A 61,942-nucleotide genomic window follows, 5' to 3' on the forward strand; every position below is an offset into this window, starting at 1 on the left:
CATCATCTCGTTCTTTATCCCGCAGCTTCTACCTCTGCCGACACTTTCTGCCCCAACCACCCCCCCATTGACCCTCCTTGCCCGTCATCTCATTCATCTCTGTCCTTAGCACCTAGACTTGTCCATTTCAGGTTCCAGTTCCACAGTTTTCCTGCCACCTTTCTTCTTGACCCCATAATATTTCCATCAGCACCCTTATACTTTTCTTTCTCAGGACCTTGGAGACTGCCCCCTGGAAACCCATCTGTGGCCTCCTTACTTCTTCCTCTCCTTCATCCCACCCTGGTAATTGTAATTCTCTTTCTCCTCTAATTCTGACCCACATTCCAACTTGACCATCACCAGAGTTTCTCCTTCCTGCCCTTTAGGTGTGGAATCCCAGAGAAACTCATATTAGTCTACCTTTTTTTTTTTTTTTACACCCCCCCAATAGCATTTTCTGTTTTTATCTCTTCCACTCTTACCCTCCTTGCCTTTTCTAACTTTTCTTCCAGAAAATGCTTGTGTTCTTTTTCATTTTGTACCTACAGGAAGAAAACATTTTCCCCTCAGGGAATTAAACAAAACAAAAACACACCTAACTATTGCGCCAGTGGTGAGAGTCCGTCTAGATAAGAGAAGAGAGGCCTCAAAATTTTTCCTAGTAGGAAGGAAAGGAACTCCCTTTTTGATGAAGATCAAAGCTAGCCCACCTGTAATGCCAAAATCTATTCAAAGTTCCAGCTAAGAACATTTTCTAAAACTCAGCATGAGGGACAAACTCAAAAGTCTCTTGACTGAGTACTCTGAGTCTCCTACCCTTTTCTTAGCCCCCAGCTCACAGTATGCACGTGAATTGGATTAAAAGTTCCCTGAAAGAGCCAACTTCTTCCTCTGATTGGACTAGTGTCAAAAATCATCAAGATAGAACAGAAAAAACAAATTGCAAATTTCTAACTAGTCTGTTTGAACCACAGGTCTGTGGTTCAAACTCACCAGCCGCTTCTCAGAAACCCTATACAGGGTCACTTTGGGTCAGAACCGACTCAGTGGCACTTCACAACAACTAGTCCTGAGGCACCATGGAACTATAACCTAATGGCTATTAAAGCAAGTCATTTCTTTTGATGTAATGGAGCAGAGGTCTTAATCAGTTGGCTGCATTCCAAATGAGATCAGGGATAACCACTTACTAGTTATTTATAAACTGTTACGTGCCTATTCCAACTCATATCGACCTTGTTTCTGAGAAATGGCTAGTGGGTTTGAACCACCAACCTTGTGGTTCAAACTGACCTTATGGTCCAGCGCCACTCAAGGACTCTACTGTAAAGTATAGACTTGCTGCTCCTCAGAAACCCTATACCAGGTCACTATGAGTTGGAACTGACTCAATGGCACTTAATAATAATTGCTGGGTGGAGTGGTGAGTACATGGTTTTAGATAAATAAAATTGTATTCTCTATACCTGGGCAATGGTAATTTGTGTACTTTATAGGAAAGAAAAATAAAACTTAGCACCTGAGTAAGTAACTTGGCTAAAGGCATAAAACACACAGTACACAGTCTGGAATGGGGGTTATTGATCCTTCCTCTACCCCATGAAAGTGCAAGGGTAAAGGGAAAGGTCATTTGATACCTTCAAATTCTCTAAATTGAAAAGCAGGAACTATTTGGTTGCTTTCTTTAAGGAAGTTCTGAACAGACACAACAATCACTATCGTGGAACTTATTTTGCTTTGGTGACTAGGATTCTTGATCTGCACGGTTTTAAAACATAGGCCTTAGGCATGAGTGAGATGCCCCAGGGATGCAACGGTTGAAGTGCTCATCTGCTAACTGAAAGGACAGCAGTTCAAACCCATCAGCTGTTCCATAGGAGAAAGATATGGCAGTCTGTTTCAATAAAGACTACAGCTTTAGAACCCTGGTGGGCCAGTTCGACTCTGTCCTAGACGGTTGCTGTGTGAACTTAGTGCTTTATGGCAAAGTTGGGCACTGTCCCAGATTAGATTGTATCCCAAAAAGTATGTATTAGCATCCTAATCCCTTTACCTGTGGATGTAATCCCATTTGGGAATGGTGTTTCCTTTAGTTATATTAGTGAAATCGTATCAGTGTGTGATGTTAAGTGCCTTTGAGTTGGTCTGACTCATCAAGTGACCTAATTTATATACAATATTGCCCAGTCCTGTAGCATCCTCACAACTGTCACTTTGAGCTCAGAGTTGCAGCCCCTGTGCCAATCCACTTTGTGGAGGGTCTTCCTCTTTTTCACTAGTCCCGCCTAACAACCTCTCCAAAGTGTAGCCCTATCTTGGAATTTGTGACTTTTGAAATAGAAAAAGAACAGATTAGCAGAGTAAACAAGTAAAAAGAGAGAAGATAGATGCATGCCTTGTGGAGTTTACCAAGGAACTGAGGAGCAGCAAGTAAAAGATACAATGACCTTTCCCTTGAGCCTAAATTCGGACTTCTTGCTGAAAATAAAAGCCTGTCTGTTAAAGCCACCCACTTGTATGTATTTCTGATACAACAGCTCTTAAGACAGGCACTCCCAGAACGAAGCACTTGTGCCCGTGATTAAATTTTCCATTTAACTCTTAGGTGACAGAGTATTGAAATGTTGAGGCAGAAAGCCTGTCTTGGTGCCATTTGGGGTTCCTTTTCATCATGCTATGTTTCAAAAGAGCTGATAACTCTTAATCTACAGATTTCTAGATAACTGAAAGTGACGTAAATGTGGAGGAAGTCAGGAGACTCAGACATGGAAGACAGAAGACTTCATCCGGAAGCCAGGCCCAGGATTCCCCAGAACAACCGCAGAGGTGAGCAAGGCTTTCCATTTATTGGGAAGGGAAATTATAGTGATAAGAGAAAGAGAGTGAGTTCTGTTTGAATGAGCAGGTCCACCTAAGACTTCCTGCCATCTCCTTCAGAATGGCTTAGTCCTTAGCTGACATCTGAAGACTAGACAGCCCTGCCCTTTTCACTTAGAGAGTACATGAATGAGCACACTTACATATTTTTGCAGAGACAAAGGTGGGCTGTTCAAAATGGAATGATCTGTCTAATCTAGAGCAGCACCATATCCCGTAGAAATGTGTTTTGTTGTTAAGTGCCGTTGAGTTGGTTCAAACCAATAGCAACCCCGTAAAGAGTTTCCAAGGAGTGACTGGTGAGCTCGAACCGCCGACCTTGCAATTCAAATGACTTTGCAGTCTCGTGCATTAACCCACAGTGCCACACCAGGACAGGCAAGCCAAAAATTAATTTTTAATTTTCTAGTACCTTTAACAAAATTGAAAAGCAACCATGAAATTTTTAGTGTTCAAAAACTAATGTAGTAAAATTGTGTGATTTAACTTTTTATTTAGTTCAATATATCAAAAATAGTATATTATGATAATTGAGTACTAATTTATTATTATAATGTTTGGATTCTTTTAATGTGTTTTACTTACTCTCAAATATTTCAGTACAACCATTTCAAGATGTCATCAGCATAGAAAGAGTTTGATGAAATATTTAACTTTTTCTTGGTAATGAAACCCTCTGTGCACTTTACCCATTGGGATTGTTGTTGTGGTTGTGGTTGCTGTTGTTATGTGCCATGGAGCAGCCCGGCTTGTAACCACCATGCTACCAGAGCTCCTTTTGGTCTCCTAGAGGCCTTTTATCTAAGAAGTGCAGTACTCACAGGTGACATTGTTTATTTTATGAGTCAGTAGGTCATTTAGCTGAGAGTTGACCTTCAGGAATAGTTTTAGTGCATCAAGGGGCAATTCAGCAAGGGAGAGGGGAGTCCCTCTAGTTTATACCAGTACATTAAGAATGGCCTTTTTATTGCATTTTATAAGCATTTTGTTCTACAATTGTCTCCCATTCTATCTGGTGCCATTTAGTGTGTCCTTGGTCAGAACTGTAGGCGATGATAGCCAGGTTCCACCTAGTTCTGGTTTCAGGATAGATTAGTCCATGGTTCATGTAAGCAATCAGTCCTGTCAACTAGATTCTTCTTGGAATCTTTAGTTTCTTTCTTTCTTTTTGACTCCAGATGAGTTGTTGTTGTTGTTATGTGCCGTAGAGTCGGTTCCGACTCATAGTGACCCTGTGCAGGATTTCTGAGGCTGTAAATCATTATGGGAGCAGAAAGCCTCATCTCATCTTTCTCCTGCGGAACAGCTGGTAGTTTCGAACTGCTGACTTTGCGGTTCGCAGCCTGATTCGTAACCACTATGCTACCAGAGCTCCTTACCCGTCTGGATTGTTGTTGTTGTTGTTGTTAAGTGCCATCGAGTCGGGTCCGACCCATAGCGACCCTGTACAGGGTTTCCGAGGGTGTAAATCTTTACGGGAGTAGAAAACCTCATCTTTCTCCCGCGGAGCAGCTGGTAGTTTCGAACCGCTGACCTTAAGGTTCGCAGCCCGATTCGTAACCACTACGCTACCAGAGCTCCTTTACCCGTCTGGATTAGGACTAACCATATTGTAGGTGTTCGGTAGCCACTCATAGCTCCAACCCTGTCCACTGCCATCAAGTCGATTCTGACACACAGCAACTGTCTAGGACAGAGTCAAACTGCCCCACCAGAGTTCTAAAGCTGTAGTCTTTATTGAAACAGACTGCCACATCTTTCTCCTATGGAGCAGCTGATGGGTTTGAACTGCTGTCCTTTCAGTTAGCAGATGAGCACTTCAACCGTTGCATCCCTGGGGCATCTCACTCATGCCTAAGGCCTATGTTTTAAAACCGTGCAGATCAAGAATCCTAGTCACCAAAGCAAAATAAGTTCCACAATAGTGATTGTTGTGTCTGTTCAGAACTTCCTTAAAGAAAGCAACCAAATAGTTCCTGCTTTTCAATAAGTTTGCAACATTTCACCCTAATTTTAGCTGGGGAACAAATTAGGAAAAACCATGACATTATATTGTATGAGCTGTTTGAGAGTTGAAAGATGATTCCATTGTGCATTCTACCAAGATAGCAAGTTTTCTAATCAGATCAAAATATTAAATGTTGAACTTTTTTATTTCAAAATAAGAAGAGAAGAAAAGTACATAAATGAAGTTAGTATTTGATGTCATGATAAGGTATATTTATTATTTTGAACAAACCTTTGAAGCTTTCACCAGATTTTTATCATCAAATCATTGTACATAGTCTAATTGTGTTTGTTTTCAAATCTCCAAGTCACGCCAAGTTGGGTGAGCTCCAGAATCAGTTTGGAGGAAAGGAAAATGAAACAGGATTTGGGGTATTTTGGCCCAGGTCACTCATGAAGTTTGTGGCAGAGCCAGGAAAACCGGTTTCACTTCATCTACTGTGTGATTTTGGACTTTCTTGTTTGTGCTGGTGGTGGGGCTTCCCTCCCTCCTCCCCGCTCCACCCCCACTTTCCTATATGAGTTTTGGTGATAGATAAGTGCCATGAGGTTGAAATCATATGGCAGAAGGGAGCAGGACTTGAGTTTCAGTTTCAATTTCCTGAGATAAAGCATGAGTTTCGGTTTCCAGTGTTCTGAAACAAAACATGAGGTTCCTTTTTACCGAAATAGCTTTATTCTTGTTAGTTACCTTCAAGTTAATTTCCACTGTTGTTGACCCATGTGACAGACAGAGTAGAAGTGCCCCATAGGGTTTTCTAAGCTGTAATTTTTATCGCCAGATTGTTAGGCTGGAAGAGCTGATGGGGGAATTCAAACTGCAAGTCTTTTCGTTAATAGCCAAGTACTTAACTGTGAGGCCATAGGAGTCCAAAACAGTTGTTTTGTTGTTGTTGTTGTTAAGTGCCATTGAATTGGTTCTGACCCATATTGACCCTGTATAAGGTTTCCAAGGAGTGGCTAGTGAGCCATCGACCTTGCAGTTCCAACCAACTTTGCAGTCCAGCGCATCAACCCACAGCACCACACTGAAAAATTGCACAGAAAGTAGAGTTCTTAGCATCCCTTCTCTACCCCACACATATTACCACCTTACATTAGTTGTATATTTGTTACAGTTGATGAACTGATATTGCTACAGTGTTACTAACCAAAGTCCATCGTTATATTAGCTTCACTTTGTATTCAAGTTCTGCTAGAATTTGACAAATGCATAATGCCATGTATCCACCACTGAGTTTAATTTTTGGATTTCCTCACTATTCAAAAACATTTTGGTTAAAGAAAAACAAACTCCACCTTCCCCTTTTATCATTTGAACTACCTTTGCTGTTAAATTTGCTGCTAAAATTCCAGTCATGTTTCCCTTTTTAGTTTCATCCCACTTGGCATCTCTATAGCCTGTGGCAGAACCAGTGACCCTCGAAATCAATAGGGTATTCCCAATTGAAAATAATTACTAGGGTCACTAGTAATAACTAACATTTATTGAGAGATTTGTGTGTGTCAGGTTTGTAAACATTTAATCTTTACAACAGCCAGAAACATGTATGTTTAACTTTGAAACTCAGGTGTGGACTACTATTTGAAATTGGCAAGATACTCGAAGCCAGGAGCTCATCTTTCTGACCCTCTGAAATTCAAGTCCCAGCTTTTGAGAATTCAATGAGCTACTACTGTATTATTCATTCTCTAGCCCCTGTTAGTTACTCAACCGATATCTGTTCCTTTTCTCCTTTTGTACCCTTTGAGAAGCAGTATATTTCCACAATATGTATGTTGTTGTTATTGAGTGCCGTCAAGTCAGTTCTGACTCATAGCTACCCTGTATAGGGTTCTGAGGAGTGCCTGGTGAATTTGAACCGCCAACCTAGCAGTTCAAACTGATCTTGTAGTCAAGTGCTTATGCTACAGCACCAAAATATACAATAATCCATGTATTATTATGAATCCATCTTCCATTTATCTTCCACTTGGCAGAAACTTTTTTCCCCCCTCCCCCACTCATAAAAACCTAACCTCCTTAGTTGTTTTGGAAAATGAGAGCCTGTTCATTGCTGACCTGTTAGGTTTCCCTTCTCCCTTGATTGCTGCACTTACCTAGTATTCATGTTGTCTTTAGGGACTGTGGATGAAGACTTACCACCAAGAGCTAGAAACCCAGCGGCAAGTGCTCCTAGAGGAGGAGCCAACCAGCCTGGGAGGCATCCCAGGGCCAACAACAATCCTTTTGCTTGCCGGCAAAGGGAAGACAGGTTTGGGGCCATGGGCAGGAACCCACATCCAGGAAGGAGGAACCATGAGGGCCACGCCAATGAAGAAGCTAGAGGCCAAAGACACGGTCAAGAGAATGACACCAGGCGGAGGAATGGCAACCAGGAAGGAAGAAACCGCAGACCACCACGACCCAGTGAAAACTTCCAGCAGTGGCGGAGCCCCTACCAGAAGCCTGCAGAACAGTCGCAGCAGGTAAAGAGGCTGGGCTACAAGTTCCTCGAAAGTCTTCTGCAGAAAGACCCCTCTGAGGTGGTCATCACACTGGCCACGAGTTTAGGTCTGGAGGAGCTCCTGTCTCATTCTTTCATGAAACCCAACTTCCTTGAGCTCATCTGCCAGGTTCTTCGGAAGGCTTGCAGCTCTAAGATGGACCGGCAGAGTATTCTCCATGTACTGGGCATATTGAAGAACTCTGAATTCCTCCGAGTCTGCCTGCCTGCCTATGTGGTAGGGATGATCACTGAACCCATTCCTGACATTCGAAACCAGTATCCAGAGCACATTAGCAACATCATCTCGCTCCTCCAAGACCTTGTAAGCATCTTCCCTTCCAGCTCTGTGCAGGAAACATCCATGCTTATCTCCCTCCTGCCAGCTTCCCTTAATGCTCTGAGGGCCTCAGGAGTTAACATAGAAGAGGAGACAGAGAAGAACCTAGAAAAGGTGCAGGTCATCATTGAACATCTGCAGGAAAAGAGGCGAGAGGGTACTTTAAGAGTGGACACCTTTACCCTCGTGCAGCCTGAGGCCGAAGACCAGGCTGAGGGCTACCGGACTATGCCCATTTATCCTACCTACAATGAAGTGCACATGGATGAGAGACCCTTCCTTCGCCCCAACATCATCACTGGGAAATACGACAGCACTGCTATCTATCTGGATACTCACTTCCGACTGCTTCGAGAAGATTTTGTCAGACCCCTACGGGAAGGGATTTTGGAACTTCTTCAGAGCTTTGAAGACCAGGGCCTGAGGAAGAGAAAGTTTGATGACATACGGATCTACTTCGACGCCAGGATCATCACCCCCATGTGCTCAGCATCAGGTATTGTCTACAAGGTGAAATTTGACACAAAACCACTGAAGTTTGTTCGCTGGCAGAATTCCAAGCGATTGCTCTATGGGTCCTTAGTGTGCATGTCCAAGGACAACTTTGAGACATTTCTTTTTGCCACTGTGTCTAACCGGGAACAGGAAGATCTCTGCCAAGGAATTGTCCAGCTCTGCTTCAATGATCAGAGCCAACAGCTGCTGGCCGAGGTCAAGCCCTCTGACTCTTTCCTCATGGTAGAGACAACCGCATACTTTGAGGCCTACCGACATGTCCTCGAAGGACTCCAGGAAGTCCAGGAGGAAGATGTCCCCTTCCAGAGAAACATCATAGACTGTGACTCTCATGTGAAGGAGCCAAGGTACTTGCTAGCAGGGGGCAGATATGATTTCACCGCTTTGCTACAGAGTCACTCAGATTCTGGGAAAACTCTGAGGAGCCTTGAGGACTTGAGACATACCAGAGTTGATGTCTTAGAGCCCAGCCAATGGCCCTCAAAGGAAGCCCTGAAGCTGGATGCCTCCCAGATGGAAGCCTTGCAGTTTGCCCTCACAAGAGAACTGGCTATTATTCAAGGACCTCCTGGAACAGGTAAGAGAGAACAATTTTCGGAGCACTTGACATCTTCTTGTGAGATAGACAAGGGAAGTTTGTTTGGCTCCAAGTTCTTAGAATGTCCTGTTTAGAACCGCTCCTCTGAAGATGGGCATCAAGCTCACAGTGGTTTTCCTGTGAGGATCATCCATCGGATGATAACCGACTAAAATCACATGGTTAGACAAGACCAAGCTTAGGGAGAGGCACTCTTTCTGCTTCATGAAGAACAGATGCATTCATTTGATTTGATATTGTTTTAAATTGTATTGGGTATGTGATAATAGTATTATTGCCAGTGAATGACTGTTTAGGGTGCTCTGCATATGTTGACTCATGGCTTCCTCACAACAACCCAGTGCATTAGAAGTCATTACTATGTGCATTTTGCAAATGAGAAAACTAAGGCAACAAGGTGTTAAATAATGTATTGAGGCTCACAGAGTGACAGATCTAGGACTTAAACTCAGACATTCTGGTTCTAGAATCCTGACTCCTGTCTACCACACAGTATTTGGCTCTTGTGGGAATAAATAAAACACACCATCATCCCCCCACCCCCAGCTACCACTGATCCCATCTGGGGCAATAGGTGCTATTAGCAATTTGATGTGCATCTTCGGCACTGATGCGTCCATGTGTCTGTGTGTGTACTGGCGTTCATGCATACACTTTTTTAAATAACAGAAGGGTCATTCTCTGTATAGAGATTTACAATTTTTTAATAATGCATGTTTACATTAAAGTAACATTTGGAAATATAACTCTTTTTTTTTTTTTACAGTCCCCGCACACACAGCAGCTATTATGAGGCCGGCGCAGCCGGTGTTGTGTTGTGTATGGGGCTGCTGTAAGTCAGAACCAACAGGAGGATCCTAACACCAGTTACACACAGAGCTGCAATGAATGTCTGTATAGATGTGTGTGTATCTTTGGATATTCTGCTGATTGTATTTCTGTGACTTTTTTTTTCTTAAATATGGGAATTTACATCAATAGTTCTAATCAAATCTAATGCCATTGAGTTGATTCCAACTTATAGAGACCCTGTGGGGAGTGAGGAGCCCAGTGCTTATCCCACAGCATCAGGGTTCCTAAGAGATAGTGGTAGTGTGCCTCTGAGTCAGTTCCAACTCATAGTGACCCCTTATTGAGTTCCCGAGGCTGGAAATCTTTGTGGGAGCAGAAAGCCTCTTCTTTTTCCTACAGAGAAACTGATAGATTTGAACCTTGGGGTTGGCAGCCCAGCCCATAATCCACTATGCTATCAGGGCCCCTTTAGTTAACTATATCTTGTTGTTCAGTGCTGTTGAGTCGATTCCGACTCATAGTGTGACCTTGTACAGTGTTTCCTAGGAGCAGCTGGTGGGTTTGAACCGCTGACCTTGTGGTTCACAGTCCAGTGCTGATCTGACAGCGCTACACCAGGAGTGCATAGGCACCGCTAAGTTACTCTCCCCAAAAGAGATACCAATTTGTACTCCTACCAAAATTGAATTTGTGTTCCCATTTCCTTATAGTCTTTTCAGTTCACATGATTTGACCTTTTTAGTTTTGCTGATCTGAGAAGTTAAAAGCTTATATTTCATTTTTATTAATTTTAATTTTCTGCTTTACTAAAAATGGTTCATAATTTTTTTAAATCCTTTTTTCTCCATTCCACTTAGTTATATCCTCCCTAAAGCAAACAGTGTTCATCAGTTTTCCGTGATCCTTCCAGGAATACACTATGAATACTCAAAAAGATACAGCTGTTTATTTACCCCCTTTCTGACCCAGTATGCTGTCAGCACTTTTGTGCTTACACTCAGTTGTGAAATAGCTCAGAGACGTCTCATTCCCGTTTATGATTCTTTTCCACCATACAGCTATGTAATGATCTATTTAACCAGTTCCCTGTTGAATGGTTGTTAAAAGAATACTTCAATGATTAGCTTTGTTTGTGAGTTATGTCACAAATTAATGGAATATACCCAGAAAAAAATTCTTAAGAGAATAATTGCTAAGTCCAAGAGTGTATGTATATGTAAATTTAATAGATTGTGCCGAATTACCATCCGGCCACATGTATCACAGGAGTTCAATGTGTATTTTTTAAATTAAGAGTGTGCTTAAATGTCCCTCTTAGAACTGTTAGATAATTGTATTTCTGCCCTGTGGGTTATCTTGTCATATTCTTTGCCCATTTTCTCTTTAATTGTTTCTCTTTCTTACTAATTTGTAAGAACTGTTTGTATATTCTAGGTAAGACGTTTTGCAAATAATGTTTCCTGTTGTTGCACTTGAATTAGGAACCTTTAACTCAAGTTACAGAAATCATTTCTAGCTTGTTTTAAGACATACACACACACTGCTACTATGGAAGGGCCTACCTGTGAGTATAGAAGGAGGTAGTAAAGGGAATCACTATTGGAGTGAAATCCCAAAAGTTATCTCTGTGAAGGGGTAAATGACAGGAAACAGCGGAGGGGTAGAGTAAATACTGAAGTACAAACCTGCTTCTTCAGACAGAAGGATCCATACTCATCCAGTCCTCCAAACCAGAAACTGTCCTTTTCTGTTCACTTCCCCTACCCCTACCCCCCAGCCAAATCCTAATCCAGTGTTTCCAGTCAGTTTAGTCATGGAAGCTTTTCCCCAGCCAGCCTACTTCACACCACTGCTGCAACCTGGCCACTCTTCCTACCCACTCGTCCTTGTCCAACTTCATCAGCAAGGCCAGAATCCCAGATAATGTGCTTTCTTGGTGCCATGTATTTCTCAGTTTCCACATTTAAAATTTCACATCGATTTGTGTGGTTACTTGGTATCTTTCTCCTCTTTAGGACGAGCAGGACCAGAAGGATAAGAATCTTGTCTTGTTTTGTTCACCATTGACTCTCTAGCATCTAATCCAGTGCACCTTAGTAGACATTCAAGAAATAGTATTTGAAGGGGGACAAATGGAGGAAAGATATGTGTCCTTATAGTTACAAAAAAAAAAAACAAGAGGAAGATGAGCGAATTTTTTTTATATATTGATAGAGAACTGCCTCCAAGATGCATTAATTGAAAAACAGCAAGATATTTAACAGTGAAAGTAGTCTGCTATTCATAATACAAAAAGGGAGGTGGAGACTAGAAAAGCATACATATTCCTATTTGTTTGTATTTATTTGTAGATGCTTAGAGTGACTGTTTCTGGGAGTTACTAAGAAGCTGGTAACATTGGTTGCGTCCAGAAAGACGAACTAGATAACAAGGGGACAGAAATGTGGGGAAGACTTTTTACAACATGTGCTTTTCTGCTTCTTGGATTTGAAATCATCTGAATGTATTACCTTTTTTTAAAAAAAAGTGTTTTTTAACGTTATGCTCGTTTCAGAAAGTCTCTAAATTCTTAACTCATTTTTTTTTTCTGTGTTTTCTAGGCAAAACCTATGTGGGTCTGAAAATTGTTCAGGCTCTTCTAACCAACAAGCTGGTTTGGCAAGTTAACTACCAGAAGTTCCCCATCTTGGTTGTGTGTTATACTAACCATGCTCTGGATCAGTTTCTAGAAGGTAATATGCGTATTGAACAGTTGAATTTGAAATGGTACCACCAGCTTTCTACCGCACATTGAATAACGTCCACAGTTATTCACTTTGTGTTATCACACACTGACAGGGCAATGTGTGATCTACCCCCGCCTAATTCTGAACCACATCTCCCTCTTCCCAGTTTTCCCAAACTGCAGCCATGCTGTTTCTTTTCAGTGCCTTGAGTTCCTCCAGAGTCTCCCTTGCTGTTCCCCACCTGGAATGTATTTGGATTTTTTCTCCCTCCCTCCCTCCCTTTTAAGCTATCCTGCCTAGCTTGTTCCAGCTCATTCTTGGAGTCTCACTTTGAAATCTCTCTTCTTCAGGTGGAGTTTTCCTACTGTTTCCAATAAGGTTATGCCTGCTGTGGTATTTATTTCTTTATAGATTTAACGTCTACATCATGACTTGTTTGTGTAATGGATTTTACATGTTTCTACTCTAGACTATGAAGGTTGGGCCTGTTCTTGCTGTTTTCACCAATCTGGGTACATATTACTCAGCAAATACTAGCTGCATGAATGAATGAATAAGTACACACTCTCCTAGTATGTTGACATGACAGGCCACAAAGACCAGGTTGTTATTGACACTGCTGGCTTAGTGCTAGATTCTGCCTTCAAGTGCCAGTGTCTCCTCCCCGCATGCTATCATTGCCCATTGGGTGCCCCTGGTGTGTCCTAGGCTGTGAGCCTCTTCCCCATCACACCCTGTCTACCACTACGGATGCCACAGGGATCGCCCACCACCTCCCATCCTGGACAAGAAACCCACTCACTCCCTGTCCACCTGGGCACCACAGCCCCTGTAGGCTTCTTCCTGCCTCTCCCAACTAAACTCTTGGCGCCTTTGGGTCCTCACCTACCCTTCCCCTGCCTGCCCACAGCCACATGTCATCCCCCTGTCACGGGCCATAATGTCACATCACTATTGTCATAAATTGTCTAATAAGTTTTTTTTTCTGCTAGAGTAAGACATGAGAACAAGTCAAGAGCTGAGTCTGCATTTTGACTACTAGAACCTTTGCATCTAGCACATGCCTGGCAGATAAGCAATCAGTAAATATCTGTAGGATGAGTGGTAACAGTTAATTTTGACTGGCTGCTTGCTTTGTGCCGAGCCCAGAAACTAGGAGCTTTGACCATACTATCGCCTTTATCCATACTGTTACCCTGTTATTTTTAGGTGCCATCAAGTCACCTCCTACTTTGTGTAGGGTCTCTAAGACTGTCAATCTTGACAGAAGCAGAAAGCGCCATCTTTCTCCAGTGGAGCAGCTAGTGCATTTGAACTGACAACCTTGTGACTAGCAGTCCAGTGTTTATTGTACAGCATCACCAGCACTCCTGCTATAACCCTGTAAGGAAGATCTATTGTCCTTAACCAATTCCAGCTCATAGCAGGAGTCGGACTGCCCCATAGGGTTTTAGCAGAAGTAGACTGCCACGTCTTCCTTCTGAGATCAGCTGGTGAGTTCAAACCACTGACCTTTCAGTTAGTAGACAGGTATCTGCAGCTGAGGTTAAATAAGTAACCTGCCTCAGGTTGTTGTTAAGTGCCGTCCATTAGATTCCCACCCATAGCAACCCCTGTGTAGGGTTTCCGAGGAATAGCTGGTAAGCTTGAACCACTGACTTTGCAGTTCAAAGCGATTTTGCAGCCCAGCGCATTAACCTGTAGGGCCACACCACAACTGTAAATAATGTAGTCAAAGTTTGGGTCTGCAATTGTGTGTGCTCTGTTGCAGGGGTGGGGAACCTTTTTTCTGTCAACACGTGTAACATCATTCATGGGCCATACAAAATTAACAATTTAAAAATTAGCCAATTATATTTGGTCAAACATTTAATTAACTCACCCTGTGGAATAAAACACTGGGTCCCAAGATTGGTTTGAACCACAAGATGGGTGGTTCAAACTCACTAGCTGCTCCTCAGAAATCCTACACAAGGTCATTCTGGGTCACAATTGACTCAGTGGCTCTTAACAATAACAACAATGTGATGGCTGGACTTCTGGTGTGGTACTGTAAGATCAGCACTAGACCGGGCCCCAAGGTCAGCAGTTCAAACACACCAGCTGCTCCTTGGAAGCCTTACATAGAGTCACTATGAATCAGAACTGACTTGAAGTCACTTAACAGTAAAAACATTGTGATGGCTAGAACTGTGGTTGCCTTGGCAGGGCCAGACCAAATGGTTTCCCAGACCTTACATGTTCCCTACCCCTGCTCTACTGGCTCCACAGGTCAGGTCTTGTCTTCACTAAGAAGGTAAATGTCTTATAAGCACCAGTGTTTTTCCTAAGGACTGTGGGAAGTGGCCCAGGGAAACACAGCCCCCACCTGAGAAAACCCAGCTGAACTTCTCTCAGCTTTCTGCTCATTTTGTTCCACAGGTATCTACAAGTGTCAGAAGACCAGCATTGTGAGAGTGGGTGGAAGGAGCAACAGTGAGATTCTGAAACAGTTCACCCTGAGGGAGCTGCGGAACAAGCGGGAATTCCGCCACAACCTCCCCATGCACCTCCGAAGGGCCTACATGAGTGTAAGTCTCAGCTTCGGGTTGTCCAAAGCAGCTTAAGGGGGACTTGAGTAAGAGCAGAGCAGTAGCTTTGTGAGATGGTGGCTCAGGGTAGACGTGGAGGGTCCGTCTGATCACAAGAGGGACATGGAGGACAGCATTATACTCTTTTGAAATCTGTATGGGATCAAATTGACAACAACAGCTCAAAAGGATAGGAACTTTAAGGTGCAGTGAATTTATTGTGGGAGGAACAGTGGAGAAATGAGAGCTGAGAATTGTCTCACAACTTCAAGAATGTAATCAATGCCACTGAATTGTACATAGGGAAACTTGAATTGGTGAATATGTTTGCTGTTTATTCTCAACAAAAAGAAAAATTATTGAAAAAACCATCTATCAAGGACCCAATATCCTTCCAGCGTTCCATTCATTTACCACATGATCCAAGATGGATGAAGAATGAAGGGCATACTTACCTTCCCCAAACCACCAACAGCACTTCTACTTATGCCCCATTGGCCAGAACTCAGTCACATGGCCAAGTGGTTTCCAAGGATTCCTGGGAAGTGTTATCACTTAGCTGGATGGCAGTGTGTCTAATGAAAAATCTGAGCTTTTATGACCAGGACAGAAAGAACAGATATTCTGAGGCTAGAAGTCTCTGCCACAGTACCCTTGGCAAGTTCTTCTGTTGGATTTTTTCTTTTTCTTGCTGTCTTTTAGATACAGATTTTTTGTTTTCTGGACCACAGTTCTGTGTTTCGGGTGACTGATTTGTTGACTGATCTGTTGACTTTTTATTCTCTCGTCTTTCTTTTCCTGTGTTACCTTTGTTTTCCCTCAAGACAGGCACTAAGTTTGAGAGGATGATGATATCTCCTCATCGTTTCTTTTCCTCTGTTCCGGGCAGATCATAACACAGATGAAGGAATCTGAACAAGAGCTGCATGTAGGAGCCCAGACCCTGGAGTGCACCATGCGCGGGGTGCTGAGGGAACAGCACCTGGAGAAGTACATCTGCAGCCAGCACTGGAAAAGTCTGATGAATGGGCCAGTACAGGTAGGAGTCAGCCCCAGCTGGAGCAGCGCTCCAGAGTTGGACTGTTTTGCTAATTGATGCTGCCGTCATGTGAAAAGTTCCCTTTCATAATGGGAGGCAGCCAGGTAACCTGATGAAGAACAAGACTCTGGAGTCAGTCTGCTAGGTTTGAATCCGGCTTTGCTCTTAATGTTTCGGTGCCTGTTTTTTCTTTGATCAAGTGGGTATGATAATAGCATTAAGTTGAACCATGTAATAATGCCAATATTTGGAAATTGGACTTACAAAAACAACAATTTCTTATGGACCAACTTAATTCTTATCTCTTGGATTACTACTAGATTAAACAAGTTCATATTTGCAAGCTTGTTAACATAATGCACAAAATCCTACCAAGAGGCAACCTAGCCTGGATCTAGGTCAAGTGAACTGACTGTGTGACTTAGGCCAGTAACCCCCAAAAAAAGATTGTGGAAAGTCGCATCAGACTGCCTTTTACTTCAGCATCAGGGGAAGGAGAATCGAACTCGACATCAGCCAAAGGCCAATTCCTTTCAGACTGAGGGCAAACCAACCCTAACCCCAGCCATTCCTCCCAAAGCACTCTCTACTTCTCATTGGGTTCAGTAATTCACTGCACAGAACCCCATACTCACAGCTGTGGGGCTTATTAGGGAAATTAACAGGCCACAAGTCCGGGGCAGAAGTGCCCAGGGCAGAGTTCGTCCAGTTTAGACAGTGTCTCCTCAGCTGTGCCTAAAGACAGGCCTCTTTCTGATTCCTGACCTCTTAGCCACAGGTCCTTGGGCTTTTGCCCTGTTCCAACAGTGTTACAAAGTGCCTTTAAGACTGCTGATAAATGCCTAAAAGACACTTCTCTCTGCTAGCTCCGTGGGTCAGCAAACCTATTTCCTCCCCAGTTAAGTGCTCTAGAGGCACCCCACTATACAAGTGAGCCACCAGTCTAAAGTTACTCAGTCTTACTTGCTCCATGGGCTGGGAAGCCCACCCGCTCTGCCTGGTGCTCCGGCTCTTATTTGTGCTGCTCTGCTACTCCAGTGTTGCAGCTTTCTGTTCCTGGATCCAGGAGGGTCAACATACAGGGACCTTAGGGTCCAAAGGACACACTCCACCCTCCGCTCTTCTTTGATGGCATTAAGGCCCCCCCTTCCTGCTTCTAAGATGGCTCATTGTATACCCACATTAGAGTTCCAAGGTTTTATTAGAATTCACCCTTTAACCATCACTCACAACTGTGTCGTAACCTGTCAGCATCTTCTCACACCTTCTCTTACCCAGACCCATCAGGGAAAGGGTGGGAGTTACAAAGATTAAGACTAGAAGAGATATGAAATGGCTGACCAGGAACCCATGAATTGGTAGCCTTATTATCATTCGCTTGATGGTTTCAGGGGCTACAGAGCAGAAGCCTAGAGGGGTCCGTCAGGTAATGGCAGGGGCTGTGGCCGACTGGAGAAGGGGTGGGGCAATGCCAGCTCCATCACTTGTAGCCATTCAGGAATGTGGATCCTTCATGGTCGTCACTCCTGACTTTGTCAGGAAAGGCAGGCCACCTCGATTTTTATTGTCGGCAGGGAGTGAAGAAATACTCCAGTTTTTCAAATTCAGTGCAAAAGCATGGTAAATGGTCCAATTGCCAAGGAATGCCACCTGGCAGACTGAATTTTAAAGGAATTATTTTTTAGCCTTAGAAAATTCACTGACTTCACACATGTTGACAGAGAATTCTCATGACTGATCCTTCCTTCCTCAGGATCCCGAATGGATTTGCTTCCAGGGACGGAAGCACTCCATGATGCTGGAGTGGCTGGGTCTCGGTGTCGGTTCTTTTACCCAAAGTATTATTCCAGCAGGGCCTGAGAATACAGGTAAGGAGCACATGTCTAGAATTACAATATAAGATAGAATCTAGTAAAGTCTGCAACAGTAGGATTTCAGAGTCAGACCCAGAATTATGTTGAACAGGTATGAACCAGTTAAAGAAAGACAAATAGCATAATAGGAAAACAAAATAAAAGACTTAACGGGCATTTCACAAAGTAGGACATTGTAATGGCCAATAAACGTGAACACATGCTCAGTAAAAAGTAGGGAAACCAGCATGAATTACTACTATTACCCAACTACCAGATTGGCAACAATTTTGAAGTTTGATGTAATTCAGTGTTAGTGAGAATGTGGCGTGATGGGGACACTGATGAAACTGCTAGTGGGCTTTCTCATTAGCACAGTCACTTTATGAAAGCAGAAAAACTCAGGTGCCCACCAGGATTTGTACAGTGGATGAACCAACTATTAAATACTGTAAAACTGTGAAACTGAATACAGAGCAATGTAGATGAATTTCAGAAACAATGCTGATGAAAACAAGTTACAAAAATTTGTGAACAATCTGATGCCATTTATTTAGAGCTCAAAAATAGTCAAAATTCATGAGCGAAATGTGGGACCTTATGCAGAGAAGCAGCGACACCAGAGATGGAGGCAGAGATGAGGACATGGAGAGAGAGAGCAGCTGAGGACTCTAGACTCCTGGAAAGAGAAAAGCTGAGTGCTGGCAGCAGGAGGCAGGCTTGCAGAATGTGCCCTTTGGTTGTTTAAATGATTATATATTCCTGAGTGTTTTTGTGTGGTGGTGGTTATGTGCCATGGAGTCAGTTTTGACTCACAGCGACCCCATACAGGGTGTCTGAGTATCCCCAAAAAACAAAACAAAAAACAGGGAATAGAAGCAAATACTATTGAATGATGGTGCACGGAGGGATTGTAATCATTGTAATGAAACGATGTATGCAAAGCCAATGTTCTCCCAAGTAAACTAGCACTCAATTCACAATAAAAACTTTTTTAAAAAGTCAAAAATAACCAATATATTGTTCAGAGATACATATACAACATATATATAGTAAAATTCTTTTTACCATCCCTCCATCACCACCACCCACCAAAAAAACCCCAGAAACATGAGAAAATAATAAATTCTGGTTCAAAGTGCCCACAAGGGAAATTTCTACTTGAAAGGACAAGCAGACCAGCCTGGAGTGGCTGGAAGAACAGTAGATACTTCTTGAAAGAAAGACAGACAGGAAAAATACAAAACAATAACAACAGTCTGACTGATCACTACAAGAACAAGCAAGTTGCTCGTCCAGGAGACATGAAGGCAAGTGGTCAGGTCCCCTCAGGGTAAACCCCCTTCCAAGACTAAGATTCAGCAGTCATACACGAGCAAACATACGTTCTGATTAGTGACCATGTTTGTCACCGATAAGGGGAAGTAAGGGAAATACAGCAATGAAGCTGCAAGCTAAGCCCTACAACTTTTAATAGACTCCTGTGAACCCAGGTGGAGACCTGGTCAGCCAGCAGTGTGACACCTGGGGACTCTTGGGCCCAGTCGGTGACCTAGCCACAGAGGACCAGAGTAGAAAGTGAAGTGTCCAGCTGATAAGAAGAGAGGGCATATGCACAAGCACACCCACACTTCCAGACAATACCCACTTGACCTGGCTTCAGTGACTGGATGATCAGAGCTCAACTAGTAGAAGAAAGAAGAGGAAAAAGAATAATCTGATATAATTTGATGAACTTGACCTACACCTGTGGATGCAGTAGCTGAAAAGAGGGAGCAAATCTTTACAGCGAGGATCATTCCCACCCACTCCATACACACAGAGTAGACAGGGATGGGCAACTTGGACATTAGCTACCCAAAATGGGGGGCTACAAAGGCATGAAGTGACTGGTTTACAAGCTTTCAAGAGGGAGCCTAGATCCAGAGGGCACAGAGGAAGGTAGAGTCTCCACTGAGTAGTATCCAATCTGTCTGGGCGGGACTGATCAAAGGAGATGGGGATAGGTCTATTGTGATACAACAGTGAATAATTGTTATCAGAACTGCTTGTGAGGGTTGGAAATGTAAAGGTAGACCTTTTGTAGCAAAAGGAGGGGAGTGATTAACTTTGCAGTCCAAGAGTGGAGGTCCCTCGGACCATCAAGGGAGAAGAGCGGAGAGCAGGACCCTACCCAGAGAAGCAGTGATTCCAGAGATGGAGGCAGAGACAATGACGTGGAGAGATGGAGCAGCTGGGGACTTTGGACCCAGAGAGGGAGAGGGGCTGTGTGTATACCCTTTGATTGGTTGATGAATCATGGAAGGGATTGTAACCATGGCAATGAAATGATAATAGATAGGATGAATGTAAAGCTAATATTCTCCCATGTAAACTATCACATAAGTCACAATAAAACATTAAAAAAAAAAAAAAAACGTGCCCACAAGGCACTTTAAAGAAACGTGATTATCTGCTTAACTTAGAAAATACCTGGATATTAATTTTATATTTTTATGACTCTTTTAAATTGCATATATATCTTGTATGCACGCCTGTGTTTGACTATTAGGAAAAACTTCTTTTTAAAAGGTATATATGCATATACTAAAGTAACAAAAAATGTAAATAAGTAACTGAAGTCTTCCTCAGCTAATTCAGCCTCCCAGTTTCCCTCTCCTGTGGTAGATACTTCTCACCTTTTGGGAATGTCTTCGGGCCTGTGATCTCTGGGAGGTGCCATCTGCTCTCCTGTGGCTTCAAGAGCCATCATTCGTGTCCTGCTTCCTCTCATAGCCCAGGAAGAAGGGGACGATGAGGAGAAAGATGGGGAGGAGGAGGCTTCGCTAATCAAGATTGCAGAGGAGGCTGACCTGATTCAAGCCGACCGGGTGATTGAGGAGGAGGAAGTGGTGAGGCCCCGGCGGCCGAAGAAGGAAGAGAACGTAGCTGACCTGCTGTTGGCGAAAATGCTTCTGGCCATGAGGCTTGACAATGCTGGCCAAGGGACTGCAGCTGGGCAGGAGGCAGCCGCAGGAGAGTGGCAGGTAAACCCACTTCTTCCTGGCCCCCAAAAGGGAACCAGAGAGCATGTATTCCTGCCGTGAGGGTGGGGTCTAGACTCTACTAATGTAGGTCTGAGAGCATCTGTTGTCACACGAGCCTCAGCCCAGTCAACTTCTATCACAACGTAGCCCACCTCACCCTCACAATTAGCTTAATGTACCCATTTGACAGCCTAACTCTGGAATAAGAGGGTCCATTCCCAGAGGGCCCCTAGCAGGAAATGCCAACTTAGAAAGCCAGGAAGCCAAACCAAATGCTTCTCTAGAGCATTTAGAAGACAGCAGCATGTAGGAGTAGGAGTGCGCACCTGTCATCTCAGTGCTTGGTGTTTCCAGAGAGAGATTGTCATCTTAACCAAAATGACATCTGTGACCATGAATTAAAATGTTAGCAGATTCAGACAAAGCCACCCCACAGGCTACATGGAATTCACCCTCATCGACCCCCTCAGATTTGATACTTTTCTTAAAGACCGAGTGGTTTGAATGGCCATCTCTGTCTCCTTTTTCCTTTGGTCGGGCCCACTGACACTCAGAATTTATCACGGAGTCCCAGTCCTGTGGCAGTAGAGGACTGGACACTGGAAACCACATTCCCTCAGCCCTACTGATGATTTAAGGAAATCAAGGGCAGTTTTGACTAGGTACAAATTTTTAGCCTGGCTGCTAAATTCTGAAGCAGTTCTGGTTCAATTCAGCACCACTGATGATAAGATTATTTGAGAGTTGCCATCTCAATGCATGGAAGCCTGAATTGGCCCGTTACCAGCTGTATCCGGGCAGCTCTGCCGTGTGACTTCAGGAGCTTTGTTGGTTCGTGAGGCCGGGGAGGACCACAACATGGTGACGTCTGTTTCAAGTGCCAGTCCTTCTTGTTTCAGACTCGAGGGCAGAGCCAGGGGAGGGCACTGCCTCCTGATTGGTGGTGCCTCGCATCCATTTGTTGGAGCTGTTATGTTGACACGATGCCTCTAAGACTATCTTAGTAGACCCTGTGCCGAGCAAGGCCTGTGCTAAGGTACCAGGCCCTGTGCATGCAGCAGTCACCCCAACACCTGGCAGCCCCTTACTGTGTACATATATGTCTTAGGGAGGAGAATCAGACTGTGGTCAGAAGCTGCTTAGTGACAGATGACTGTTTCCCTGTTCTGAATCTTCTCCGTGTAGTTACTCCCCCAGTTGGTCTCGCAGCTCTGTCAAGAGATGCTATTCTTCCTCCCATGTGCTAGGAGGGGCTGCTGAGGCCCACAGAGGCCCCACGACTAAGGAGAGGTGGAGGGGCTCTGACCCAAGGGAGACTGGCTCTCTAGGTCTTGCTCCTACTTACTGTGTGATAAAGCACTCGTTTTGGGGGGGGGGGTGTCCTTGTTCTTGCGGGGGGACAACCCTTTTTCTATAGCACTGCCCTGACCCTGGGTAAAGACCTAGGTCCACTGCTGCTCAGACATGAACCTGGCTGGTGTTGACATCTGCAGACCCCACGCAGTCAGAAAAAGAAAATGAAGAAGAGAGTGAAGAATGAGCTTCTGAAACTAAGCACCATGACTGAAGCCGAGGCCAGGGAAATCCAGGACGTGTGGCAGTTGGACTTGAATTCTCGGTGGCAGCTTTATAGGTACTTTGCCCACTCCCCACATCCCAAAATGTCCACACAACCAATGTGCAGAGAGATGAACTGAAACAGTTAGGAGCTAAAGGAGGAAGGGGCTGAGAGAAACAATAGGTGTGAACTATCAGGAAGAGAGTCAGGGACCTCAAGAGCCTCAGACATTTTGGATTCTCGGGCCTCTATACATCTGGGTCTCTAATCCCTAAACTCCCCGAGGGTTGGTGGTCCACTTCATACACAGGGCGCACAGAAGGGTGTTCCTTCATCTTCCACATGACTCCCTCTCCCTGGTTCTTCCCCTTCTCCAGGTTGTGGCTCCAGATGTACCAGGCTGACACCCGCCGCAAGATCCTCAACTTTGAGCACTTGTACCGCACATCGGCAGAGAGAATGGCTGAACTCAGGCTCCAGGAAGATCTGCTTATCCTTAAAAATGCTGAAGTCGTAGGGATGACAACCACAGGTAAGATGGTTACTGCGGGGGCCAGGCTTCTATCAGATTACCTGGGACAAGTAAGGAGGAGTGTCTTCAGTGGGTTAAAAGAAAATACCAGGAAAGGCCATTGAGAGAAACCCATATTTAGGGAACCGTTGGTGAAATCCATCTACTAGCCCCTGAGTTTACCAGTGACCTGTGTGGGTGTGTTTGGAGCCCACCCACTCTCATTCGATAATCGCCACCGCCCTGGATGAATATGAGGACTAAACTGTCACCAACCCAGGTGTAAGGGAGACCCAAAAGGGGGTTCGCAGTGCGTCTGCGGTCTGGGGGTCCTGTGGATCAGCTCAGAGGAGCCTTTTTTCTCTTCTTTCCTGACTCAAGGTGCTGCCAAATACCGACAGATCTTGCAGATGGTGGAGCCTCGGATTGTCATTGTGGAAGAGGCTGCCGAAGTCCTGGAGGCCCACACCATTGCCACACTGAGCAAAGCTTGCCAACACCTCATTCTAATTGGGGACCACCAGCAGGTAAAGCAGGAGTCTCTAGAAGGTGGACTGGCCTCCCACACTCCCCGTCAGAGCAGGTGTTAGCAGACTCAGGGTGCATCTGCCCCTCCACTGCTTCCCTAGCTCACCCATCTCTCCAGTGGACCTTGGCAACAACATCTTTCCCTGGCTTCTTCCTACTTCCACTTTTACTACCCTCTCATCCTTTCTCCATGAAGGAGTCAGATTGATTGAAAAACAAAAGTAAATTCGATCATGTCACTTACAGTTGAAGACTCTGGCTGCCCATTGCACTGATAATAGAAATCGACCTTCTTAAGGTGGCATACAAGGGCCCATGTGCACAGGTGGCAGCCTGCATCCTTTAGTTTGTCCCATCCCACTTTGCCTTTGCTCACTGTGTTCCCACCCCATCCTCCGTGCTTCCTCTCATGGCTGGTTTTGGTTTTGCTACTGTTGGTCATTTTTGTGCCATCTGCACCCTCTTTACGTATGTAATTCAGGGCCACTGGTCCCATTCACCATGTAGTGCTGTCGTTCTCACCCCTCAGGGACAGGGAAACGGATACCTGGCTAAAATGTGTTGTCAGTAGAGAATCCTCAACCATGTTTCTCTTCCCAGCTGCGCCCCAATGCCAACGTGTATGATCTGGCCAAGAACTTCAACCTTGAGGTGTCCCTGTTTGAACGGCTGGTGAAAGTAAACATTCCCTTTGTCCGCCTGAATTACCAGGTGAGAAGCTGGGCCTCTATTATTACCAAATGCCCAAGGGGAGGGTTCCTAGGAGCCTGCCAGAGGCCAGCAAGAGAAGTCTCATAAAAAGCACGCTGTTTTAGTGATGAAAACGTACTTTGTTTTCTTCGCTTTAGAAGATGATGGGATTAGTTTGTGATGAGTTTGTGTTGGTGGGTGAAACTGTTCAGATCTATATTTTGTTCCTTTTCTCTAGTACTCTTTTTAAATGTTTCCTCCCCAGTTGTTCCATTAGCAGCCTCATCCTTAGTGAAGTTGTCTATTTATCTTCTGTCCTATTACAGCACCGCATGCGCCCTGAAATTGCCCGCCTTCTGACCCCCCACATTTACCAGGACCTAGAAAATCACCCCTCTGTTCTCAAGTATGAGGACATTAAGGTAAATCTGCCCTATTTGATCTTTCTCTGGTACTGTCAGCAACAAACGGACTGCTAACCACAAGGTTGGCAGTTCAAACCTACCAGCCCCTTTGGAAACCCTGTACAGGTCACTGTGAGTCAGAACCAACTCGACAGCACTTAACAATAACAGTCAGTAACCTAGGAGGTTGTGCTTTCCTTAGGATGAAAAGGAGCTCGACTGAGGGAATGGTGGTCCGACTCATAGCGACCCTACACAGGGTTCCGAGGCTGTAAATCTTTACAGGAGCCAAAAGCCTCATCCTTCTCCCGTGGAACAGCTGGTAGTTTCAAACTGCTGACCTTGAGGGTAGCAACCCAACTCATAACCACTACACTACCAGAGCTCCTTTCCTAAGGGAATATAGCCAGTTAAAATACACACACACACACACACACACACACACACACACACACACAACGGCTACTGAGGGGGGAGGGGCTGTGATATGGGAGAGGAGCCCTGGTGGTATAATGGTTAACTCTCAACTGCTCACTGAAAGGTGAGCAGTTCGAACCCACCAGCTACTCCTGGGGAGAAAGTCAGGGCCGTCTGTTTCCTTAAAGATTACAGCCTTGTTAACCCAACGGGGCAGGCAGTTCTCTGTCCTCTGGGGTCGCTTTTAGAGTGGACTCAGTATCTGCTTTTTTGTTTTGTTTTGTTTGTTTTCCTTTTTTATGGGGGCTGGGAGCCCAGAATCCTGACTCTGCCACATAGCAGCTGTGTGTTGTAGTTAAGTGACGTGGAGCCGGTTCCAACTCAGGGCAAGAGTTTCCAAGGAGCTTGAGCCCCTGCCTTTAGCAGTGACGGAAGGACTCGGGGTGCCAGGGCCGTCTTCTGTAAAGGGAGAGTGGTGGCTCCCAGCTTATGACGCGGTGGGACAGATCATCTGTGTAAAGCAGTTAGCAGAGTGAGGGCTCAGTAAGTTAGCACTTGTTTGCCCTGTTGTCATAGCAGATATACAATCTGGGAAGCCCTAAGGAGCAAATCTCCCCTGTCCTTTAGGATTTGCTGCCAGTCGGAATCGACTCGATGGCAATCGGGGGTTGAGGGTCTTAAATGTAAGTATCAAACAAGCGTCCTGAAAACCAGAAATGGATGTAAGCTTGTTATTTAGTGACTCATTAACATCAGAACTGAGCCTTGTGCTGTGCAGTCTGTCTCTGGAAGGGTCAGCCTCTTGAGTCCCAATGACTGATGCCCAGGAAACCAGCTGCCGTCAGTGAACCTTCTAAAATGTCACTTGTTTTCCTTTTCAGGGGGTTGCCTCCAACATTTTCTTTGTAGAACACAATTTCCCTGAGCAGAAGATTCAAGAGGGTAAAAGCCACCAGAACCAACACGAGGCCCACTTTGTGGTGGAGCTCTGCAAGTACTTCCTGTGCCAGGAATACCTCCCCTCCCAAATCACCATCCTCACCACCTACACCGGCCAGCTCTTCTGCCTACGCAAACTCATGCCTGCCAAGACCTTCGCCGGGGTCAAGGTCCACGTCGTGGACAAATACCAAGGGGAAGAGAATGACATCATCCTCCTCTCACTGGTGCGCAGCAACCAAGAAGGCAAGATGGGTTTTCTCCAGATCTCCAACCGGATCTGCGTGGCCTTGTCTCGGGCCAAGAAGGGCATGTACTGCATTGGAAACATGCAGATGCTGGCCAAGGTGCCCCTGTGGAGCAAGATCATTCATACCCTTCGGGAAAACAATCAGATAGGCCCCGCGCTCCAGCTGTGCTGCCAGAACCACCCCAACACCCACACTTTGGTATCCAAAGCAGCCGACTTCCAAAAAGTGCCCGAGGGAGGCTGCAACCTGACCTGTGAGTTCCGACTGAGCTGCGGGCACGTCTGTACCCGGGCCTGTCACCCCTATGACTCGTCGCACAAGGAGTTCCAGTGCATGAAGCCCTGCCAGAAGGTCATCTGTGAGGATGGGCACCGGTGCCCTCAAGTTTGTTTCCAGGAGTGTCAGCCTTGTGAGGTGAAGGTGCCCAAAACCATTCTTCGGTGTGGCCATGAACAAATGGTCCCTTGCTCCGTGTCGGAGTCAGATTTCTGCTGCCAGGAGCCTTGCCCCAAATTCCTGTCTTGTGGGCACAGATGCAGTCACCCCTGTGGGGAGAAATGTGTACAGTGGTGTTCAGAAATGGTCTCCGCGGAACTCAGGTGTGGACATACGCAGCAGGTGGAGTGTGGCCAAGTGGACACCATCAAGTTTGATCTGTCAGTCATTTGCACCACCAAGTGCGGCACCACCTTGGACTGTGGGCATCCTTGCTCTGGCTCCTGCCACAGCTGCTTTGAAGGGCGTTTCCATGAGCGCTGCCAGCAGCCCTGCAAGCGCCTACTCATCTGCTCACACAAGTGCCAGGAGCCGTGCATCGGCGAGTGCCCACCCTGCCAGCGGGTCTGCCAGAACCGCTGTGTCCACAGTCAGTGCAAGAAGAGGTGTGGGGAACTGTGCACCCCGTGTGTGGAGCCCTGCGTCTGGCGCTGCCAGCATTACCAGTGCACCAAACTCTGCTCAGAGCCCTGTGACCGACCCCCGTGCTATGTGCCTTGTACGAAGCTGCTGGACTGCCGCCACCCCTGCATTGGTCTGTGCGGGGAGCCATGTCCCAAGAAGTGCCGTGTGTGTCACCAGGAAGAGGTCACCCAGATCTTCTTCGGCTTTGAGGATGAACCCGATGCCCGCTTTGTGCAGCTGGAAGACTGCAGCCACATCTTCGAGGTGCAAGGCCTGGACCAGTATATGAACGAACAGAAAGATGATGAAGTGGCCATCAAGTTGAAAGTCTGCCCTATCTGCCAGGTGCCCATCCGCAAAAACCTGAGGTATGGAGCCAGCATCAAACAGAGGCTGGAAGAGATCGAAGTCATCAAGGAAAGGATCCAAGGCTCCGCAGCGGAAATCGCAGCCAGCCAGGAGCGACTTAAGGCCCTCTTGGAGAGGAAGACCCTCCTCTTCCAATGGCTTCCAGAAGAATTCCTGATGCTAAAAAAGAAGCTGGCCCAGAAATCCCTGTCAGTGAAGGGCCTGGGGCTTATTGAGAACTGCATCAGCTTCTATGACCGCTTGGCTGGCATGTTGGATTCCCTGAAGAGGGTGCATGTCTTAGAGTATAAAAATGTGAAGTCCCGTCTAAACCAGGTTCATGAGTGGCTTGAAAAGAAGCGGTTGAGCTTCACCAGCCAGGAGTTGAGTGACCTCCAGAGTGAAATCCAGAGGCTCACATACCTGGTGAACCTCCTGACCCGCTGCAAGATGGCCGAGGGGAAGGTGAGAGGTAGCCTAGCTGAAGAGGTGCACAGCATCCAGAAGGTCCTCATGAGCACACGTAAGTTCACCCAGGAGGACGAGCAGCTTGTGCAAGAAAAGATGGAAGCTTTGAAAGCCAGCCTTCCCTGCTCTGGCCTGGCCATCTCCGAGGAAGAGCGTGTGCAGATTGTCAGCGCCATGGGTTTTCCTCGTGGCCACTGGTTCAAGTGTCCCAATGGCCACATCTACGTCATCAGCGAATGTGGGGGAGCCATGCAGAGGGGCAAATGTCCCGACTGTAAGGCGGTGATTGGTGGCACCTGTCACACCCTGGAAAGCAGCAACCAGCTTGCACCTGAGATGGATGGAGCCCAACATCCTGCTTGGTCAGAAACTGCCAACAACCTGATGAACTTTGAGGAGATCCAGAGGATGATGTAGGACGGCACATGCGCCGCTGTCTGTCTTTCACCCTGGTCACTGCATGGCTGGGGCCAGCTTCCCTAAGAAGCTGGTTTGGGTTTTTATGATTGTCCACTTAATCCTAGCACCTATTTAAGGATCCACTTTTAGGGCTTGTCCCATCTGTTTCTAGATTTACCCCTGCCCTAGAGTAAGCACTTTACCCCCAGAACTGAGAGCAAAGTGGACAGGTTTCTCCTATTTTTCTCCCCTGCAAGTTAGAGGACAAATTCCCTGGAGTACATACAGGACTTCCACCCAAGCTCCCGGTGGGACAGGCAGAGTGGCAGCTGAGGTCACAGACTGATTCTTCTGGGCAGACCCATACTTGCATTCCCATAGAGGCCCAACTTCTTTCCAAGGGGCACAGCATTCCTTCTGTCCCCCTCTTCAGGGACCCCCACTCCTGGAGCTGGCAGTGTGTAATCAAAACAAGACTTCACTAGCCCTAACCCTGTTGCATAGTCCCTGAGACTGGAAGAAGTACGGCCCCCCCAGGTCAGGGGGAATTGGGGGGCAGACAGTGACCTCAGGCCCAGTGAGCTTAGGAGTGATCCAGGAACCTTGCTTTTGACGTGCGTTTGAGGCTGGTGGGGCTCCTTGGCCTGTAGTCAGACAGGGTTAGAAGCAATGCTGGTTCCCCTAGGCTCCAGATGGAAACAAGTTCACGTTCAGAGTCAGTAACACCTCTCCAACCCATTAGCCCCTTCATCTCAAACCCCTTCTACTGCAGCTTTTGCCTGGGCAGGGTTAGCATGGCAGCAGCTTCTGCCCCATACCAGGAGCCAGCCCCCAGACCTACCACCTGCATCCGTCCTCATTCCCTTAGCCCCGTGGTCCCTAGAACACTTAGGCATCTCAGGTCCTTTCTAACATGGGCGCGGCAAACCTCCCTTTCCTATGTATGCACTTCCTTTTTTGTCGTTACTATGCACTTTAGCTTATAAAGCCAATTAATAAAAATACTGACTGAGAACCTGGGCAGTCCATGTTTGTCCTCCCCTGTGAAAAGCAGCTCCAATGAGGCCATTTAACTTTTTATAATACAACTTTTATACTGTACTTGTATTTAGCTGTTGTTGAGTTCTGTTTCATCTATGGTTTTAAAAAAAAAAAAAAAAGGTCTTTTTTTATTTTTCGGTCCTATAGAAAAAAGTATGCTGAACTTTCTTTTCCTAGAGAGGACCCTGTTCCAGCTTCCCAAGCCCTCCCAGAGACGTCCAGCCACCAGTAAACATGTTATGAGGTGCCATTGAGTCTGTTCCAACTCACAGTAACCTGTATAGGGTTTTGGAGGCTTTAAATCTTCACACCCTTGAAAACTAGAGATGACAGTCCACAGGTCTGTGCTTGGCTCTTTCACATGTTTTCATGAGACACATGCAGAGCAGAGTCTTGCCCACAGCCTCTGAGCAGCTTCCAACACTAGTGGCTAAAACATGTGTTCCCAGGTAACTACGATGGATTGAAAGCTGGGGGGTGGAGTATGTGCCCCTGAACTAGTATGTGACATGCACGATAATATTCCCAAGGGTTACCTTGTAGCTTTCATCTAATTCTCCAGGGGACCTGGGATTCAGGAAAGGGTGGGATTCCCCACTCTGCGGTCCCATCTCCAGCAGTAAGTGCCTTGTGATCCCAGCCATGCAACTCTGCAAGGTTTCTGGCTGGTGACCTGCACAGTGTCAGGGGCACAGCACACACAATGTCCAGCACGTGACCAGTGCTCGATAAATGGGAGGATGTCCAGCAAGGCTTTCCCGACTCCACACACGCAGCTCACCCCTCAAACCCCATGAGGTCACATTCGTTCCACACCAGCAGAGTTGCTGGGGAGAGACAGTAATAACCCATATGATCAGAGAGGAATCCTTGCCCTACCACAAAAAACACTTTTTGATTTTGTATATTCTTTAACTAAAAGCTCATCAGCAAGAAGGGAACTTTGGCTGGTTGACTGAAATGCTTCAGGAAAAGTTACATACCCACCCCCACCTCCACCCCCCGCCCCATACCCCCATTGTTCTTGATGCACAAACGACACACACACTTCATGTATGAAAGAATTTTTTTACAGATGGGAGAAAAGGCCCCACCGCCCCAGAGGCATCTTCAGGCCACCACAGCTACTTCCTCCTCTTATACCTGTTAAGAAAATGGACAGAATTCAGATCAGCACCAAGACCACAAAGGGGAAGTGGCTCCTTTCCCAAAAAAGGCTTTCAACTCCAACCCCAGGAGCCACAGCCTCTAGCCCTCCAAGAGTACACACATTACCTGGACTTAGATTTAAAATTTCCTCCTCGCCTCTGGTGGGGCAAGCCCAGCTTTTTCCTTTCTTCAAAGGATGGTCTGGGAGAAAAGAAGCAAAGCTGAAACAGATAGGCTGTGGGACAGATGGGTACCCCGTCCCCACAGCAGCACATAGCAATACCACAGCACTGGAATGGACATTTAAGTTCTCAAAGCCAGGCGTGTCTGCATTTCCACCTATTACACTGGACTGCAAGGTTGGTGGTTCAAGCTCACCAGCCGCTCCTTGGGAAACCTTATATATGAATCAGAACCAACTCAATGGCACTTAACAACAACAATACGGGTTTGTAGAAGTCAAGGAAAGTAAGGTTAGCAAAGGTCCTTCTTCTGTATGGCATAAAATTACTTCCAAAGTTTAGCCCTTCCCCACCCACTGCCCCAGGTAGTCCTGAGAGCAACAGCAAGTCAGGCATCTTCAGGGCTCTGTAGAACAGACTGCTGAGATGTTAGATCATTCTTCTGAAAGCTCTATTTCTGATCCTGAACATGTGCCATTTCACCTCCAAGGCAGGAGGGCCTCAATACCTCTGCCTCCCGGTGGCAACCTGGGATCCCTAGACAGGTCATGGGGCACAGGAGCCCAGATAGATGTTCGAGTTTTATGTGTATGAGAATTGGAGGATGGAAGAGTCCTAGTTTTGGGCTCCATGGCGACCTCAAACCTTACCCAGCTCGATACTGCTTCAGAGCCTTCTTGCTAGTGTTGGTGAGCTCTTCATCAAATACAGATTTCTTTGCCTGCTTCTGCTTCTTGGCTGTGCACAGAGAGGAGTTAGCTGTGGCTGTGTTTGGCGCAAGTTACGAAATTCAGGCCAATGGCTCCAAGCTCAGTGGCTTGCTCTAGACTAATGGAATGCTGGCATGGATGCAAGACATCAAACCCCAGCAGAAAAATGCTTATCAGAAAATCCAGGTGTTTGCAAGAGCCCTACAATGAGATGGACCACTTAGATTGGGCCAAAGACTGTCTTCATTCCACCCTTACCCAGATCTTACAAGTAGCAAGTTAAAGACTTAGACTCTAGAGTCAAAATGGCCTAGGTTCTAAAATCCTAGTTCTTCCCACTAACCAAGGTTCCGCTCTTATACTGGAGACAATAAAAGGGCAGCTAATTACTCAAAAAGACGTGGGACATTCTTGTCCTCCCTCAAATTCCCTCCCTGACCACAAGCATAGGTTTCAGAGAGAAGCTTCCTATCTGCTCCTCGGGACTCCTGGACTGCTTACCTCTAGCTGGCTCCTCCTCAGGCATTGCTCGGGCTCTCTTGGTCCTGCGGCCCCTTTTGGCTAGCCGCTCAGCAAACATCTGCGCCTTGAGAATTTCAAACTGAGACCTTTCCTCGGCCTGGGGAGAAGGGGGAGAGATAAGAGGGTAGACCAGGCCAGGAAGCCCCTGACCCACCTGCTCTGCAGAGATCAAATGTCCCAGGGGAGGCTGCTCACTGTCATCTCCCCCTTTTTCTTGGCATCCTTCATGAACTTCTTCCTTTTCTTCTTTCCCCTTAAGGCTAAGTCAAACTCCTGCAGAGCCTTGGCAACTGGGAGGAAAAGAGGACACAAGATTTCAGGAACAGTTTGTAGCACACACAGATCTCAACTGGTCATAAAAGTTTAAAATGAAAAGCAGTTACTTTTTCTCCTGGGGGTCACCGCCACCCCATCAGATCACATGCTTGTTCCACTATAGCCATGTGAGGCATTCGTTATCTATCGACTTCCTGTTATGAAAGCTAAGGATTTAGTTCACAGAGAGCCCTCGTGGTACAGTGGTCAAGCACTCAACTGCTAACCAAAATATCGGTGGTTCAAGTCCACCAGCTGCTTCTTAAAAAAAAATCTGAGGCCCTTTGGACATTTACATAAACATGTATTTTTTGTTTTGAAAAAAAAAAAAAAAAAACTAACCATAAATAAAAGACAGCTGAGGCCATCTGTTTCTGTAAACATCTACAGCTTTGGAAACCCTACTCGACAGCATTGGGTTTAGTACTGCCCCATACATCTCACAAGGACAGTTTTAACTGTTTTTAACAGGAAGACTGAACATAAAGACACCCTTATTGTTAAATAAAGGAGCCCTACTGGCACCGTGGGTAAAGTGCTCAATCGTATACAGAAAGATTGTTCAAATCCACCAGCCTCTGTACAGGAGAAAGACACGGGAACTTATTTTCATCAGGATATCCAGCCTTTAGGAACAAACCACAGCCCCCAGGATCCTGGCAGTGCCCGACAACCATTACTGACGCTCTGACTGGCATTCTAATGGAGCAGGAGAAAAGTGCCCTAAAGCAGCATTCTGACTCTGAACTAAAGCTTTTCCTGGAGAATACCTTTCAGCCAAATAACCAACAGGCCCATGAAATAAACAGTAATACCCGAATGGGACATGTTCCTTAAAATAATCAAAAGGGCAACATTTGCCCAAAAGTTAACATGAGAAGGCAGGAAGGGGTAGAAAACTTGGACAAAAGCAAACAGGGAACCCAGAGTGGAAATACGGAAACTGCTGACAAATTGTGGGCATATAACCAATGTCATGGAATATTTTATATACAAACTATCAAATGGGAAACGAATTTGCTCTGTACGTAAACATTCATCTACAGCACGATAAAAAAAACTTTTAAAATAAAGATAGCCAATGAAGTAGTTTTTAAAAAAACAGATCCACCGTCTGGAAACCCCTGGAGGGTGGCTATGAGTCAGAGCCGACTGGTCATCAGCAGGGGACATCAAATACAGTGTTTCTTTCCTTTTTTTCCCCAACTTGTTTTGTTGTGGAGAATAAGGACAACATTTCTTAAGTGGCTGGTACAACCTCGATGGAAACACATTGCAAATACACACCCTGTGACCCAGCCATTTCACTTTTGGGAATTCATCGTGCAAGTCAGAGGTACTTGCTTGACTGTGAAAGGGATTCTGTAGAGGTTTTCATTACGTCATTGTTCATAAAAGCAGAAGCCTGGAAACAACTGCAACGCCGTTCAACAAGGGACTAAACCAAGAAACACTGTTAGCATCAAGTCGATGCGGGTTCCTAGCGACCCTATAGATAGAGCAAGACTGTCCTGGACCGGCTTCAAGGCCACAGTCTTTATAAGAGCAGACTGTCACGTCTTACCCCCAAGCAGCGGCTGGTAGGTTAGAACTGCTGACCTTTCAGTTAGCTGTAGGATAAGCATTGGACTACATTAACCACAAGGTCCGTAGCTCAAAACCACCAGCCACTCTAAGGAAGAAAGATGAGGCTATTGACTTCTGTAAAGATTCATAGCTCTGAGTCCTGGGGTGGTGCCGTGGGTTAATGCGCTGGACTGCAAAGTCAGTTTGAACCACGAGGTCGGCGGTTCAAGCTCACCAGCTGTTCCTTGGAAACCCTATACAAGGTTGCTATGGGTCGGAACAAACTCGATGGAATTTAACCCCCACCAGCACCTCCTACAAGGTCACTATGAGTTGGAATACATTCAATGGCAGTGGGAAATGACTCCACGTTTCCATCTTACAGGGAGAACCTCATTTATCTAACAGTGCTGTTGGGAGCCTGGGAGGTCCTAAATAAATGACGTTCTACGTGTGAGACGGAAACATGGAGCCATTTCCCACTGTCATCAACTCGATGTTGTTAAGTGCCGTTGAGTCGGTTCCGACTCATGGTGAACCATAAAGAGTTTCCAAGGAGTGGCTGGTGGGTTTGAACTGCCAATCTTGTGGTTAATAGTCCAATGTTGAGCCTACAGCACCATACACACACACAAGTACATACATACACACAAGCACACATATGTATACTATACAGTGAGCTACAAATTATGAAATTAAGTGGAAAAAAAAACAAGCTGTCAAACAATGTAAATTCTTTTGTGTTGAGACAACAGGGGTAAGTTGGGGGAAGATAGTGAATACAGATTAAATATCTCCTGCCTTACTTTTCTCCTTCTTCCGTTCCTCTTTAGTCTGGAACCAGCTCCTCTCTGGTTCTTGGTTCGGGGCCTCCTTCCCCTTCTCCAGAAGGCGCTTTGCTGTGCTGATCTGAGGGCACAGCAAAAGGGGGCTGATGTGGCCACTGCCCACCACAAAACCCATTATCTGATAACAAAGAACACAGCAGCTTGGGCCTCCTGAGGCTACGTTTGCCAGCCCAGACCCGCCAGAGGTTGAACTGTGCAGTGACCTAGGCAGCCTGCTTCCGGACGCAAGCCTGCAGGTGAGTGGCCAGCTCACTGCCTCACCTGAGCTTCTGACTGCTGCATCTCCTTCTCCTCAGCCTCCAGCTGCAGGACCGCGTACACGTCCTTCTCCATTTTCTCAATCTTATCCCGGAATTTGAGGATGACATCTTGAGGGAAGAGAATGAAGAGGACTTCAACACTAAGTAAGGGCTATGTTCAGTGCTATGTGCCACCCAGTCAATTTCCAATTCTGACTCACAGTGACCCTACAGGACAGGAGAACTGCCCCACAGGGCTTCCAACATTATGAGTTTTATGGACGCAGATTGCCGTATCTTTTTCCCACAGAGGAGCTGGTAGGTTCAAACCGCTGAGCGTTCAGATGGCAGCAGGGAACTGAACTGAAATGCCACATACCAGATGAAAATAAAAGGAGCTCTGGTAGTGTACTGCTAACAAGGTCATTAGTTCAAAACTACCAGACATTCCGCAGGAGAAATATGAGGCTTTCTGTTCCCATACAGATATACAGCCTCGGAAACCCCATGCAGGGTCGCTATGGGTTGGAACCGACTCAACAGCACAAAACCACCAGATGGAACTAACGTAGATGTGAATGTACTGACATAGAAAATGCGCCATGTGACTTCCTGTTGCTTCTCCAAGAGCAGTCCCTGCCTGCCTCTCCTCTTCTCTTCCCCAGTGCTCAGCTCTTCTGGCCTGCCTTCTCTTACACACTCAGAGCGTGAGCCTTCACTTAGGTACTCTGCCTGGCACACTCCGTCTGCAGATCCCTCTGGACCCCTCTTCCTGTCATCCAGGCCTCCTTTCAAATGGCATCTGCTGAGAGGCCTTTCAAGAGCGGCTTTCCTAGAGCAGAACACCCCTGCACTCACTCGGCTCCATTCTCAACCACAGTTCTCTACCCAGCAGAACAGCAGCAGCTTTGCTTTGTTCCCCACGGCACCTCCAGCACCAAGAGGAGAAGAAACGGTGCCTGGCCCTCAGCGGTGCTCAATCATTGTCCGTTGATTAAATGAATGAAATGGAAAAGTACCAACAAAAGACGCCTGCATGGGCGAAGAGGCCTGAAGAAGCCTGTACCTAAATGCTCACAGCGATGGACTCTGAGGCGGAATGAGGTGGTTGTCTTTATTGTTTTTCACCAGTTACTAACAGCGAACACATACTATTTTTGTAACTTTGTAACAATCAATTTCAAGAAAGATGTGCTTGATAGGACCCCTATGCCCTGGTGGCACAGTGGGTAAGCTATCTGAAAAGTTGGTGGATCTAATCCACCAGAGAGAAATGTGACAGGAGGTCTATTTCTATAAAGGCTGTTGTTGTTGTGAAGTGCCATCGACTCAGTTCTGACCCACAGTGACCCTGTGTAGGGTTTTCGAGGAGCAGCTAGTGAGCTTGAACCACCGACCTTGTAGTTCAAACAGCTTTGCAGTCTGGCGCATTAACCCACAGCATCACAAAGGCTGCAGTCATGGAAATAACATAGTTTTACTGGTGTGGTGCTGCAAGATAAGCATTGCACTGCAAGGTTGGTTTGAACCACAAGGTCAGTGGTTCAAATTCACCAGCAGCTCCTTGGAAAATCTATACAGGGTTATTATGAGTGGGAACCAACTCAGATGCAATTAACACCACCACCACCACCACCAACACCATCCTACAGGGTCACAATGAGTCAGAACTGACTCAGGGGCAATGGGTATCTATGAGAACAACAAAAAAGAACGGAAGCCATCCCAAGAGAATGAGACTCCATCTGTCTACCCACAGCCCCGACACCAAGCAAGGGGCCAGCAGGGACTGTGGTTGGAAAAAGAACTACGTGTAGAGCAGTGTTTCCAACCTTGTTGTTAATCACTTACACAGACTGACCCGTTGGTCTGTGCCCAGAGAGGTGAGGGATGGGAGTCAAACCTAGCTCCTGACAGCAAAGAACCAAAGCATCTGCTCAAAGCTCCCCCCGGCCCTACAGTCATGCTGCTGCTCACCTTGAGGTAGGATCCGGGCCTTCACAGGGGCCTTGGCAGACTTCACAATCTCCTTCAGCATCTTCCGTTCCTCTTCTCCCACCAGAGACACCGAGCGCCCAGCCCTCCCCGCACGTGCTGTCCGCCCCACCCGGTGGACATAGTGCTTGATGGTGTTGGGCATCGTGAAGTTGATAACCTGGAAGGTCAAGATGGAGCATCTGTCAGAGCTGGGGAATGCCAGGAGATGGCTGTGCCAGGAGATGGCTGTGCAAGAGAGAGGTGAAGGAAGAGGAGGACTGCTCACCGTTTTCACACCGTCAATGTCAAGTCCACGAGCTGCTACGTCTGTGGCCACTAGGATGTCAATCTGTTCATCTTTAAAACGCCTAGAGACAGCCACAAACAGAGACGCTTGCCCTGGTGCCCTGTTCGAGCACAGTAGGGACAGACAACCACAGCCCATCCAATATCCACACCCATCTTTCAACCAACCATCCCACAGAGCAGGTGGAGGACTGAGGATGGGAGTGGAAGCAGGAATCTCACACACATCACACTTTGGGAACCACTGAGTAAGTCCAGGGCAGGGGGCCTATGCAAATGCCTAAGAGGTTCTTTCAAAACCAGCTCTCAGCTCCCTGGTGACAAATGGGGGTGGAACAGAGCTCTGGAGGCCCACTCCTTTCTGCTTTATGGTGAGACCACCAAAATCATCATTGGTTATTATGACAGTTAAGCCACACGGAAAAGCCCATGGAACAGGATGTGGGGAAGAAATGGCTGTTGGCTCTGACTGTAACTCTTGTTCATCAAAGCGATGCACAGGCTGTGTCTTTCCAGCTGTCCCATAGTCCGGGGACACCAGCCTCACCCTCTGCCAGCCTAGGAAGTCAGAGGTCTGAATGTTTACAAGACACGACCTTGCAGGGCTTGGGGTAACTAAGAATACTGTATGCCTTGGCTCTAACCTGACTCTCAGGTGAAGAGGGTGCCCTTGAGGGCCTGACTTGGAGGGGTGGGCCCTGAGCCCCATGTGGGCTTTACCGGAGGGCCTCCAGCCGCTGCGTCTGGGACAGGTTGCCGTGGAGCTCGCCCACCTGCAGCCCCATGAGCCCCAGAAGGATATGCATTCGGTGGGCCTGCTTCTTGGTCTGGGTGAACAGCATCACGTGGTCGGTGAAGGTTCTCGTCAACAGAGCTGGCAGGGGGACAAGAGTGAGCAGCCAGTTGTCTCTGAGTCTCCTAATCAATGCCACACACACCCACCACCTGCTAGGTGCCTGGCACGGAAAGACAGGCAAGGCCACAGCCTGTGAAACTCCAACTCCAAGACAAAGTCCAATGTGCAAGGATGAGTTATGCCGTGTGAGCAGGTGAAGGCGGATGGGGTCACCTTTGAGATCTAGGAGATGATCCGAGCAAGAACTGCTCAGTGGGTTTAAGAAAGAAGGCTCCGATTAGGGGACAGCACAGCCAGAGGCAGGGAGGGCCAATCGCGGGAGTCTGACAGGGCGCAATGGAAGCCACAGGAGGGATGTGAACAAGGAAGTAACAGGAGTGAACGCTGGCTGCTCTGTGATCATTTCCAATGACCCCGAGTGTGGGGCACTACAATGGGAGACCAGAGGAGAAGCACAAGAGCAGTTAGGAGGTGCCTGCAGGAATCCAGAGACAGATAGGAGTGGTCTGGACTAAAAGGCCAGAGGGGGCAGGTGGCGGGGAGTAGCTGGGCATCCAGGACACAGAAAGTGCAGAAAGGTGGGTGGGGGTGGTGAGGTGAGAAGAAAGAGCGAACGACTCAGAAAAAGAGCCGAGGCGAAGCCATGCGGCTCGATGGGTTAGGAAAACGGGGCATTGGCAGCTCAGGAATAAACCCAGTGCTCTAGTGTGGGCACCAGGGATGTGCCCACTCCCATACTCCCAGCCAGACTCCCCAGCCAGCCCTGAAACTTCACCTGCCACGATGGCCTCCCGATCCCCTTCCCGATTGGGCCGGATCCGGATGAATTCCTGCCGCAGGAAGGGAGCCACATCCGTGTTGCTGTTCACAAATATGCGGACGGGATTTTTCAAGGAGACGGAAGCCAGGTCTTTCACCTGTCCAGCATAGGAGAGGTTAGCAGCTCTGTGAGAAGGCTGTCCGCGGCTAACAACAGCCCTGGTTGCCCAGCCCAGCCTCGGCACTGGCCCTCCATTCACCTCGTCGGTCATTGTGGCAGAGAAGAGCATGGTCTGGCGGTGGTGGGAGCACATCCGGATGATCTCCTTCATCTGCTCCTCAAAGTACTCATCCAGCATCCTGGCAGGCAGGGGGAGGAAGGAAGGCACAAACACAGACTGAGCCCTCGTGTGCCCCAGTGGAGCGGAGCAAACAGGCCTTGATTTTGTGGTGCTGCTTGTCTGGTGTCACTCACATGATGACTATTATCAGCAGTACTGCAGGGAGCACTGATGACACTGTGGGATAAGCACTGGACTACTAACCACAAGGAGTCCTGGTGTGGCACTGCAGGTTAACACACTGGACTGCAAGGTCGGTTTGAACCACTAGGTCGGCGGTTCAAACTCTCCCAGGTGTTCCTCAGAAACCCTATACAGGGTCCCCATGGGTCAGAATCAACTTGACACCATCAACTATTCACAAGGTTGTCAGTTCAAAGCCTCCAGCTGCTCCAAGGGAGAACTATGAGGCTTTCTGGTCCTATATAGATTTACAGCCTTGGACATTGTATAGGGCTCCTACAAGTCAGAGCTGACTAGACAGCACCTAGTACTATTGTGGAAAGCAGTGAGCGTTCAGTAGTAGGCTGCTTACCTTCCATAGGGGAGACCCGGGTCAAATTCCCAGCCACTAGAGCCCAACTAAGTATAGCCACCACTCGTCTGCCAACGGTGGCTTGAATGTTGCTATGATGCTAGACAGCTTTCAGTGGAACTTCCAGACTAAGACTACAAAGAAAGACCTGGCAATCGTGCATGAAGCTGTCATGAGTCATGGGCTGAGTTGACAACAGTTAATAACATAAATATTACTATTCCTTTACTGTTGCACCAAGATTTCACCAAGAATTATCATTTTGCCAGATAAATTTTTTTGCTGACTTACAAATTTAATTTAAAACTTCACCCCTAAATATTTCAGCACTTATCTCCTACACAACCAATGTTATTACCATACTCAAAAAATACAACTTGTGTTGTGTTGTTAAGTGCCATCAAGCTGGTTTCAACTCACAGCAACCCTGTACTGAGTTTCCGAGGACTTGCTGGTGAGCTTGAACCACCTATCTTGCAGTTCAAATGACCTTGCAGTCCAGCACATTAACCCACGGTGCCACAAAAGGAGCAATATAATTTAGTTCTTGGATAATACCTGAAGTCCACATTCAAATTCCCTAAATGTGCCTGAAAGCCATTTGAAAGCCATCGTCCATTTTTTCAGTTCAGGAACCAAAATCCAAGTACATTTGGTTGTCACATCTCTTTCCAAACAAAAATTTTCAACCCACTACTGCAGAGTCAATTCTGACTCCTGGTGACCCTGAAGGACACAGTCGCAACGCTCCATCAGGGTTCTAGGGCTGGACTCTTGATGGACGCAGACTGTCCAGTTTCTCTCCCAGAGCAGCTGGGGAATTCAAACCACTGAGCCTTCGGTTGCCAGCTGAGCACTTAACCACTGAGCCACTATTAATCTATGAAAGTCTCCTCATCCCCCTTTCTGGGGGGGACTTTACTAACACCGACACTTTGGAAGAGTCGTGGAGGCTGCCCAGCATCAGGACTTGTCCTCTATGTCCTGGTGACTGGGCTCTGACCAGTCCTGTGGGAGAATGGGAACAGCCGCCCACATGCCACGCTCTGCCTCACTGAGAGGCCGGAACATGTGCCAGCCCTGCTGAAGTGAGGCTCTCCTCCGCTGGAGAAGTCACGTGAGGTCTGCTAGCCCTCTCCTCACCATGCAGGACCCTCCCCTCATTGTAACGAATACTCCATCAGTGAGAGCAGAGTTAATGCCAATCTTCCATCAGACTCCTGTCTGAGAGCATCACGTCCAGCACTTAGCGAACATGTCTCCTCAGGCTGAGTCCTTTCCACAGCCTCTCCTTAGACTTAGGAGACACTTGGCATCTTCGAGATGGCAGGCTAACATCTGGGGGCATGGGGGTTGGGACCTGCCCTCAAGGGTACCTGTCAGCCTCATCCAGGATGAGCACCTCGATGCTGCTCAGGTGGAAGGAAGGACAGTTGTGGAGGTGGTCAATAAGCCGGCCCGGGGTGGCGATGAGGATGTCTGGTGCCGCCCTAAGAGCTGCTTCCTGAGATTTCACGTCCAGTCCGCCTAGAAAGAAAGGTCCACAAGGCAGCCAGCCCAATCACTCACTTCATGCATGCCTGTCACCTGCCAGCTCCCATGCCAGGTGCTAAGGACATGCAGAGGAATGACAGACTGACAAAGTCCCTGCTCCCGTGGATTTTAGAGTGTGTGGGAAAGTCAGTACTTCATTATAATTGTGCTACATGCAAAAAGAAAACCAAAACTGAAAACACAAAGGTCTGCAGAATAGAATGACTCTGACATCCAGGGTTGGGAGAGGCAGCTGAGAACACAGACACTGTCCAAAAGACACCCCAGACTGCCACCTGCCTAAAAAGGGTAAATGGAGCACAGGCTCTACTCTGACACACATGGGGTTGCCATCAATTGGTGGCTGAAACCAAACAAAAAGCTAGTAAAAGGAAGGTGTTCAGGTACTGTGACTGCGTACCTGCACTGGAAAAACAATGCCCACCCAACCAACTTGATTCACTCACTACTCATGCTAAGCACCAATGAGAACTGAAATCCAATTTGGTACCAAGGGGGAAAAATCCTGTTTATGTCAGAATTGCTTAAACTGCACCAACCCCTGGCCTCCACTCTTCACTACTGAACTGTCACCCCAGGCTGTAGGTGGATACAGTCAACACAGGACCCTTTCCTGACAATCATCATCCTCAGATGTCTATGCTTACTGGGCCCTGGTCTCTGGGGCTGACAGCCCTCAATGGAAACTTACCCACAGCTAAGCAGGTGGTGATGTTGCAGAACTGGGCCAGCTGCTTGGTGACGGAGTGCACCTGGATGCCCAACTCCCGGGTGGGGACCAGTACCAGCACACGAGTCACTGCAGCCTGGCGGGGCTTGTAGATCAGTCGCTCCAAGACCGGCAGGGCAAAAGCAGCAGTTTTACCTAGAGAATAGAGCAGCAAACAAGCAGTGAGAAGGGGGTGTTGGTTCCTTTGCGTTTAGGGCTTCAGGGAGCACACACAGAGAACCTTCAGATCTGGTCAGGAAGGGCTGAAACTCATTTTTCAGAGGACTGTTTTGTGGAATCAAACCACATGGTTCAATGCAAAAAGTCTGAGAACTACAAAAAAACTTCTAGAGAGTAAAACTCTTTGTTACCTAACTCTATTGCCCATCTTTTTTTGTTTAATGTACAGAAATAGAAAATATAATTTCAAAAACTACTGTGGTGTCTGCATGTGTATAAGCATAAACAGTTAATTAGGTTCCCACTTGACAATGTCTATACAAATGATTCAGTGACATTCGCTATACTTTTCACAATGTCAACCATCTCTAGAACTGCATTCTGGTTGTTCCATTTCTTGAATACTAGTTTCCCTAAGTAACTGTTGACCTTTTGATCTTGTACAGATGTTGTTTTTTTTAATGCAGCCACATACTCACAGATTCCACCCTTTATTTTGTGTCCCAATCTCCTATTGCACTAAAAAAAGGTGACCTCACTATATCACGGAGTCCTCTAGTGTCCATTGGTCCAGTTAAGTTTGGACTTTTTAAGAATCTGAGTTCTGTTCTGCTTTTGTCTCCCTTTATTTCAAGGGTCCACTTATGGTGACCCTGATCAGAATGGCGGCAGTGGTAGCTGGGCACTGCTGAGTAGACAGAGGCTTGGCCATCAGCTCTGTAGACTAGTTTCTCCTCTGGGATGACTCGGGTTTCCTCTTTCTTTTTGTTTCTGATGAGTACAGACCAACAGCTGTATCTTAGATGGCTGCTTGCAAGCTTTTAGACCCCAGACACCATTCAGCTCATTAGGATGCGTAAGAGGAACTCTGTGAACTGTACCGTGCCAATGACTGAGTTGTCCCATGAGACTAAGGTCCTAAATCTTCAAAACCCAGACAAGCCATCTTACGAGATGGTTGCTTATGTCTGAGAAGTATCTGTGACTGTGTCCTCCATGAAGACATGTGCACGCACACACCTCTCACACAGACATGCAACGAAAGAGTCATTTTAAGGAGATTTACTACATATTCTGTTTGTGACTTCTTAATAACATACAAAATACAAAAAAAAAAATTTATTTCAAATAAATTTTCAAAACAGCAATATATAGTTCCCCGTTGCTTTAAATATTTTTTTATATGTTTACACCATTTTTTTAAATAGCTTCACAGAAGTCCATGACATGAAGATCTGTGTGATATAATTCACAGATCTCTTCTGGTTGGAAATGTACACTGTGCTTCAGCAGCATGCATTGGGGTGATGTGATGTGTGCACACACACTAGCAAATCTTTACTCCTCTGAAGGGTCTATCAAGGCAGGACCAGGAAGCCATGGTCACCTAGTTATACCATGAAACCTAAAAACTCAGCCAGAGCCTTTAAAGCTGTATCCTGCTCCCAAACCCCAGCGCCTAACACATATCCTTTAGAAAGCTGAAGATGGCCTGGCTTTGATATCTGCTGTTCCACGCTAAGTGGGACGCCAGCTGCCATGAGTCAGAATCATCTCGGTGACACCCCACCACCACCACCATCCCACTGCTTGGTGAAGGGCTTGTAGGGACTATTGTTGGCAATTTCCTATGTATCTACAATCATTCCAAAAGAAAACGATCAAAATTAGATTCTTTATTGTCTGGAATATACCATTACATCACATTTTTGGGGATTAAAATATTAATCTCCTATAGTTATGGTGTGGTGTTATGGGATAATGTACTGGGCCACAAGGTTGGTGGTTCAAATTCACCAGCCACTCCTTGGAAATCCTATGCAGGATCACTATGAGTCAAAACCGACTCAAAAGCACTTAACAACAATATATAGATCAACACTAAAAATCTAGTAAAACATATGTAAAAAATCACACTTGGACTTGTGAGGAGTCCCTACAGGGCACAAACAGTTAAATGCTAACAGCAAGCCAAAAGATTGGTGGTTCAAATCCACCCCAAGGCACCACAAAAGACCTGCCTGGAAATCTGCTTCCAAAAGGTCCCAACTGTGAATATGCTATGCAGCTGATCTCCCCAACACTCCTGGGGTCACCAATAGTCAGAAATGAGTCAACAGCAACACTAGAAACGTAAGAAGGCTGGTGGACTGTCCGTATTTAAGTTACACTCCATTTAAAAGTTGTTGTTGTTGTTGTTAAGTGCCATCGAGTCGGTTCCGATTAAAAAGTACCAAATACAAATTTCACAACAGCACATGTCTCGACATACATATGAAGTAGCTCTGTAGGACACACGCAGGAACCCAAGGTCAGTTTGAACCAAACATTCAAACTCACCAGCTGCTCCTCAGAGACCTATAGTGCTTTGGGTAGATATGAGTCGGAACTGACTCCAGGACAAGAAAAGAACCCCATGCTTAACAGTGCCATTTGCCTAAAAAAGGAGGGAAAGTTCTACGTCTGTATTTGCATTTGAATTGAAATGCATTTCCATTACATTTGCATTTGAAAAACTTTTGGAAGCTAACCAAGAACAGTGGTTGGGGTTGAAGACTTTTATTGCAGACCTTTCTGAAGTGTTTCATTTTTGAACCATGTAAATTAATCATCTATTTAGAAATTTAAATTAAAAAAAATAATAACAAAGAGTAAAGAAACTAAAGACCTACCTTGGAGACACTCACTACAGGTTCTGTTCCAGCCCACGGCAAAAAAGGGAATATCACAAGTCACTTGTCTTTTTGGGATTCCCCAGTGCACACACATTAAGAGGTTTACACTATACCATTGTCTGTTGTCCATTAAGTGTGCAAGAGCATTAAGAAACAGTTTGTAACATTGTGAGAATGAACAAAATGTGAGAGACACGAAGTGAGCACGTGCTCTTGGAAACAGAAACATAGCACTACAATTTGTGACTAAGTCGCTTGACAAGAGTTGCTACAAACCTTTAATTTGTAACAACAACAAACAAACAAACTCAGTATCTGCAGAGCACAACACAGTGAGGAGAATAAAACAAAGTGTGTCAAAAATCAACACAAGCCAGGCCTTCTCAATCTCTGAAAACCCTCTCATCTACCTGCATTTCGTTAGGTCAAATTACTAAATAGTGGTGGTGGTTATGTGCCAGGGAATCAGTTGTGACTTAATGGAGTCGGTTCTGACTCACAGCGACCCTGTATACGGTTTCCAAGGCTTACGGAAACAGAAAGCCTCATCTTTCTCCCGTGGAACAGCTGGTAATTTCAAACAGTCAAACTGCTGACCCTGAGGTTAGCAGCAGGATTTGTAACCACTATGCTACCAGAGCTCCTTTATAAATAGAGTAGAATGCTTCTCATAACACTTTTCAGAGTTGGGATATGTCTAGCCAAACTGCCTCCAAAGAGCAAGAACCATTTAACCTCCTGCCAACACCCTGTGAATGTGCAAAAAAGTACAGGGGTTCTTGACCTTCCTCAAACATGCAGAGAGGCATCAGTAAAATTACACTGGCTTTAGGATTTAGAATGCAAAGAGGCATACACTTGTCCCCTCACCCCCCAGCGGCTTTGTGGTTTGGAAGAAGAGGCCAAGAGCAGCCACCAGTGACCCAGGCAGTGCAGACCACACACAACGCCATCATTTGTCATCTGTGGCGTGACAAGACACGGAGGATGCTCCCTGTGAAAGCCGGTGGCTGTACTCTGTGGGACCAGCACAGACTCACAGTGAATAGGGTTTGGGTTTTGCCTGCATCACTGTACTCTAAGGACTGGACAGTTCAATCCTCTCTCCCCAGCTCGGGGCAGGAGCCAGAGGGAGCTAATTCCAGAAGAGCAGAAACAAAGTAAACAGTCTGTGAAGAGCTGCAATGCAGACAAATGGGAAACACGTCAATTCAAAGTTCCCAAGAATCTTCAGAAGGCAAAATTCTAAACTAGGTTGTCTACGCAATTCTGACTCACAGTGAACCCTTGGGTGCCCAGGAGAACTGCACCCCATAAGGTTTTTAAGACTACAAATAAACAGGTCTTTTTTCTGAGGTGCCTTTGCATGGGTTCAAACCATCCAACTTTCAGTTAAAAGTCAAGCACTTAAACATTGACAACACCCAGGGACTCCAAAAAATCTTCAAAAGCCATTATAACCATCAGTGCAATAAGACTTGCTGTGAACTTTAAATAATAACGTTGTTTGTTGCTGTTGCTGTGTGCCACTGAGTCGGCTCTGAATCACAGTAACCCAGTATAGAGTTTCTAAGAGTGGCTAGTGGGTGTGAACTACCAACGTTGCGTTACCAGTCCAGTGCTCATCTTAAGTCACCACACCAGGGATCAGTAAAAATAACAGCACATACCAAGACTTAAATGATAACAATATTAATAATTTAGCCAGTTGGCGTTTGGTGTTATTCTGGGTTCAACATCCCTCTGCCCCCTTGAGTCCCTGGTCCTTTTACCTGTCCCGGTGGCTGCACAGGCACAGATGTCCTTCCCCAGCAGCCCCACAGGTATACAAGCCTTCTGGATCGGGGTGGGCTGCTTGAAGCCCATAGCTGAGATGGCCTGAAGAAAACACAGTGTCAACAGAGGAGGAAGGGGGTTTCAGCACAAAGCCAACGGCAGCTTACAAGCAGGTGGCATCTATACCAATCCCTCTAGCCCTTCACTCCTCACACACTAATCAAGTGCCTACTGTGTGCCAGGCACTAAGTTCTAGGCACTGAGGATATAGCAGTGAAGCAAAGAAATAAAAATTACGTGAGATATGTATAGGTTAAACACACACAAAAAAACCTATATAAGATACGTATAGATCACATATAGAGAAATGAAACTCTGTAACATACTTAGCAACCACAACTAAAACAGGGTACGTATAGATTATACGTTGCTGTTGTCAAGTGCCGAATCAGTTTCAATTAACAGCAACCTTATATAAGGCTTTCCGAGAAGGGGCCGGAAGGTTTGAACCCCAGACCTGTGGTTATCAGTCCAGTGCTTATCCTACGGCACCACACCAGGGCTCCATATTCTACATAAAGAAAGAAAATCTATATATGTATGTTGCTGCTATTAAGTGCCATCAAGTAGGTTCCAACTCATAGTGACCCTATATAGGGTTTACAGGGAGTAGCTGGTGGGTTTGAACCACCAACCTTGAGGTTAGCAGTCCAGTACTGATCCTACAGAGCAAAATCAGATACACACATATAAAGAGATACAACCTATATAAGATAAGGGTCCTGGTATGGCAGAACCGATTCAATAGCACTAAGCAAAGAGAACAAACATCTATACAACAAGATATATATAGATGCCCTTGTGAATCTTTCAGTCAGCTGGAAAACAGCAGATCAAAAAACAAACAAGCCATATGGAGATAGATGTTGGCAAGAAGAACATAGCAGTCATGGTAGCTGGGGTGTGCAACAGCGGAAGGGCAGGCTGTCCAGGAAAGGCCTCACCGAACCAAGGAATGCTGAGATTGAGGAAACCCTGAAGGAGGTGATTATTGGGAGAAGGAAGAGAGAAAAGCAAAGGCAAAGGTCCTGAGGAAAAAGGACGCCTACCCTGCTCGACGGTCAGCAAGGCGGCCTATGTAGTGTGGCCAGAACAGGTGACATCAGAGGGGATAGGAAGGGACAGGGCTTTTGTCAAACTGGGAGCCCTCAGAGGGTCTGCAGAAGATGAAGGACCGAGTATCATTCATTGCCTTTATCTGACAGCTGTGTCAACAAGAGCATTTAGGGAAAAAGCAAAGTGTCCCAAAAGGGGACTCACTGAAATAATCCACAGTTACCAAAAGAAGCCACTCTACCTTCAGAAGAGGTCGGGACAGGTTCATGTCCTGGAACGAGAGGTTCTTATCATACTGAGACCCATCTTCAAAGAACTCTCCTGCTTCCTACACAAGAAAACCAAAAAACCAGAATGAGAAACCAGCACAGAGGGCCTGGGAAGACCAAACAGCCTTAAAACCCTTTCAGGTTGCAAAACAGAGCTGCACCCTAGTTTCCAAATGCATGCTCACCTGTCCTTTCTTCTTCTTCTTCTTCTGCTCCTTCACTTTGAGTGTGTCTATGGGAAAAAATATAGCTAGTAACCATGGCTCCTACTTACTGAGCATTTATAACCTGTTAACACTGTCCCACAAGAACCTTACAAGGGGACTAATCTTATTAGTTAGAGAACCTAAAGCAAGACACAAACGCAGCAATTCCTACAAACAAAAGCAGAGCCTTCCCATTCTGCTTCCCTGTTGCCAACACCTGCATTCTACATCCACCTGCTTTGGTGAGGACGTTCTCATCAGCAGAGGAATAGTCGGTCTCGGATTCTTCGTCTTCTGAGCCTTCCCTGTCTTTCTCATCGAGGTCTTCCTGCTCTTCTGGCTCAGAGCTCTCCACTGCTTCCTTCTCCTTCTCAAACTTCCCAACCTCTGCTTGGTTGTCTTTCTCTAATTTCCCAGATTTGGCTTCTTTATCCTGGGGAAAAATAGCAAAGCAAGGGCAACTACAAACTCAGGAAAACCAGCGCAGAAGGAGAGCAACAATGGGCCCCAACAGAACAACTGTGAGGCCGGCTCAGAACCAGGCAGTGTGGCGCTCTGTGGTACACAGGGAACTAACTTGGCGGCACTTAACCACAACAACAACAAGGGAAGCACTATTTACACGGGGCAACCTTAGCAGATGCCACTATGTGAACTCCTAGGGGAGACTAATAACAAGCAGAGAGGCCTCCTCCACCAGCCCCACCCCACCACAGGCCCCACAGAAATGGTGGGGTTGTGTTGCGAGGAGAGCTCAAGGCTTAATGACAAAGAGAAGCAACAGCCTTCCTGTCTCACCTCTGTTTTCCTTTTCTTTCGAACTTTCTCAATCTTCTCATCTAATGTAGTGGCTGCTCGCTGCAAGAAAAATCAAAACATGAAAAAGAAGCATTCATGTGGGAAAGAGTAAAACAAGGTTTCTCTGAGGGTCAGGTCTCAAATGCTAATTTAAAAATAAATGACCTTTGGCTACCCAAAATGGGGGGGTGGGGGGGGTGGCGCGCTACAAAGGCAAGAAGTGACTGGCTTACAAGCTTTCTAGAGGGAACCTAGAGCCAAGGGGCCTGGAGAAAGGCAGACTCTCCAGTGAGTAGTATCCAATCTGTCCAGGTGGAGCTGATGAAATGAAATGCAGATGTGTCTCTTCTGATACAATAGTGAATAATTGTTATCAGGACTGATTGTGAGGGTTGGAAATGTAAAGGTAGACGTTTTATAGCAAGGAGGGGAGTGATTAACTTTTCAGTCTAGGAGCAGAGGTCCCTAGGACCATCAATGGAGAAGAGTCGAGAGCGGGACCCTACCCAGAGAAGCAGTGATACCTGAGATGGAGGCAGAGACGATGACGTGGAGCAATGGAGCAGCTGGGGACTTTAGATCCAGAGAGGGAGAGCGACTGTGTGAAGAAGACTTGGGGGGGGGGGGGGGGGGGGGGGGGGGGGGGGGGGGGGGGGGGGGGGGCGGTTGTGTAGGGGTCAGGCTTGCAGGGTGTACCCTTTGGTTGGTTGATGATGCATGGAGGGGATTGCAACCATGGCAATGAAACGATATACGATAGAATGAATGTAAAACTAATGTTCTCCCATGTAAACTATCATATAATTCACAATAAAACATAAATAAATAAATGACTTGTTTGTGCTATGGATTGTTGTTGTCAGGTGCCATCGAGTCGGAACCGACTCATAGCGACCCCATGCACAGCAGAACGAAACAATCTCTGATCCTGGGCCAACCAACCTCACTACCGCTGCCACACTTGAGTCCATCAATGATGCCACCTGGCCAATCCATCTCATTAGAGGTCTTCCTCTTTTTCTCTGACCCTGCACCTTACCCAGCATGACATCCTTCTCCAACGATTATTTCCTCCGGATAATATGTCCAAAGTAAGAGAGACAAAGCTTAGCCATCCTGGCCTCCAAGGAGCACTCTGGTTGCACTTCTTCCAAAACAGATCTATTGGTTCTTTTGGCAGTCCATGGTACTTTCAGTATTCTCCTCCAACACCACAACTCAAAGGCATCAATTCTTCTACGATCTTCCTTATTCACTGTCCAGCTTTTGCATCCATATGAGGCTATTGAAAACACCATGGCCTGGGTCAGGCACACCTTAGTCCTCAAGCTGACATCTCTGCTCTTCAATACTTTAAAAAGTTCCTGGGCAGCAGATTTGCCCAATGCAATACGTCGTCTGATCTCTTGACTGCTGCTTCCGCAAGTGTTGACAGTTGATCCAAGAAGAATGAAGTCCTTGACAACTTCAATCTTTTCTCCATTGATAAGAATGTTGTTTATTGGTCCAGTGGTGAGGATTTTTGTTTTCTTGACATTGAGATGTAATCCATATCGAAGACTGTGCTCTTTGATCTTCACAAGTAAATGTTTCAAGTCCTCTTCACTTTCAGCAATCAAGGTTGTATCATCTGCATATCGCAGGTTGTCAATGAGTCTTCCTCCAATCCTGATGCCACGTTTTACTTCATAGAACCCAGCTTCTCATATTATTTGCTCAGCATACAGGTTGAATAAGTATGGTGAAAGAATACAACCCTGTCTCACACCTTTCCCAATTTTAAAACATTGGATTATCCATGGTAAAAACACCTATTAAGTAAATGAGTGGTCTACTTGTGAAAATGATTTAAATTAAAAGGCACCAATAAGAATGCCCACCTTTTAGAATGTGTTTACATTTCAGAACAATAAAATTATCAAAAGATGCCATGTTGTTGTTAAGTGTTGTCTAGTTGGTTCCAACCCATAGCAACCCTGTACTGGGTTTCCAAGGAACAGCTGGTGAGAACCATCAACCTTGTGATTCAAAACAACTTTGCAGTCCAGTGCATTAGCGCACAGCACCACACCAGGACTCCAAAGATACCATATTACATATGAAATATACAATGGTGGCTGTTTGCCGTGGAGTCGGTTCCTACTCACAGCGACCCTGTACAGGGTTTCCGAGGCTATAAATCTTTACGGGAGCAGAATGCCTCATTTTTCCCCCGCAAAACAGCTGGTAGTTTCAAACTGCTGACCTTGTGGTTCGCAGCCACTAGTGGTTCGTAACCACTAGTAATATACTAACTGGGAGCCCAGTGGCTCTGTATGATAAGTACTGGACTACTAACCACACAGTTGGCAGTTGGAGCCCACAGGCTGTCCCACTGAAGAAAGATGAGACTTTCTGCTTCCACAAAGATTTACAGCTTAGGAAGCCCTCTACAGGGTCGCTGAGCCAGAACCCACTAGACGACGTATAAATACAAATTGACTAACTAAGATGTTAAAATCCAAAAAAAATACAGTATTGCTGCATACTGTTAAAACTTTAGAAAGGAAAAGTAAACGACCAAAAATAACTCTTGCCACTGAGTTGATTCTAAGTCATGGTGCTCCTCCAGGGCAGAGGAGAACTGGTCCCAAGAGCTTTCGAGGCTGTCATCCTTACAGAAGCAAAACAGTGCCTCGTTCTCCCTCAGAGCAGCTAGTGGGTTTTGAACCGCTGACCTTTCTGCTAGCAGATGAGCACCCCACCACTGTGCCACCAGGGATCACTCAAGCATCTCAAACTGATAACAGCACTTACCACAACTTCAATGAGCTGGGTAATTATCGTCCCACTTTTTTCTACCTTGTTAAACCACAGCTTCCTAAGACAGAGCCCATAATTACATCAGGTTCCTATACCAGAACTTGGCAACAAATATATTGGTGACATGAATCTGAATTAATTTTCATTAAAATAGGACAGAGAAACAAGCAGTTCTTAATAAATCTGTAAAGGAAAACTTTCTTTGGCATTCTCTGGAAAAAAGAGAAAACAACAATGGGGAAAGAAAAAAAAAAAATCTCCTGAAGATGGCCTTGAAAAGGCACTGCCGTCTAGCGCCCATCAGAGCAAGTGCTGGCAGAGTCTACTTAAAAGTGCTCGGAGCAGACGTTTCTCTAGGCAGTATTTGGAATGTAAATCTGATGCATAGTTTAGTTTGCTAATCAGATTCAGAGGAATCCAAAGGAATCTTAGCAAATGAGCAGATGACGATGGCATGTGTGGGCAGCTTCAGCTGTGCTGTGTGGGAAACAGGGACCCTGAATAATGCCATGTGTGAGTGGCCGGTGAAGTGACGAAGAATGAGTACCTGGGCAGAGTTGAGCTCTCTCAAACATGATCACCTAGGTGGCTGGCTAGCCAGCCTTCAGTTGCTAGATGACAAACTGATACAACAGTTTCTTTCTAATACCCAAAAGCAAGAGTGAAGCCCTTAAAAAGAGACCAGTTGAACATAGTTTGGCCCAAGTCCCTGGGCTAGTAGCACTAGCTTTTCCCTAAGTCTTTTTTTGGTTTACATTTTAATGTCCACAAAATCAAGAAGGGCCCCTTAATATATACACTGAAGTGAATGTGAGCTCACTATCCCCTGCAGCAATGGGCATTTTATAACTGATGGCATCTGATGATGATGAAAAAAAGATATTTTTAATACACCTGAATGTCATCTGTACAGCAATGAAATTTCTGGTAGATAAAAACCTACAATAAACCCATTCTGCATGATACATTTAGTTTGGCTTTAATCAAGCCTGTAGGTTATTTGTGACCACCTGTCTCCATCCGTCCAAACTGCACTACACATTTCCTAAAAAGCCCCAGTATCGGATGCACACAAGCAAATGGAAAAAAGGTAGTGAGGTCCAGGTTTAGTGCTAAAGCCCACTGCCCAACCTCAAAGCCTCACCTTCTTCTTGAGCTGGCTCAAGACATCAGCCATGGCCCAGCTGCCATCGTACAATCCTTCCTTCTCAGTGAAGATAAAATCAGGGTTGAAATCAGTACTTCGGGTCTTCTGCAAGGCTTTCTGCTTTCTGCCCAGCACAATGGGCGCCTAGGGAGAGGAAGAGGCAGAGTGACTACAAGACATGGAACTGAGGTGAAAGAACACTAGGAAAGGAGGAACAAAATGAGGATACCATATAAACAACTAGAAATAGAATGTTTAGACCCTAAGCCAGTGAGGCGGGAGAAGAAAAAATGAAAAGAACAAGCCAAAAAAATGCATCACAGGAAAAATCAGGGAGAAATAGAAAGCAGTCCAAAAGAAGATGGTAGGAACAAATCCAAATATATCAGGTAACAATAAATGTTAATGGGCAAAATTCATCAGCTAAAAGGCAGTATCACACTAGATTTCAAAACGCCAGTGTTCACAAAAAGCATACCTAAAACCTTCAAAAGTCAAAAGAACTTCTGACACTTCCAAAAGGTAAAAATAATAAGCAAAAGCAACTTGGTAATGGAGAGATGAGTTTTAGACAAAAAAGACATTAAGGAAAAAAGCAGTATTAGGAAAAAAGAGGCACTAATGGATCAAGGATAAAATTCATCAGGAAAATATAACTAACATGGCCTAAAAATATACAATGCTAAAATGGACAGAATGACAAAAAGGAAATGATCAATCTACAACTATCATGGAAAATTTAACATATCGCTCTCCATAGCTGATAAATAACACACAAACACACCAAAGTAAAGCTTAAGACTGGAGCAACACAATGAGCCAGCCCTCATTCCAATGACCATACAGAGAACACTGTACTTACCACTTAGAGAATGTGCATTCTTTCTGAGCACATGTGGAGTGCTAACTAAAAAATTGATCATCTAGACCCTTATACAACTTCCTCTCATGGACTTTGGACATGCTATCAGAAGGGACCAGTACCTGGAGAAGAACATCATGCTTGGTAAAGAACCGAGTCAAGAAAAAAAAAAAGGAAGACCCTCAACAAGATGGATTGGCACAGTTGCAGCAAAGTAGGCTTAAGCAAAGTACTTAATGATTGTGAAGACGGTAAAGGTCGGGCAGTGTTTCACTCTGTTGTACACATGGTTGCTGTGCGTCAGATTCGACTTGATAAAGCCTAAAAACAACTCATGGTTATGTCAGTTCTAACTCATAGTGATCCTGTGTAGGGTTTCCAAGAGTGGCTGGTGGTTTTGAACTGCTGCCCTTGTGGTTACCAGTCCAGTGCTTACCCTACAGCTCCACAAGTTCTCAATCCTATGAAAGTTCTCAAAGAATCAATGGTCTACAGACTTTAGCTCTCTGACCACAATTCAGTTAACTTTGAATTGAATAACAAAAAAATAACTTCAAAAATCTATACCTTTGAAAACAAAGAAAGAAAGAGGACTGGATGAATTATGGTTCCAGGAAGATAAACAGTGAAGAGGCAAGAACCAAAGAGCAATACAAAGGAGCTTCAAAAATTTTGTGAAAAATGGAATAGAACTGAAAGATAATGTAATATTTCCATGAACTTTTCTGAAGGTCCCCCTATCCTCCTACCCACTCCATGCTGATAAGAGGTTCTACTTGGAGTTACCACCACTCGTCTGTATATTGTACTACTTTTTACGTCTGTTATGGTATCGCTGACACATTATCCACAAGGAATTCACTTTGAGTTGTTTTATTTTGTACCAATAATGATATTACACTAAGTTGTACATCAAAAGTTAAACACTTTACACTACGTGTAAGGCACCATACTCTCCTACATTATTGCCTAAAACCTTTCAATAAAAATGAGCTAGGATTACCAGCCTGGAACAGCTAGAGCAACAGAAGATACATCTTCAAAGACAGATCATCAGGAAAAACAAAAAGGTCAGCATGACTGGCTACTACAAGAATAAGCAAGCTATTCTCCAGGAAGCCATCAAGGCAAGCAATCAAGTTCCTTCAGGACAAACTCCCCTTTAAGACTGGATTCTATGAAGAAAAACATCACATCAGGATTAGAGAAAGACTCATTAACAACCTGCAATATGCAGATGATACAATCTTGCTTACTGAAAGTGGAAAGGACTTAAAATAACTAGTGATGAAGATTAAAGACCACAGCCTTCAGTATGCATTGCATCTCAATGTAAAGAAAACAAAAATTCTCACCACTGGAACAATAAACAACATTCATATAAATGGAGAAAAAAGATTGAAGTTGTCAAGGACTTCATTTTGCTTAGATCAGCCATTAACACCCATGGAAGCAGCAGTCAAGAAATCAAACAATGTATTACATTACTCAAACTGCTGCCCAAGACCTCTTTAAAGTGTTGAAGAGCAAAGATGTCAGTTTGAGGACTAAGGTGAACCAGACCCAAGCCATGGTATTGTCAATAACCTCATATGCATGCAAAAGTTGGACAGTGAATAAGGAAGACTATAGAAGAATTGATGTATAGTTATGGTGTTGGGGAAAATATTAAAAGTACCATGGACTGCCAAAAGAACAAACAGATCTGTGTTGGAAGAAGTGCAGCCAGAGTGCTCCTTGGAGGTCAGAATGGTCAAACTTCGTCTCTCATACTTCGGACATATTGTCAAGAGGGACCAGTCACTGGAGAAGGACATCATGTTTAGTAAAGTGAAGGGTCAGAGAAAAAGAGGAAGACCCCCAATGAGATGGATTGGCATAGTGGCAGCAGCAATGGGCTCAGGCTTAGCAAAGTTTTGAGGTTGGCCCAGGACCAGGCAGTGTTTCCTTCTGTTGTACATAGGATGGCTATGAGTTGGTACTGACTTGATGACACCTAACAACTTGGAGTTAAACAATCTCATAGGAACTCTGACCCCTAAACTTTATTAATTTAATGACTACATATATCACTTTCTGATAGTTGTATAGAACTACATGTTAAAAGCTGGGACCCTGGTAGCACAATGGTTAAGTGCCTATCTAGGGACCAAAAGTTCAGTGGTTCAAACCCACCAGTGACTCCGCAGAAGAAAGATGTGGCAGTCTGCTTCTATAAAGATTGTTGTTGTTGTTAAGTGCCGTCAAGTCGTTTCTAAGGGTTTCTGTCAAGTCGTTTCTAAGGGTTTCTGAGGAGAGGTTGGTGAGCTTGAACCACTGACCTTGTGGTCCAGTTCATTAACCTGCAGCATGTCTCTTCTATAAAGATTACACCATGTCTCTTCTATAAAGATTACAGCCTTAGAAACCCTTTGAGGCAGTCTTACTACATAAAGTTGCTGAGTCCATATCAACTCTACAGCAATGCATTTGGTTTTTTATTACATGTTAAAAATAAACACATCCTTGGCAGGTAGAAGACCCTACACCAATTTTCCTGGCTTCTATTAAGATCTGGCTAAAATAAGATAGACGAAGGGAAACACAATGAGGCTAGAAAAAGGGCAGCAAGGAAAGTGGAGGCAGCAGTGTTGAAATGAAATTTTATCATATCTGCTTCAGACAGTCTATGTACCATCAAGTCAGTTCCAACTGATTTGGCGCTCACTATATAGGGTTTCCTAGGTTGGACATTTTTACAGGATCAGAAAGTCTCATCCTTTTCCTATAGCAGCTAGTGGACTCAAACTGCTGACTTTGCAGCCCAACATGTTAGCAGTGCAATGCATAACCCACTACACTACCAGGTGATACTTTAGGTGATACACTAGGAATAAAAGAATAATCAAAACCCAGTCTCTGTTTTCAATCTCAATAAAGCTGAATGCCTAATGAGCTAATTAATAGTTATCACTTCTGAGGGTAATTACTAAGAATACATGTTAGGTTCATTACATGTTGTTGTTGTTGTTGTTAAGTTCCGTGGAGTCGGTTCTGACTCATAGTGACCCTGCACAGGGTTTCCAAGGCTATAAATCTTTACGGGAGCAGAACGAACGCCTCATCTTTCTCCCGCGGAACTGCTGGTAGTTCCAAACTGCTGAGCTTGAGGTTGGCAGCCCGACTCATAACTACTACGCTACCAGTGCTCTTTATGCACATATATGTCACTTAAGTCTCACAATAAACCTATGATGTGCTACCAGAACCTCCACTTTACACAGGGAAAAAATGAGACAAAAATGGTTGGGAATTTTTGTCCAACGCCACTACCTGATCAATGGTGAGATCCAAGACTTAGGTTCCAGGGCCCTAGATTTTAACCACTTTCCTAAAATGCCTCTGAAATATTCTGATAAGTAACTAGAGATTTTCAATAGTATTTAAGTGGTACCACAATCATACAGGTCATTTAACAATTTGGGATGGGGGTAAAGGTGTCAGGAAAAGCTTCCAAAATGAAATCATTTATTACACTACTAAATTTGATAGATAACTAGATGGGGAAAGGCTCAGAGCAGAGAAAGATTAAAGAACATGCAGGTGTCTGAAAAAAGAAGTAACTAAATCTGTCCATAGTGTTGATGATAAAGGGGAGAGTTGAGAAAGATGGTGGAAAAGACCAGATCATGAAGGACTTTGACCGGACTTGAAAATAGGCTTTGACATTGGGAAAGTGCTGCAGGTTAATGCACTGGACTGCAAGGTTGGTTTGAACAGAAAGGTCGATGGTTTAAGCTCACCAACTACTCCTCAGGAGCCCTATAGAGGGTCTATGAACCTACTCCATAGCACTTACCAACAACTAGAAGCTGCTACTTGGGAAATACACTGGATGAGGGCAAGAGAAAGAGCTGGAGACCGGGATGTTCGGACTGCAGGTGTGAGGATCCAGGAGGCAGTGACCTGGACCAGGATGGGAGCAATGTGGATGGATACTAGCTTGCAGAGCACTAGAGGAGAGCGGAGGGATGCTTGGCAAGGAAGACTCCCAGGTCTGATGGGTTTTCGAATCCTTGAAAAAGGATCCAGGTTGGGAGGAGTGAGACTACAGCTCACTTTTGGAGGGGATGAGTGTGTCGAGGTGACGTGAGGGTGTCAGGGCCGCGGGTGTGATCCCCTGCACCATGAGCATCTGGGCTGAGTCTTTTGAAGGCCAAACACTCCTTTCAATCGCCCTGGTCCTTAATGTCAGGTATCCGCTCACTCCAACATAAACTTCAGAAGAATGCGTCCTGCCCATCTTATCCCCTGCTACATCCCCAACGCTTAACACTAGGTCAAGCACACCTACGTTTTCAAGAAATATCGGCTTAATGGACGAACGACTAGATGAATAACCATGAGGTCGGGAAAAGACCTGACTTTACCTCTGGTTCTCATTACAAAGGGGATGGAACAAAACAGTGCTGGATTAAGCATCAGTTCAGTAAGCGGATGTTGAGTACACCAAAGAGACACGGAACGGTAATGGCCACAGCTAGTGGTGAGCAAACTGAGGAAGTGCTTGGGGTCCTGGTGAGACCCTTGTCGGGGAGACCCCAGGCCTGGCAGGGTCCGCTGAGGAGTTGGGAGAAGGGGCCTGGGAAATCTCCGAAAGGGGAAACAGCCAAAAAAACTTGAGAGGCTGGAACCGGCCCCCTACCCCCGCCCCCGACCAATTCATACCTCCTCCTCCTCATCCTCAGAGTCAGATTCAGGCTCCAGCTGCACCTCCTCATCATCGCCTATGGTCGGGATAAAGCCCAGCTCCTCAAGCATGTTGCCGAAGCAGCCACTTCCGGAAAGGAGCGTAGCGTGCTGTCAGGCCCTTATTTTTTGGCACACACCTCTTCGTCACTGCGCATGTGCTACTCATCACTTCCGTTTTCAGAAAGTTCCCTGCCACGCATGCGGCAAACGGGGCGTGGTTTGTTGATACTAAAGTGCCACGAGTCAGTTCCCACTCCTAGCGATCCTATGTAGGTTTTCCAAAGAGTGTTGGATTGTAACCACAACCTTGTGTTTAGCTGCCCAGTACTTATCCTACAGAACTATACCAGGCGTGGTTTGGGAGTGATCAATTCAAGGCGGCAGGCTTTGTCTTAATCTATTGTTTGGTGCTTGGTTGTTGTTGTTGAGTGCCGTCGAGTCGGTTCCGACCCATAGCGACCCTGTATAGGGTTTCCGAGGAGCAGCTGGTGAGCTTGAACCGCGGAACTTGCAGTTCAAACGGCTTTGCAGTCTGATGCGTTAACCCACAGCGCCACACCAGGATTCCTGGTGCTTGGTAAGGGACTTTTGTTTGGACCCCTGGCGTTGTGGGTTAATGCTCTGAACTGCAAAGTTGTTTGAATCACAAGGTCTGGTTCAAGCTCACCAGCCGCTTGGAAACTATATATACAGGATCGCAATGGTTTGGAATCGACTCTAAGGCATTGAACAACAAGGGACTTGTGGAGTCCTGCTGTGGTGCTTAGGGTGAAGCACAAGGTCAGTTTGAACCCTAAGGTCAGCGGTTCAAACTCACCCACCGCTCCTTGGAAACTCTATGCAAGGTCGCTATGAGTTGGAACTGACTCCACGGCACATAACACCAACGGCATAGTAGCTTCCTCCTTGGGAAGTAACAGTAAGGTCTGCAGTCTGGACCACCCAGAACCCACCAGCCACTCTTCTAGAGAAAGATTTGCAGCCTCCGAAATGTTTCTGGCCTACAGGGTAGCTCCGAGTCAGAAAAACTCAGATTTAAGTGCTGTCGAGTTGGTTCCAACTCTTAGCAACCCAGGGTTTCTGAGAAGCAACTGGTGAGTTTGAACCACTGACCTTGTTGTTCAAGCTGACCTCACAGTCCTACACTTATCCTACAGAGCCACACCACACTCTATAGAATTTCCGAGTTTTTTTTTAATCTGTGGGAGCAGAAAGCCTAATCTTTCCACGCAGGGTGTGCTCAAACCATGAACCTTGTGGTCTGCAGTCCAGTGCTTATCTTTTGGAGCCTCTGCGCTCCATAATCAACTTGCATAGTTTTTGTTTTTGGTGCTCAATAAGCAATGGAAATCAAAATCGGTGCATTAATGAACTGTGTTTATGGAGGAAAAAAGTTGTATATATAGTTGTTGTTATGTACCATGGAGTCAATTCGGACTCATTGTGACCCTGCATAGGATTTCCAAGGCTGTACATCTTTACGGGAGCAGAAAGCCCCATCTTTCTCCCAAGGAACAGCTAGTAGTTTTGAACTGCTGACCATGAGTTTGTTGTTGTTGTTATGTGCCGTGGGGTCGATTCCGACTCAGAGCGATCCTGCACAGGGTTTCTGAGGCTGTTAATCTTTACGGGAGCAGAACGCCTCATTAGTAGCCCAATTTGTAACCACTATGCTACCAGAGGAGTCCTGGTGTGGCGCTGTGGGTTAACGCGCCAGACTGCAAAGCCGTTTGAACTGCAAGGTCGGCAGTTCAAGCTCACCAGCTGCTCCTCGGAAACCGTATACAGGGTCGCTATGGGTCGGAACCGACTCGATGGTACATCACAACAACAACATGCTACCAGAGCTCCTTATACCAGAGCATATATAGTAGTTAGCAGTAGTTGTCCCAGAGTGGTAGAACAGTAAGTGATTGTTAGTTTATTTCACAATATTGATTGTACTCAAAAAAGAAAAATAATTAACAAGAGTTCTTGTTAGGTGCTGTTGGGTCAGTTCCCTTAGCAACCCTATGCACAACAGAATGAAACACTGCCCAGACGTACACCATCCGCATGATGGTTACACGGCTGCCACCGTGCCAATCCATTTTGTTGGGCGTCTTCTTTTTCTCTGACCCTCCACTTTACCAAGCATAATGCCCTTCTCCAGGGACTAGTCCTTCCTGATACTATGTCTGAAGTATGAGAAACAAAATCTTGCCATCTTGTTTCTAAGGAGTATTCTGGTTGTACTTTGTTCAACACAGATGTATTTGTTCTTCTGGCAGGCCATTGTACTTTCAATATTCTCCAACACCATAACTCAAATGCATCCAAAATAGGACTGGTATGGTGATGTAGGATAAACACAGGACTGCTAACTGCAAGGTTGGTGGTTCAAACCCACTAGCAACTCCTCAGAGACCCTATATAGGGTCGTTATATGTTAGAACTAATTTTACGGCACTTAAGAACAATCTACTCCTGTAAAGATTTACACCCTCAGAAACCCTATACAGGGTCGCTATGGGTCGGAACCGACTCGATGGCACATAACAACAACAAGAAGAACAGAAGAGAATATTTATAGACCCCTTTGTGCCAGACACTGATAGAAATGTTTTCACTTGTATTAGCTAATTTAATCTTCAGCAACCCTAGGTGGAAGTGAGTTACCTATTACTGTTTTACAGACAAGTAGACTGAGGGTCAGAGAGATCTTAAGATCACCAAAACCAAAACCAAATTTACTGCCATCCCATCAATGTCAACTTATAGTGTCCCTATTGCAATCTTATAGGACAGAATAAAACCGCCCCATAGGGTTTCCAAGGCTGCAAATCTTTACAGAAGCAAGGCCCCCTAACTCTCCAGAGTGACTGGTGTGAGAGCTTTAACCACACGCCACCAACACTTATTTCCCAAGGTGCTATTAGATTATAAACCCAGTAGTGTCTCTAGAAATACCAAAAGTGATTTACTTGTGTTTTATTGACTCTGCAAAGACTTTTGACTGTATGGATCATGACATACTGTGGATAACATTACCAAGAATGGGTATTTCAGAACACTTAATTGTGCTCATGAGGAACCTGTACATAGACTAAGAAGCAGTCGTTAAAACAGAGCTAGAGGACACTGAATGGTTTAAAAATAGGAAACGTGTGTACCAGACTGTACCTTTCACCATACTTATTCCTTCTGTAGTGGTTGTCTGTGCCATTGAGTTGGTGCCAATTTACAGCAACCCTGTATAGGGTTTCCGAGGCTGTAAATCTTTATGCAGAGCAGCTGGTAGATTTGAACTGCTGACCTTTCAGTTAGTGGCCCAGTTTGTAACCTACCATGGACTGCTAGAAGAACAAACAAATCTGTGTACAACCAGAATACTCCTTAGAAGCCAAGGCGCCCAACTTCGTCTCTCATACTTCAAACTGTTATCAGGAAGAGCCAGTCCCCTAGAGGACATCATACTTGGTAAAATGGAAGGTTAGCGAAAAAGAGGGAGACCCCAAATTAGATGGGTTGGCACAGTGGCATCAACAGTGGGCTCAAACCTTAGGA

General features: G+C 45.7%; 2 protein-coding genes across 2 annotated transcripts; one reads left to right on the forward strand and one right to left on the reverse strand.

Moving 5' to 3' along the window:
- Nucleotides 1-2,694: 2,694 nt before the first annotated feature.
- On the forward strand, nt 2,695-28,243 carry ZNFX1 (zinc finger, NFX1-type containing 1). Its single transcript, XM_006839195.1, has 13 exons — nt 2,695-2,808; nt 6,989-8,785; nt 12,199-12,330; nt 14,746-14,894; nt 15,784-15,933; nt 17,687-17,801; nt 20,562-20,812; nt 22,306-22,445; nt 22,748-22,902; nt 23,263-23,408; nt 24,010-24,120; nt 24,426-24,521; nt 25,802-28,243. The coding sequence occupies exons 1-13, from the start codon at nt 2,721-2,723 to the stop codon at nt 28,241-28,243; spliced, it is 5,772 nt and encodes a 1,923-aa protein (XP_006839258.1). The 5' UTR covers nt 2,695-2,720.
- Nucleotides 28,244-30,390: 2,147 nt separating this feature from the next.
- On the reverse strand, nt 30,391-58,543 carry DDX27 (DEAD (Asp-Glu-Ala-Asp) box polypeptide 27). The gene is made up of 21 exons (XM_006839196.1): nt 58,373-58,543; nt 52,801-52,947; nt 48,855-48,914; nt 48,291-48,489; nt 48,036-48,082; nt 47,823-47,909; nt 46,462-46,567; nt 41,817-41,990; nt 40,948-41,098; nt 38,956-39,055; nt 38,712-38,853; nt 37,801-37,954; nt 37,061-37,142; nt 36,775-36,952; nt 34,820-34,926; nt 34,517-34,619; nt 32,025-32,119; nt 31,794-31,926; nt 31,248-31,335; nt 30,542-30,616; nt 30,391-30,409 (listed from the first exon to the last, which is right to left on the reverse strand). The coding sequence occupies exons 1-21, from the start codon at nt 58,463-58,465 to the stop codon at nt 30,391-30,393; spliced, it is 2,340 nt and encodes a 779-aa protein (XP_006839259.1). The 5' UTR covers nt 58,466-58,543.
- Between the last annotated feature and the right edge of the window lie 3,399 nt (nt 58,544-61,942).

The sequence above is a fragment of the Chrysochloris asiatica genome, unplaced genomic scaffold (assembly GCF_000296735.1).
Source record: "Chrysochloris asiatica unplaced genomic scaffold, ChrAsi1.0 scaffold00023, whole genome shotgun sequence".
Classification (NCBI taxonomy): domain Eukaryota; kingdom Metazoa; phylum Chordata; class Mammalia; order Afrosoricida; family Chrysochloridae; genus Chrysochloris; species Chrysochloris asiatica.

Excerpts from the sequence above, each read along its gene's own strand:
- ZNFX1 (XM_006839195.1), top strand. The coding sequence starts at position 2,721 with ATGTGGAGGAAGTCAGGAGACTCAGACATGGAAGACAGAAGACTTCAT. Across the intron at positions 2,809-6,988 it reads TCCCCAGAACAACCGCAGAG|GGACTGTGGATGAAGACTTA; the intron begins GTGAGCAAGGCT and ends TGTTGTCTTTAG. Across the intron at positions 12,331-14,745 it reads TCTGGATCAGTTTCTAGAAG|GTATCTACAAGTGTCAGAAG; the intron begins GTAATATGCGTA and ends TTTGTTCCACAG.
- DDX27 (XM_006839196.1), bottom strand. The coding sequence starts at position 58,465 with ATGCTTGAGGAGCTGGGCTTTATCCCGACCATAGGCGATGATGAGGAG. Across the intron at positions 36,953-37,060 it reads ACATTGACGGTGTGAAAACG|GTTATCAACTTCACGATGCC; the intron begins GTGAGCAGTCCT and ends TTGACCTTCCAG. Across the intron at positions 31,336-31,793 it reads TAGAGGTAAGCAGTCCAGGA|CCAAGAAGCAGAAGCAGGCA; the intron begins GTCCCGAGGAGC and ends CTCTGTGCACAG.